The 72,089-nt window shown below is 38.8% G+C and overlaps 3 protein-coding genes across 4 annotated transcripts in view; 2 read left to right on the plus strand and 1 right to left on the minus strand.

Moving 5' to 3' along the window:
* The window catches only part of LOC121877414 (blood vessel epicardial substance-like), a 49,123-nt gene extending 39,824 nt beyond the window's left edge, over positions 1–9,299 (plus strand). The window contains exons 7-9 of the mRNA XM_042383171.1: positions 245–386; positions 4,447–4,534; positions 9,165–9,299. Coding sequence (XP_042239105.1) covers positions 245–386; positions 4,447–4,534; positions 9,165–9,168 — 234 coding nt within the window. The 3' untranslated portion in view covers positions 9,169–9,299. The remainder of the gene's footprint in view (positions 1–244; positions 387–4,446; positions 4,535–9,164) is intronic.
* An 8,976-nt stretch (positions 9,300–18,275) lies between these two features.
* On the plus strand, positions 18,276–36,187 carry LOC121877323 (calcium/calmodulin-dependent protein kinase type 1G-like). Of its 2 annotated transcripts, XM_042383017.1 has the most exons (10): positions 18,276–18,521; positions 21,115–21,251; positions 23,003–23,126; positions 25,473–25,574; positions 25,712–25,835; positions 28,123–28,230; positions 30,193–30,351; positions 31,029–31,117; positions 33,133–33,345; positions 33,757–36,187. In XM_042383017.1, the coding sequence occupies exons 1-10, from the start codon at positions 18,414–18,416 to the stop codon at positions 34,708–34,710; spliced, it is 2,118 nt and encodes a 705-aa protein (XP_042238951.1). In that variant the 5' UTR covers positions 18,276–18,413; the 3' UTR covers positions 34,711–36,187. The 2 variants fall into 2 exon arrangements, with proteins under 2 accessions (XP_042238951.1, XP_042238952.1); XM_042383018.1 differs by lacking the exon at positions 28,123–28,230.
* A 30,100-nt stretch (positions 36,188–66,287) lies between these two features.
* Positions 66,288–69,056, minus strand: LOC121877430 (uncharacterized protein DKFZp434B061-like). Its single transcript, XM_042383188.1, has 3 exons — positions 69,013–69,056; positions 66,962–67,786; positions 66,288–66,864 (listed from the first exon to the last, which is right to left on the minus strand). Exons 1-3 carry the CDS (start codon positions 69,054–69,056, stop codon positions 66,288–66,290), a joined length of 1,446 nt encoding a protein of 481 aa, XP_042239122.1.
* Positions 69,057–72,089: the final 3,033 nt, after the last annotated feature.

The following is a 72,089-nucleotide window of genomic DNA, read 5'->3' on the forward strand; positions in this document are numbered from 1 at the left end:
GTCTTGAATGAAGACAAATTAACTTATATTGTAAATAATGATGACTTTACACTCCCTGGGATAATGTCTAGTCGTCAATTTAAAACATAATGTTATCCCAACGTTAATTAAATCTTAATTCACCCTGAACTTTGCTCAGTGAAAAAAAAAAAGGTTCACCGTATTTTGATCACCCTCCCCCCACCCACCCAACATCCAAGAGGTGGCAACAGACGTGACCTGACCTTACCTTGTCGGTCCTCAGGTTAACGAGAGTCTGTCTGGGATGGGTAATGGCCACTGCGTTGCCAACCTATCTGATGACAGCGAGAGTAAGCCGCTGCTGGTGGTGAAGAAAGGGGAGGAGTCTGGGAGCATTACAGCTATAATCAACCGACAGTTGCAGGGTAGGGTACACTCATGTTCTCCCCCCACGGTACACTCATGTTCTCCCCCCACGGTACACTCATGTTCTCCCCCCACGGTACACTCATGTTCTCCCCCCACGGTACACTCATGTTCTCCCCCCACGGTACACTCATGTTCTCCCCCACGGTACAGTACACTCATCTCCCCACGTACACTCATGTTCTCCCCCACGGTACGGTACTCATGTTCTCCCCACACACGGTACACTCATATTTCTCCCACTTCTCCCCACGGTACACTCATGTTTCTCCCCCACAGTGCACTCATGTTCTCCCCCCCACATGTTCTCCCCCAGTACACTCATGTTCTCCCCACGGTACACTCATGTTCTCCCCCACGGTACACTCATGTTCTCCCCCACGTACACTCATGTTCTCCCCACGGTACACTCATGTTCTCCCCACGGTACACTCATGTTCTCCCCCCACGGTACCTCATGTTCTCCCCCACGGTACACTCCATGTTCTCCCCCACGGTACACTCATGTTCTCCCCCACAGTACCTCATGTTCTCCCCCACAGTACCTCATGTTCTCCCCCACGGTACACTCATGTTCTCCCCACGGTACACTCATGTTCTCCCACCCACGTACACTCATGTTCTCCCACCACTCATGGTACGGTACACTCATGTTCTCCCCCCCACGGTACATGTTCTCCCACCCACGTACTCATGTTCTCCCACCCACAGTACACTTTGTTCTCCCCACACCTCATGTTCTCCCCCACGGTACACCATGTTCTCCCCCACGGTACATGCCTCCCACTACATGTTCTCCCACCCACGGTACACTGTTCTCCCCACGGTACACTCATCTCAATGGTACAGGTACACTCATCTCACGTACACTCATCTCCACTACACTCATCTCACGGTACACTCACCTTCTCACAGTACACTCATCTCCTACGGTAACAGTCATCTTCTCCCGCGGTACACTGTGGTTGAATGTGGTGCGCCAAGTCCAGACTTGCTGCCCACGCTCATCTTCTCCCTACGATACAGTCATCTCCCCCGGTACCCCATCTCCCCACGGTACACCCATCTCCCTCAGTACACCCATATTCTCCCACAGTACACTTATCTTCTCCCCACGGTACAGTCATCTCCCCACGGTACAGTCATCTCCCCACGATATAGTCATCTCCCCACGGTATAGTCATTTCCTTCGGTACAGTCATCTCCCCATGGTACACTTATCTTCTCCCCACGGTACATCATCTCCCCCGGTACAGTCATCTCCCCATGATATAGTCATCTCCCTCACGGTACAGTCATCTCCCCGCGATATAGTCATCTCCCCCACAGGCACAGTCATCTCCCCACGGTACAGTCATCTCCCCGCGATATAGTCATCTCCCCATGGTATAGTCATTTTCTCCTTCAGTACACTCATCTCCCCACGGTACACTCATCTTCTCCCCCACGGTCATCATCTCCCCACGGTACAGTCATCTCCCACGCAGTCATCTCCCCTGGTACAGTCATCTCCCCACAGTCACCTCCTCATCTTCTCCCACAGTACAGTCATCTCCCACAGTACAGTCATCTCTCCATCTCCCCACGGTACAGTCATCTCCCCACGGTACAGTCATCTCCCCACGGTACAGTTATCTCCCCACAGTACAGTCATCTCCCCACGGTACAGTCATCTCCCCACGGTACAGTCATCTCCCCACGGTACAGTCATCTCCCCCACGGTACACTCATGTTCACCTGATAATTAACCAGTCTTAGTGTTCATCTCATTCTTTGAGATATCTCCTGTTATTATTCTAAGACAGTTGAAACGTGTTCATATTATTGATAAATCCCACAGAAGGTAGTTGCGTTGTGCTGGAAAACAGATCCCCACCCAAATCATGTTTACTCACCACACCCTCTCTGTATCGGTGCTATTTAGCTATTTATCCGCTATTCTATTAAGAAAGAGTCAAGCCTTGTCTAGTTGATGCCTAGTTGATTCTGAGTCTACCCAATGCGTGGTCCAGTGTGTCATCGAGTACCGGTACAAACTGAACTGGGTATTGACCGGTGTTCATTCTCGTGTGTTATTTTAGGTGTGTTTGATCAGGTTCATACCACACTGAGAATACATCATTTATATCATGGCAGGAGAGATAAAGTAAAGTAGTGGTGATGATAACACTCGGAGATTTTTTAAAGTTGGTCATTGTGTTTAGTTCAATGTAGTCAACACGTCTTGTACACATCTTTGACCCCATATAGTACTCATATGACCCCCTAAACAATGCTCATATGACCCCCTAAACAGTGCTCATATGACCCCCTAAACAGTACTCATATGACCCCCTACACGGTGCTCATATGACCCCCTAAACAGTACTCATATGACCCCCTAAACAGTGCTCATATGACCTCCTACAGTGCTCACATGACCCCCTACACACGGCTACAGAAACACATAAGACTGATATTACTCCCATCCAAGCACCCCTCACTGTGCCTCATACACCATCTCACCAAATATAACTACCATGCATTTCTTGTTCACCTCACAATATACAGTACACGCCATTATTCTTAATATATGCTCATTAATGTTACTTTTTGTTTTGGTTTTGGGGTTTATTTATATATATATTGGTGTTGTTCCTTGGTTTACGAGCTTTTATTTCTTCATGTTTCTTTGTGTGTAATAAATGATGATTGGTTTACATAAATATATATACAACAATTCCATTAAGTTAGCAAGCAGTCTTACAGCACTGAGCTCAAACGACTTAGAGATTGGCCTCACATCTTGGAGTTCATGCCATGCCAGCCTATACTCCCCCTCCCTTCCCCTCACAATAGCTTATGCACATCTTTAATTTGCTCTTCTTTCCTCCACAATTTATTAATCTGCTTCATCACCTCACACATTCGTCTCTAGTACTTTTTTTTATTTCATGGTGGATCTTAATCTAATGATACTTAATCCTATGGGAACAAACTCTCTGATGATGATTATTTCCTTGAGTATTTCTTTCTCACTATCTGTATTAATGTTGTCTTATTCTTCTAGTCTGGAGCACGGTGGCCGGGTGAGATACTCTTGGTGTCTCGTTTACTTCGACTCCCTACTATGTCACCTCTTTTTTTCTTTTCTTCACACACATACAGACACCAACTGGCTCACCTCTCATACTTCACTCCCCTCTTCTCCCTTACCCCTTACTCTCATACCTCACTCCTATGGTCGTCCTTCGGTTTCTCACTTTCCTGACACTCGAATTGTTTCATAGATGTATATATACAGTACTATTAACATATCAAAGGCATATAATCCTAAGTTACCCCACACAGGCAGTTTTCAGTGATCATATATATATTTTTTTACTGGCCAGCACTTTATATTCTGTTTAACAAGTGGAGAAAGAATGAGAAGGACTCTCAACAACACCAAATTCGTTGTGCCCATGAAACTCTACCCCATTACTATATGTCGTCTAAATAAATATCATAATACCCATATTTAAGTAACCCTATAAAGGCCATAATCTAATAATCCCAACCTTTTGATGTCACCTAAATAAAGGTCACAGTATCATCACCTTCTATTATGGTAAAGAATCCTGTCTCGATGACGTCTGTTTCGCTTCACTGAAAATTGCTTACTAGTTAACGGTCAGTTGTGTAGTGGACTGGTAATGTGCTGCGGCAGGTATCCTTCACAGTTCTGATTTAAGTTCTTGTAACATTCTCCAGGATCAGGATGTATCATCATTAACAGTTGTTGTATAACTTAAAACTATAATATGTTTATGAACTCATCCTTTGACTACATGAAGTGGCAGGTTCCTGGTTCATTACAGCATCACAACCACTCCCACAGTACTTTAAAACTTTTCATCCAGATAAATAATATTGTGTAGCCCCCACCTGTCACGAGCGTCGAGATTTACGGGGGTAGTAAGGGGCTGACATGGACTCCAAGTTAGGTTTAGCATGTGTGAGGTTGTGTCAGTGTAGTGCATGAGGTGTTGTGAGGCGGGCGGGAGTGTGGTGACCGAGCGCTCTGATGACCTGTGGTAGGTGGTGACGACGATGAGGAGAGCCTTCTCGAGCACCAGTTGGAAGCTGCCGTGGTGGTGGGCGCTGAGGGTCTTGCTCCTCTCTCCAGGTGGGTCTTCATACTTACTTTTATCTTCTTTCCTCTCGCCCGCGACTTGGGGAGACGAGCCAACCAGCCAGCCATCACCTGTGGAGTTTGATCCTCACAAGACGACTGCTGGTGGTGGGATGCTACTAGGTGCTTTCTTCACAGTACACTTACATCGACGTTAAAAAAAGACTTTCGTTAGTTTTATTTGTGTGCGTGTGGGTGTGTTTTTCTTGAGCTTTTGTTTGCAACTGGTTATTCTCTTGTTATCTCTCTACTTCTTCAATTCTTCCACCTCCTCTTTTAATCATACTTCACACTCGATAAAATCATGAGAATTCGATCACATGAATATTAGCCCCCTAGTTTATTTCACCATCATCATTATCATCACAATCATCATTAACATCATCATCACCACCACCACCACCATCATCATCACCACCACCACCATCATCATCATCATCATCATCATCATCATCATCATCATCATCATCATCATCATCAATGCCTGTTTCTTAATTCTATTCTTTTGTTTACTTATCTTCTTTCTCTCACTTCTACTGATTCTCATCTTTCTCGTCTTCCCCTTCCTCCAATCTCTCATCTTCTACTACTCACTAAATGGAGAGAAGAGATTGAGATTAACTGCAACAAATACAATGGTGTGTTCAGGGGTACAGTGTAACTCAGTGAGGATGGAAGCTGGCAGAAGTGTAACTCAGTGAGGATGGAAGCTGGCAGAAGTGTAACTCAGTGAGGATGGAAGCTGGCAGAAGTGTAACTCAATGAGGATGGAAGCTGGCAGAAGTGTAACTCAGTGAGGATGGAAGCTGGCAGAAGTGTAACTCAATGAGGATGGAAGCTGTCAATGCCTGTACAGCTTGGGCAGAGTGATAACATTAGACAGGAAAACGTTTTAACCTCAGAACAGTCAGGAGGAATGATAATGAATGATAGATAGTCTGTTGGTCTTGTGTATGTACAGCAGCTAAAACAACTATCTGTGCAGGTGGAGGTCGATATGCTCCGAAATTTTACGTGTGACTAGTGACAGCCCTCATATACCAGAATTTACCGTCCATGGTCTCATATTGTTTCCCACAAAGTATGCACAGATGGTTGTTTTAGCTACTGTACTGTACGGTATTAAATCTCCTTTTTGGGTATCATTAATTCAAACATACACATATTATGATATTACTGTAACACCCGATAAAAGAATTTAATATTGGAAATGTGAATATGTAATAGGATTTGAAAAATATAGAATAAGAACTCTAGAATGAAAAGAGGTGTTCCATAGTGCAATAGTTGTAAGTATATCTCAAGAACTGCACAGTCATGAGGATACTATTGTAACACGTGTAGTTGAGAGGATAGTAGCTAAGACAAACATAGATACTGTACATTATGAGGTGTTGGATGTGAGGATGAGTAGTTTTCTAATGATGAAATAACAGAATAAAGGAGAATTATGTTGAGTCTGATGCTTGAAAAGATGTGTACTGGACCTGAAATGAAGTATGTGTAGTGGTAGATGTTCAGGAGTAGGTTCTGCAGAAGGTGATTGACTCTGTTATCAGGTGGATTACTCAGGAACCCCAGGGGCATGTGTAAGAGCATCCCTTGGACCTGATTTTTTTCTTGGAGGACCTGGAGGCTTACTTAGAGGACCTCTTGGGTTTGAAAGCTTACTCTGAAGTCTTCTAGTACCAGGAGACTCACCTGGTAAATCCCTAATTAAGAGGCTTACCTGGAGGATCTCTGACTTGGAGGATCCTTAACTTAGAAGATCTCCCAGCTGGAGGTTCAATTGGACCATCCGTGACCTGGAAGTTCAGTTGGAGGACCCCTGACCTGGAGGTTCAGCTGAAGGATCTCTCACTTTGTAACCAGCGTTTGCCTGCCTTAGCTCACGGTATCAACCAGATCTTAGTTCTTGAAAGTTCTTCTATAAGTTCTCTCCAGTACCACAAATGTCTACAAGCTTCGGTTAGACAGAAAGTGAATTGAGAGTAAATAACTAAATTTTGCATTATCTTTTTTCCTAGAGTTGTATTTGATAATAATGCACAATAATTGACTGTCAAAGGTAGGGAGCTGTTCAAATAAAGAAATGGTTTGCAGTTCAAAACAAAACAACAGAAAGGACTTTTCATTATATAAATATTGTCTTCAACAGCAATACAATCAAATATTCTTATCCTTCTAAATTGGTTCCAGAAAGTGTAATTGTTTCAGAATTATGTGAGTTAGTCATTTGTGTGTGTGTGTGTGTGAAGTGATTGTTCAGACACCATAGTTTAGCCTTGATAAGAAACAGTATTGAAGTAATAAGGAAATTTTTTACCCACAAGTGTATCATGATAATAGTGGAGAGAAAAGTGGGTTTGTCTGTGGTGCTGTAAAAGGAATCTATTAAGAAATACCGGAAGATTAGCTCCCCCACTTACCTCACCTGAAGATTAACCACCCTGATGCTAACTAAACATAACTTACCCTACCCTAACCTAACCCCTCCACATAACATTAGGGTGCTTAATAATCATCAAGTGAAAAAAGTTAGGAAGCTAATCTTGAGGTGATTCAATATTAAATTTATAGTTGGCTCATCAGCAGTTACACACTGAACAATGACATGGCTCAGTTGTACAGGTAAGTTTTTCTCAGTATTTTAAATTTTAACAAGATTATTTTGTATGTATATGTGTCAGTATTCATTTTTACATTCATCAGTATACTATACATTACAGTAATTGTCAGACGTGTGTATGACATTTGTATATTTTAATCACACACATATACAGTACAAAGTGTGGATAAGTTTTGCATTTAGTATTGATATGTAAATTATTACTTTTCAGTTAGAGTAGAACATAGACAAGTAGTTGATGTTGTTTTTGGGTGTTATGTTGAACAGTTTTTTTTATTAGTTTATTTAATTATGTATATTTTTGGGTTAGTCATATTTTTTTGGTAAACATTGCAGTATTAATTTGACACACATTACTCATCTTCATTTAAAAATTCATACACATTACCTAAAGTGTATACATCTTTTCATAGCCACATAGTACTGTATTAATCACCAGAGTACAACAGCATCCCATGATCAAGAGTCTGAGTAATATGATTCTTAACGTGTTGATGACTGCTGTATTTATAGAAGCATCTCTGACCATCAGGTGGAATTGGAAGCCACTTTGTATGACAGTACCTGTACGCACTTTGAAATGCATAATGGAATTATACCCCAAGTGCCATAGCTGTTTTCTGATATACTGCAGTTATTAACACCATGTACAGTAATATATATATATATATATATATATATATATATATATATATATATATATATATATATATATATATATATATATATATATATACTGTATACTGTATATATATATATATATTCTCTTGCAGGTGAAACAGCTTCTTTAGGTGTTAAACAAGGCAGCTAATGATTTAATTCATCCATGTGTGTATTCTGTACCACATAGTTTATTCTTTATTTTTTATCATTGAAAATTTTTAGCCCCCAAACCCTTCCATCATCGCACCTCTGTACATCATTACCACTTCTATATGGGTCATTCACTGAGTGGCTGTGACATAACATAGCAATGCAACATTTTTTCTTCGATATCCAACTGCCATCGGTAAATGTTTAATATCATATATATTTATTTCTACCTGTACTGCCATATACTGTATGTTGTGGAGGATGTTTTGCAATACCTTGGCTTTTAAGATGTAAGTCTAACTGTAAGTTTGCAAATGTTTCTTGTACAATATACTGTACATATCTATGGGACATGGGATTGTAACTGAGAACTCTTCATCTTTTATTAGTTTTTCTATCCAGCAATACAATGGCTGTTTTTATATGAAATGAATTATCCTACATTACATGCTGCAGTTCCCATACCTACAACAGACCTCCCAACATTTGTTATTTGGGTAGAGCCTAATAATAATATCTAATTTATATATCTAAAGTACAGTACTCCTTCAGTCCCACTCACAAAACTATCACCAAGAGTATTGTGAGTATACCTTACTATGTATTTGCCATTTTCTACACTATTCCCACTCACTAGGTCCATCTAATCATCCATACAGACATTATTCCCACTCGCTAGGTCCATCTAATCATCCATACAGACATTATTCCCACTCGCTAGGTCCATCTAATCATCCACACAAATCATCCACACAGACATTATTCCCACTCGCTAGGTCCATCTAATCATCCACACAAATCATCCACACAGACATTATTCCCACTCATTAGGTCCATCTAATCACCCACACAGACACTATTCCTACTCAACAGTTCCATCTACTCACTCATACAAGAATCATTCCCTCCCTCTCACCAGGTCCATAATGCTGCTACATGAACACCAGTCTCTTACAGCATAACAGTAACCAGCTATCTTTGTGACCACTTAACAAGGATAATCTTCTTGCTTCATGTCTGGAAATACAGTATAAGATAAATTATCTTGCAACAGTTAACAGTATTAGTTTAACAGTTCTGTAGAGGAGGTATCGTTTATGCCAATTATCAGGACTCTATTCCATGCCATTTCAATAATGCCAAATTATGGTACATGTTCTCCTTCATTCCTTGTACTTACAGTTAATGACGCTCCTCCGTGGAGACTCGGACGCATTGAGGAAACAGATCAGGAGACTCCAGTATGAGCCGCATGAACTGGGGTCTCCCCTCCTCAACGCCTTCAAGCTCTTCGCCCCACAGCTGGAGAACGTCGAGCACTATCAGCACCTCGTCGAGCTTTAGATCCTGATAATGGTCACTCAAGGGATACACAAACCTTGACTGCTTGCCTTCATTCCCAAATAATGGTGTCTGTTGTTGTCGTAACAAGATTTTCAGTGACATCTGAAGCTCACTGGCTGAAGTTCATCTGATGCTTCCTCACAAAGCATTGATTGTTACTTAAAACAATTGCTCTTATTTAGGGACTGGTTAACCAAAAATTTTGCTTTCCAGTACATTTCATTTTCAGTATATTTGTACATCTTGTGTGTGTGTGTGTGTGTGTGTGTTTTGTAATCAAAATCAGTTTTAACTAGTCCAAACTAAAGGCCAGGAAGGCTGTATGGTACTAGTATTACCAAGGCAAATCTAGTTACACCTAAGCCTGATGGGAAAGCCTGAAATACAAGACTAGTATGTTATTAAACCTAGTTTTTGCTAAACTTTTCAATCAAAACTAGTGTCATCGTGATCTTTGTTTGAAAAAAAATAGTCCTGCCTGAAATTTTGCAAGTCAACTCAGTAAGAACTAGGTGGTATAGCAGATTGATGTTGGCAGACTGGTCCTGTGAGGTGGTGTGCTCGCTAATTGATCAAATGTAAACCAGTGATATGAGATGGCATGCTATCTTATTGCTCAATGGCAAACTAATGGTATGAGGTAGCTTGGAGTCAAGTTTATCAGGCCATGCGCTATTGAGCTGTTATCAGGATCACATATCCAGTACAGCACAATACTTCACAACCCAGTAGCTCAGTACAGTATATGGGACAAACAGCTTAAGTTATAATAAGAGTGTGCCCTTCTTGTAGCAAGATAATGTAATCCGCAAAATGACGACACCACCCAGCTCTGCTTCTCCCAAGCAAATCATCACACTATATAATATCATTAAACAAGAAAAGTACGTCTTACTTCTACTGGAGGTTGATGAAAAGAAAAGACTCTACAGTACAGAAGACTAAAGCTGTTTAATGGTATTGAAATTGATGTTAACTAAAATTTTAAAAGATGAAATCCATCACTGCTGAAATTTTCGAAATAATTCAAGCATCCCATCGTGCTATTTGCTACAGTGGTCGTGACAAAAATGAACAATGAAACTGCCAAAAAATATTTTGCAATTGTTACAACCGAAATGATTACTGGTACCTGTACTATTTTTGTCAATGTTTGAATTATATCAAAACAAGAAAACGGAAAAGAAAAAGAATACCTTGTACAAATAAGTAAGTTTATAAATTGTTGTAATTGTATACAGTCCAAATGTAGAGTACTTTTAGGCTTACATGATTTAAAAGTAAATATTTCATGACCATCGTTGGCTTCATCTCTCTAGAACTGTGTGTACTGTACTAGTCCACATGAAAAACACTTGTACAGTTTATATTTGACATATTTTACTTATTTCCAAAACTGTTTGTAGACTTAATATATCTCTCATTGTATGGATTCATGTTTACAGGTATCAGTTAGCATTGTTTACATGTTTCATATACTGTACGTACAGTACGGTACAGTATTTAAAAAGATACATGCCAGTATAATAAAGAAATATTAGTATGTAATTCCAAATACCACAATAGTATGTGATGTAAAAATAATTAATATAGACTTTAAATTATTGAAACCACTAATCTTGACCTGAAATTACTTCTTTTTTTAGCAAGGTAAGAGCGTTGACCAATCAGCAAGCACGCTACCTCACACCACTTAATTGCCAACACAACTGTTATAACACAGTTTTGTCTGAGATGAATCTGAATTTCAATCAAAATTAGTTTTTTCAAACAATGTTGAACTGTTAGCTATAACTAGGTTTAATAACTCATTATTTCTGCATTTCAGTTTTTCCTCAGTTTTGTCAAGGTAATACAAGTTGTACCATACAACCTTAATAGATATTAAATTTGACTCTTTAAAACTGGTTTTGACTAATTTCGACTTTTGGCAGCAACATAAGCAAATAATACAGTATAATACCTAACCACTACCAACAAGGTTTGAACCTAAATCCTCAACATGAGAAGTAGGAGGGCAACACTCAGGCCACCGAGTGTTGTAAAGGAACTAGCCCTTCTGACCACTTTTAGTTCACCCTGTTTAACATCAGGGGTGTCAGATTGGCCTCCTAACAACAATGACCTAGAAACAACGTTTTATCAAGCTCACTAGTCAATACCGTATACAGGTATAGAGGCAAATTCTTCTATAGCACTGTGTTGCCTAGTGGCCCCCAGCCTCAAGCCCTGCTGGTGGAGATTATATTATATCGATGTGTAAATGTTTATGCAAAATTCTCATATATATATATATATATATATATATATATATATATATATATATATATATATATATATATATATATATATATATATATATAATTGGTCTAATGTTCTGACAAATCAAAAATCCTGCTTAACCATGCCCAAAATACTTGAGGTATTGTTAGTTACTGTTTACTACAGTTTAAGACAAACATTTTCATATTTTCTGGATTGTACATATAATCAATTTAAGAATATGCAGAAAAATACTCTGGTTTTGTAAATCAACTTGACTGAATAATAATCAGTTAGTGTTGGAGGTGATGTTGAGTGACAAATGAAAGAAGTATTTTATTTTGTTTTCTTATTTCATGAAATTGTCTCATCTTATTTTTTGAGTGGTAATTGATGAGTAAGTTTTATATGAAATTTTATATGAATCTACAATTAAGGGCTTTTGTTTATACAGTACAGTATAGTTATTGGATATTATTTGATATAGTTTTTAATAGTATTCACTTACTGCACCTGGTAGTGAAGTTTTGTTCATTGTGAGTCACAGGCAACTGTGTTTTGGGACAGGTCCTTCTGGGGTGTTTGTAGATGGACCTGACTAAAATTAATTAAACCTTTTATTTACAATGTGGAAATGTATGACTGTATTAGGTTAAACTGCTACAAGAAATAAAACTTACAACAATATTTGCATATAAATTATAAACTATTATTAAAAATGGATATTATTTCAGTTCCTAAAGGATTGGCTCTTGCCAGTTCTAGTGAAATTATTTTTTGTGGTGTAATTTAAGGATTATAAGAAAAAGAAGGCTGTGGGTATGACTGAGTGTAAAGTAAAATCATTCATATATATATAATTAGATACAGTAGTACTGTATCTAAATTTTGCATTAATTTTTACAATAGTGTAGAACTTACATGTGATATATACAATTTGCCAAGGTAGACTATGTTTTGCAATAACTATTTGGATTACTTAAGCATTTTCCTGATTTTTTCTAAGATTATGATTTTTTAGTTAGAATTTTTCTCATAGATTACAGTATATAATGTAAAATTTCCTGGTATACATAGCCAAATGACATGTTTTACTTAGGAGTGGCAGTAGGGGCCTTTTTTCTGATTATAAAAATATCAACTTGTGGCGTTGCCACAGATTGGCCTCCGGCAGGGTGAGGTGTTGTACATTGATAATTGTCAGTTTGTATTGCTCAAACATTTTACCACCTTGTACTAAGGGCATGAAAAGTAAATTAGTATAACATTATCTTTGTCTCAATTAATTTTCTTTTTCCGTATTCTTAAAATGATTGGTAAGTTTAAACCCAAGATGATATGACTCATTTCACCTGTAAGTGCCATTGTGAGAAGAGGGTGATTCAAGCAACTAAATTATTAGGTCTTATAAGAAGGTCGTCTAGATAGCTAGATGGTCCGTCCCTCGTAACAATCTTCAAGAGTGAGGTGCTTCCCCGCCTGGAGTACTGTCACCCTGCCTGGTCCCCGAAATATGCTAGGGACTGTCAGTTGTTTGAAAATGTCCAAAGGAGGGCCACCAGACTGTTGCCTGCACTTTGCCACCTCAGCTATCCAGAGAGATTAGATCACCTGCAACTGCCTAGATTATACTACAGATGGGCAAGGGGGGACCTAATTGAGGTGTATAAACATCTCAAAGGGCACTACTCAGTCGAGTGTCCATACCTGGAGCTGGTGGATGCCCTTGTAGCGTACTGTATGTGGCCAGTTGTCAATTCTCTTTAGTTGTCTATAGTCTCTATGTATGGGCACACAAACGTACGTACATGTAGATATCTCCACTCAGGAATGAGGTTGGATAGAAACTCACAATGCGCTTTCTCTATATATATTGTTGTACAGAGCAGTGCTTAGGAGTGACTAGGTAAGGAGAAACTTGCTCAGAGGTCCTGTAGGGCGAGGAGGTTTCTGAGGAAGCCGAGTGGTGAGGAGCTGTGAGAGATGTTGCTGGTCCAGTAGCCGAGTGTAGAATGCTCTCCCTGATGATGATGATGATAATGAAGTAAAGTGGCAAATGACTTTGCCCTGGGAAAGGAGAGGAGAGAGAGAGAGAAGTAAAGCATGGAAACGGGAAGAAAAGTGGGAGGGGTAGATAGCAGGTGGTCTGTCCACCTGGCGGAGACGAGTATGCTCTCCCTGGACGGGCATGGCCGTATTTATACAATTTACGAGGATCAGGATTAGGGATGCGTGTAGAGCGAGAGCCAATCACAGAGGAGAATGCCAGAAGTACCCGGCACTCTGATCCAGGCGTTGCTACGTGTGCGTCCGCACTGTGGAGTAGGTCTACCAGCGTCGCTGGTTGTACGCTGATTGGCTGGTAGGCCTGCGGGAGCTCAGTCATCAGTTGGAAGTTGTAGGGGAGAGGAGCCACTACACCCTCCCCACAAGGGGTCACAGCTCAAAGTTGAAGAAGCCATAAATCCAGAAAACTGTGAGTGCAAACTTTTTTGGAGTGAAATATGTAGATGATTTTTTTTTAAATACAGTACACTAGATCATCAATAAATTATCGCATATCCTGATTTTAATAAAGGCTGTAGGGTAACCGAGGCTAACCCAAACAAGTGTGAAAAATGGCCGTAAATCGTTGACGATGATTTAAGTTAATCAATAAGCTATGACCGAGGCATGTGGCACTGGGACTTGAATTTAACATTCAACACTTCATTCAAGTAACATATATTCATGCTGTTTCATTAAAATGTCTGTATTAAGGTAAGTGTTTATGGTCCGGACAAGGAAAGTCTAACAGGATCAGACACAGACCAAAACAGTCTTGAAATCTGAAAATAAATTAACCCCAATCTTCATGATGTAAGGATTAATTATCTGTGTGTGTCATAACTAGTGTATATCAATATTATATTAAACCCTGTGCTACGAACAAGTTGAATTGGCCGATTCGACTGGAAGTTCAAATTCCACGCCCTTGACATCATTGGTTTGGTTTCCTCTCGGTGGTAAGAGTTCTCATCAGGTGCCGAGGGCTCTAGAGCTATGATTATCTAACATTCTCAACAATATATGTCATCTTAGGTAAATAACTGAATATTATTGGCTGGAATGTAAAAAATGTGGGAACTGAATATCAGTGTTATTGATTAATGGAATTGTGAGGTGGCTGTGTCCTTGTGTTATGGAAAAAAATGCATAAAACTGCATATATAATATTCTGAATATTGTGTTTATTGTCATTTTTTAGCCTTGTCCATTGAGAAATAAACACTATTTATGCTCCACCCCCACCCCCCACCTCCCCTTTTGGCGGCATAATATTTTTTTTAAACTAAAAAATAAACACATTAGAATTAGGAGCAGATCCAGGAATATTAAAAGGGGGGGGGGGGTCCAAGAAGTTGTGGTTGGGGGAACATGGGGAGCACCGTAAGCCAAGGCCAAGGCATTTTAAGGCCATTTGCACTTGGTATTAGAAGATATTCCGAGGTCAATAGTAAATAATTTTTCTTTACAAAAACGCATTAGTGCAATACTGCATTAAAGAAAAAGTATTGAAATTTTCTGATGAAAAGGGGGGATCCGGGCCCCCAGGATCCGCCCCTGAGAATGTTTCACAATGAACAAAATTGCAATATTAAGAAAAACTATGCCTGGAGTGCTCTTCCTACCCAACCCCTCTCATAATTTTCTACATCCAGCCCAGGCTGAAATAGAATAAAAAACGATCCAAACTGCATACATTATGTTAAATTTTTTTTCCTTGTCCACAGTGAAATATAATTGAAACTGGATTTTTGTGTAGGGATACAGTTTTGGACGTAAATTTGGTTTAAAAACTGACGCATAAGTTCCGAGTTTACGGCTAGCGCCTTCGTCGATGCTGCCCTAAGCGTTGATGATATCGAAATTATCAGCCTACACATAAAAAGTCCTAGACTTCTTGCAAATAAACACCTGGATAAAGAGTTTTTATATGTGAATATGTCTAGCAGTCTTCAGTGACGATACTGACAATAATTGAAGGAAAAAAGTTTGCTTCAATGTGAACCATACAGTCAAGCCGGTGGTATATGATGACATTTGGAGGTAGAATTTATTAGATATAAATGACCAGAATGATTAGAAAAGGCATTATAGTGAGTATAATGTACTATGAATTCATGTGTAGCCTAGTGCCAGTGGCGTGATTTGCTGTATACAGGTAAGGGGGAGTCATGGCCAAATGGTCCTTTTTTTTACTTGATCATTACAAGGAATAAGCAAGTGTAAATGGAGACCAAATAATTGCCCTTTTATCGAGTCTAGTCCACCTTTTCTGGTAACTTTATATGCGCCACTTCGAATCCTACTGCAGATGATAAGATTCTCTTTATATAGACAAACAAATGTAGCATTTGAGGAGGTACAATCTCCATTAAAAAATGTTGCGATACTCATGTTCATCCAAATACGCTGGAAAGAGCAAAAGTTCGATATGAGAAAGCAGTTGCCCAGGAATATGCTCCTGTGGCAGTTTCAAGAGAGAAGCAGACCAAGTAGTTCCGAGAGAGCCTCAACATCCTCGGCAGAGAGAAGTGTGTATTCTACCAGAAGGATAGTATGAGTGATGCCTTGCACGAGGTAAGGACATAGAGGTATAACAAGGGTTTAAAGATAAAGGAGGCCATAAACGAAACCAGCGACAGTAGTGTATTCTCAAAGTTCGACTTGGGAGCCTGTTAATTAAATGATCCTAGAGATGCTTTTGCTTTTGAAATGAAATACCTGTATCATTTGCCGTGCTGGACAAAAATGCAAAGACAGCAAAGAAGAACAGAAACCGACTTGACCAGCAGCAGATACACGTTCCAGTATCGAGATGGTTATTGCTTGACATGAAACCTCTTTAAATGATTCTGCATGAGTGGTCGTGACTATGAAAGACATAAACAAACCTATATCAATCTTCGTGGTGTGAAAACTGATCCATCAGACTATACTACAAGCGGCATCTTAAGTCTCTTATAACTGATAACATTCCACATGCAGAATTCATAAAATCTGTGAAAAGAAATGAACCAGAACAAAGGAAGAACCCGTAGATATTGCTAGTAAGAAAGATGATGAAATTAGATTCAAGGATTTTTCTGAAAGTATCAGCTATATTGAGAAAGGAAATAGCTAAAAGTAATAGTGGATATTTAAAGAAACTATTGATGATTAACAAGTTCCCAAAAGGCTTTACAGCTTCATGAAATAGGTGATTAAGAGTTCCATTTAAAAAGTATACACAGAGCAGTAGAAAGTTAATATAACTCGGAGTGCTTCTAATCTAGCTCAGCATGTTAAATCTGATTGGCAGGCACACCCAAGCGCTCATATGAACTAATGAACAGTCAACACTCATTGACAAAAGTTGGTGTACTACTCACCTCTCATATCTTTCGGAAATAGAAAGAAAGAAAGTTATCTGTTCCTTAAGGAGTTGCACGAACAATTAAAAGCTGCACAATACTGTACCCCATTGCAGATGCTATAAAGAGATGCACAAAACAAAAGCAAATCGTGATTTTGCCGACTTTTTCGTCTACATCCCCGTATTCTTTATTTAGTTTACCCCCAACCGTTTAGCGGAGCTACTTTGGGCGGCTCGCAGAACCATAGATAGCTAGAGTTCGGCCAACCGGGCGCCATGTTGTTACTCGGCGAGTGGGAAGTCTTCTCGGGCTGTCTTACACATACTAGTTTATAAACATGATTATCTAATTTTATACATATATGAAATTTTTTTCATCATCCTTTGCATTACAAGCGCAGACTCCTTCATCAGCTGAGAAACAACATGGCGCCCGTGTGTCACCGAGTTGACCGAACACTATCTACGGCTCTGCCATATAGAAAGGTAGAAGAGTAACGTCACTGCCAACTTTCTTACCAACTTGTAAATGCCGTGATGTTCTGAGCAGTCATAACTTTGTGCGACCAACGCCGACCATACAATAATTAAATAAGTCCCCCCCCTCCCCACACACACACACACACACACATACATATATATATATATATATATATATATATATATATATATATATATATATATATATATATATATATATATATATATATATATTTCATGTAGATCCACAATGAAAACGTGGATAAGATAAATCTTGATAAAATCACACGGGGAAACAACGGAGCACCTTAGCTTTCGTCTTTATTCAAGAATCTTGAATAAAGACGAAAGCTAAGGTGCTCCGTTGCGTGTGATTTTATCAAGATATATATATATATATATATATATATATATATATATATATATATATATATATATATATATATATATATGTGTTCTATTCAATAGAATCTATTGCACACACACATTGTTTTGGTTAATATAAAAGTAAGATTATTCACTGGTGTAAAGCCTGCCTGACTTTCACCGTTCTCTTGTGACGTGTGTACGGTACAGTAATAGTTTACGTGCTCCCTAACCCCCTTTCACCGACTGACCTAATGGCTTAAAACAAATTCCAAGCACACCACAAGTAGATGTATTTTTATCATATATGTTTCTATAATAATAAAAATAATACATATTTGTTAACACACAAACTTGTAATGTAAACACCACCAATATCTCAGGCTTAAATAACATATCTTTTAGCGTTGTTATCCCTGCAGAGGATGTAAACAAATCGAACACAAATCGAAGATGGAGAATTTTCGGTCGCAGTTTCGCTTATGAAATTCAGCCAAAACTCGCTTCACTGACATGAGGATGACTTGTGTGAGTGGAGGAGGTGGTGAAGGTGACCAAGGAAGGAGGAGGCGTCTGTCCTGATGGGAGGAGTGCTGGCTAAGAGGCAGGGGGCAAGTGGTAGTGGCGGCGGGCCAGGTCCCAGGGGCCGCAGAGGACTACCACTGCGCCACCGACACAGCTTCTCAGAGGTACCATATCTTCTCGTCTCCTTATTTCTTTTCTTTTACAAATGGCATTGTTTCCCCATAGAAGTTGCATATAATGTATTAAATGGGTAACTTTGAGAAGATGTTGGGTATTCATGTCTGTTGTAGGGTTGACACAAAAAATCTAATTCTTTTGTACTGCAGGGTCTTGACCATTGTCTAGACCCTAGATAATAGTCAACAGTAATACTGTAATTTAGAATGCTTGTGTAGGTAAACCACCTACTTTTAAACACTTTTCTATTGAAGACAATTTACCTCAATAAATTTGCAAATATTGGTGAGGAATTGCAAAATTCAGTGCAACTAACATTGCGTCTCAGAGGTATCATGTCTACTCACTCCTCTTTAATCCTAGTTTTCAAAGGTCATTTGTTTCTTTGGTAATACTTAAGACGTCAGACTCATGAGAAGGAGCCAATTTAGGGACATTTTCTGGAGATGAAAATTTATTTTTAACCTCATAAATAGAAAGAAATATGAAGGGGTACCTGTTGCAAATTTCTTACTTATAGTTGTCCAGTGTTTTCATCCTCATCACACTGCCACAACATGGGCAACTATCAGAGAAGCTGCCAATACTTGTTTATGTTTGCTCCAAGAGACTATCAATTTTCCATGGACATAATTGGTTCCATTAAATAAACACAAAAGACCGACACGTTTGTGTTATTTATATGCTAATAATATAAATGGAAGTGGCTAAATAAAGGACCATCCTGATATGTCATATTTTGACATATTTGGATGGTCCTATATATAGCCTTGGCCAATATAAATAATACCTGTCATACCTCTTATGGACAAGGTGTGTTCTTGAGGCTGATCCGCTAAGCGAGTTTATTAGGCGTATATGTTTACAAGTACAGTATACTTTACATGTTTGAGTGTGTGAGTGTTTGAATGTGTATGTGCGTAGGTGTGTGAGGTAAGTTTTAAACGTAGACTGTTAATTTACCTCTGATGTTCTGTGTTGCTTGCTTGCTGAAGTTGGCATTAGGGGAGAGGGTGAAGGTTTACTGGGGTGAGAGGAGGCTGGGATCGTCAGCCACCTCACTCTCCTCACTGTGTTTTAAGGCGCTGGGTCTGGTCGTCAATCCACGTGCTCAACATCCGCTCCATACTCTCCATCTCAGCATCACAGAACCTTGTCACCTTCGTAGCCGTCAGTGGTGTTGCAGACCCGGCCATCTCCTTGAACTTGTCGGCGCCTTTAACTATAGAATGCACCGTAGTGGGAGGCAAGCCGTGCACGCACCCAATCACTGGCGTTCCTTCTCCGTGTTCATATCTTTTTACGATATCCAATTTCACGTCCAACGTAACTGCCACACGTGATCTCTTGGCAACAATGCTGGGAGTTTTAGTAGCTGGTCGCTTAAGCATTGCGAGATCACACAAAACACACGCCAGCATGTGTGAGACTGAGGCGAGCAGGAGCGTATGGCGGCGGAATACGTACACACGCTGTCCTACGCTACGGTTGAAGCGTGCGGTTCAAAATTTTTGCTCGTAAGAATTTGCGAATAAACAGGGCAACCATTACGAATAGTGGAAATGGGTAACAATAAATTGATTGTTGATAAATGGGGTTACGAATACCGAGGCTATGAATGACGGGGTTTGCCTGTATTGTAATGTATTGTACTTGGGTTTGTGGTGGTGAGTTGGGAGAGGACATACCTCTGGTTTTACCAACAGTTAACATCAGGTAATCCTGGCCATAAAATGTTACGGATGATGAAGATAAACCATTCAGACCTTACCTCCTCCTGTTGTAAGGGGCCAGAGTTGTGGTCATTGCCATGCATGATCACTATTTTTTCAAATACTGTACTGTATTGGTGATTTTATGACGTGCAGTTATAATTTTTTTTTTAAACAAAACCCTGATAATTTGCATGTAGACAATCAAATATGAAACACCAGCAGTAATAGATTGTGGACGAGTCCTTAATTTACTCCACTGCCCTTACTACCAATATGCTGTATGTGTAGCAATAAATATTTACACTATAAATCTATCAGTTTTCTTTTAATGGTAGGAAACCGATAAGCATAGTGTAAGAGACGGTAGAATGAATGTGGATAGTAGTAGGCTCTATCGCGGTGCGAGTTAAATAGTGTGGTGGTAGCGGGACTGGTCTTCACATATTTTCCCAGAGCCGTCATGAGTGATTCATACAGACACTGAACTTGGTATTAGTGGATTAGAGTACTGTACTGTACAGATACCTTATACCTTAGTCAAATATCAGGTCTCCTTAAGAGGCGAGCTTAGAAATAACTTTTTCAATTTAGTTAAACTTCATAATATAGTTTGGCAAAAATAGTTAGCATGGAGAGTATGAATGTTATCCACATAATAAAGAAGACTAGATCCAATAATGTTTTGTTGTTTTAACCCATTATTACCTAAAACCACGTATAAAATATCAGCACTCACAGACTATGGACACATTACTAGATATGACAGTACGTACCTGTATGTCGGTGCACCTCTTCTTCTGTCTCAATCGTGCTTTCCTCACAAGAGTCTAGTCTTAATAAATATATTAATTTTTTTCCATTTCAGCAATTCAGCATTGTGGACATCGCGACAAACTTGACCCATCGCTTCTCTGTTTTAAGTGGCCTTTCTGTCATCTCCTTTGTCTCTGCACCAGCCAATGAGTCCAACCGGCGACCATGGTCCAGAGTATCAAGGAAAAGGTATCTAATTCTTGACTCAGTGTCATAATTTATCTCACACTGAATTTTGGATGTTTTGTTTGTTCTAACTGAATTGATATTTGCCTGTATGGTCTTATACATCCTTCCCAGGTCCTATCAATAAATTTACTCATCTTTTTGCAGTGTGAAAGAATTTGTATAAGGCACAGCTTGCTGTGTATGTGATATTATTTTAGTACAGTACAATTCCTTTTATCCGAACTCATCTGGACTGTGATGGTTTGGATACCTGTAAGGTTGGGATACCTGGACGTGCCTACAAGAACATGCAATAATTAATGTTAGGTCAAAATTTGGATGAGGTGACCTGTAAGCTGGCATGTTGCTAATTTTGCATGTACTAAAACTATTAAAGTTGGGAGTAATCATTACAATACTCTAATGTGGCATAGAGTGTTTGGGAAGTGAATGTATGCATGGACACGTGGAGACAGTTGACTGTAACTGCATTGCCGACTCACCAGTTGCCTTGCCACCCACCTACCCACCTGGCCCGTGATGTGATGTCCCCACATATACACACGTACAGTACATCTTGGAGTCAGCTGGTTGATTTCCCGGCTGAATATATCTCGTCATTTAGAGGATGGTTTGAGTGTGGGAGGAACTATTTTCTTTGGGGGGGGGGGTACATGTGCTATTGTATTTTATGATATACAAGCTATCAATTGCATTGCTTATCATAGCATGAACTTAGAGTCCAGTACCTTCCAGCAACCAAAAACCCAGCACACTTGTAAGGAAAGCAGTTACAGCACGAATGGTGGCAGACACTTAACTTCAGTTGTGTTCGAATTGTTGGACTATATTTGAATTTTAACCGAATGGGACTGAAGGGGACAAAAGTTCATATACCTAGAATATTCAGATAATTGGAATTGAGATAAAAGAAATTGCACTGGAGTCCATTTTGCCCATAAGGGAAATATCCTTAGCTCATCAGTTATTAAACCTTGATGACCTATTAAATCTTTTTTTTTCATCATATGTATAATGATATACAATGTGGGATTGTGTAACAATTACATTGTCTTACCTTTATAAGCAATACTTTGGATTACCTTATACTACTGTACTGTACTGTACTCGTGTATCAACCTATCTTATGTATATTTCGATCTTAGCTTTTGAGAAGTACCGGGTATATTCCAAAACATTTTGTTGCAAGACACCAGATTCTCATAACCGCATCTTGGCCATGATAACCACCACAACAGCTGGTGCTATGAACAGTGTTACGAACTCTGAAACTTAATTCCCGCCAGAGTTACCAACTCCTATTTACAAATTTTGCTAGAATTACCACTAGTAGCTTAACTGTACTGTACACTGTACCATCAAACTTAAAATTGTAGGCATATAAAATATAATAATGAAAGCATATAAATAGTAATGATGAAATTATAAAAAGTAAAAGATATACATACAAGTTAGTGTACTGTACTGTCGAAGTCTCCGAGACGCTCACCATAGCAATGCAGCCTCCAGCTAGGACACTGCCTCTCTGCCTACTCTGGCAATAGTTTTTTATTATTTTAACCTTACAGATATAGCGGGGTGTATAATGTCAGTCACTAACTCCAGAGCTGTTTATTAAATGGAATCAATCCTTCATATAATGGAGAGACAATTCAGGTTAATTTCTTTGCAGGAGAAAAAGTAATTTTTGTTTCATAATTATGTTCTGCTGTTGATGAAGTGTTCTTAATATATGGATTTGTTCTTTCTAGATGGCACCAGTCAACTCTTGAGAATGAATATGCACACAGCAAAACAGTGTGGCCAGTAGCTCAGACTGAAGCTCTCTTCTTACCAGAGTTTCCTGTAGGCATCGAGGAAAAACTGAAATTAATTGTAAGTACTACAGTATGTATAACTACAGTCTCCTCGACTTACGACGGGGTTCCGTCCCGACGACTGGGTCGTAAGTCGAATTGGTCGTAAGTCGAAAATGCGAAAATAATACATAGAAATTCTAAAATGGGTGTCTCTTTTTCTTCTCAGCACCACAAGAACTCTCTCTTTTACTCTTGCCAGCTATTTTAAAGGGAATTACAAACGAAAATTTTGTCAGTACACAGTGCGATCACTAACGTCAGGACTCGAAAATACGTAATTTGAAAAATATTTTATACGACCACGGCGGTCGGATGTCCGGGTTGTCGTAAATCGGGTATGTCGTAAGTCGAGGAGTACCTGTAATAATTTAGTTTACCCTTCTCAGTATAGTACCTGTAAATGTGTAATCTTTGTTTATAGTGGTAAGTACATAATGCAATACAGTACAGTAATATCTCCGTTTGCCGGAATCCCTCAAGCCCGGAACTCCCCGATAGCCATAATTAAAATTTTCTCAGAAAATTGTTCCCAAAGCCGTAATTTTCCGGAAAATTCCGGCTTTGGGAACGATTTTCTGAGGGGCACATTTTCTGGAAAATTAAAAAAAAATTCCCGGCACCTGGAAATTTCCAGGGATGGGGGTGTTTTTTCCTGGTTTTGAGAGATGAAAATCAGGCACATTTTCTGGAAATTCCGAGAAAAATTTTCCGTTGCCCGGAAAATTCCGGGGATGAGGGATTTTTTCCGGCTTTGAGAGAGTCGTCTCGTTACCCAGAAATCTCTCATACCTGGAAGTGCTCTGCACCAATTGTTCCGGCTAACGGTGATATCTTATGAAAATCTCTCACCTTTTTATTGTATTAAATTCATTTTTTATTGTTATTTTTATGAAGTACTGATATCCTCATTGTTATGTAAGATCTTGTTCCTAAAGGGGTTGTGTAATTGTGAAAATAACAATTGTGAATACATTATGGAATGGAAAGATATGGGTTAGGTCTCACGAATCTCTGTGACAATCCATTTATCCAATACTCTATATAACCCTGTATAAGATATGGAGCCCTATATATTATCATATGTACAGGTAGTTCTGCTATAACGCGATAAATGTGTTCTTGTAAAATATCGTGTTAAAGAAAATCGCGTAATAGAAATAACAGGGCTTATGGAGAAAATAGGGTTAGGTGCAGATTGCTCGAAATCGAAAAAATTTAGTAGTTAGCCTAACACAAAGGATAGCACAGTCTAAATAAATGTTACATTCATATCTAATAATGAAATCATACAGTAAATTTAACACTTTACCTTGAAAAAATATGAATGTAACTTGATGGGGGAGAAGGGTGATTTTGAGGTTGATAACATCGAGCTTCTCTTCAAGTGTTATATCCTTTCTTTTACGATAACACCGGGAATTCTATCATCAGAACGCTTTTTGGAGATATTCTTCTTTACCATATTCACAGTTAATACCACAAAATTGGAGAAATAGTAAGCAAAAATCGCGTTATAGCAAACAAGCGTTCGCGTTATACAAATATTGTTCCGAATTCATAAATCGCGTAAGAGCAAATTCGCGTTATCAAAACAAGCATTATAGCAGAACTCACTGTACAGCTCCTCCCCGACTTACGACCTACTCGACTTACGACCACCCGCATTTACAACCTGCCTCAGTCGTACCAAAATTTTGTCAAATTACGTATTTTCAATTCCCAACGTCAGTACACAGACAAAATTTTCGATTGTAATTCCATTTAAAATGGCTGGCAAGCTTAAAAGTGAGAGTTTTGTGGTGCTGAGAAGAAAAAGAGATACCCATTTTAGATTTTCTATGTATTATTTAAGCATTTTCGACTTGCGACCTGGATTTGGGTCCCTAACCCCGTCGTAAGTCGGGCAGGAGCTGTACACTTAAATGCAAAATTGAACATTAAAGAGTTTTAGGTACAGGTAGTTGATAATTTAACAATTTATTAATGTCTCACTGAAAATACTACAAAAGATATGACTGTACATTGAACACAAGTTCAGCAAATTCCTTCCTTGACAGTACCAAGCTACTGGGTGACTGCAGGGCATCTCCCTTATCTTTCACATGTGCTAGAATCAATAAAAAAAAAATCTAGAGTGAGTGAAACTACTGAAAATTATCAAAATCGTCCCTTGCATTTTTTAAACCATTGTACAGAGAAGTTGTCCATGAATTGTCAAAATTAGCAAAAAAAAAATATAACTTTGATATGGAAGAGTCTCATGTACATTTCTATTTTCATATTTTCAATTAAAACAATACAGTAAATAATTAAAATGTTCAAGTTTGATGAATTTTGACTGGTGAATTTATTTATTTCCCAGTTCCTTGGTGAAATTAGCAGAGGGGCATTTGGGCAAGTATTCCATGTGAAATGTGCAACATCCAACAAAGAATATGCGATGAAAGTACTATCAAAATCACAGGTATAGTATAATAATTTTCCTCAAAATGTTCTATATCTTTTAGAGTCATAACATTGTCAGAGAAAAGATCTGTGGTTATGTCTAAGTGATAACATTAGGTAACTTTCTGCATAGTATTAATTATTAAAAACTTTCAGGTGTGCAGTCTAGATGCAGTGGGTCAGGTGAAGCAAGAAGTAATGATCCAGCATGTTTGTAGTCATCACCCATTCATCACTCCTCTCATACATTTCTGGCAGACCCGCAAGCTTCTTCTTGTCAGTAAGTACTCTGTGTTCACTGCTGTCAGTATCAGAAATAGAATCCCGGAGACCTAGTTGTAAAACAAACAATGTACTGTCAGTGTTATCAAAGGGGATTTGCTAAAAATAGGCCCGCACATTATTTTATTAGCCATGTATGAAAGCACTATTGTTGCTCCTAGGGGCCAACTTAAATTATTCCTTACACTGTACTCGAAGGACTAGTGCTACATTATTCCTCTTGACCCTATCTGTTGCTATAATCTTATTACAGTAGAAATTCCAGAGAGGACTTTTTTGTCCTGTATTTTTAACCCTTGTAGTGCCATTACTCTTGTCTAATCTTCCTGAAACCCCTGGACCCGGGCTGTTATTTCGTGACTCGGCTTTAACCTCATTTTTTATTCATGCCCAAATTTTGTACTGTGTGACCCTCTGTGGTTCCCGAAATTGTTATTAGCATCTTGTTCATTTGATAAATCTTCATATAATAATGTAAGAACCTTTACTTCTATTAGACATACACTTTTTGTCTTTACACATAATCTATAACCTCACAACAGGATGAGAACAGCTGGGCTGAATGAACTCCTACATTCAGTATGGAGGGCAGTAGCATCTGTTATATACACACTCATCACCTGCTACAATGTAATTTTCATAAAATCTCCCATTAATTTCTTCACAATTATATTGATGTTATCAAATTATTTTGTATCACTGATGACTGTAGGAATTATTTAGATAAATTGAAGAAGTCTTAAGACTAAAGCAATAAGAATACAGTAAATCAAAGAGGAAAAACATGGAGAAGGTCCCTTATTGCAACAGCTAGGGTTAAGTTCTGACTCTTACATATAGTATACTGTATTGGTATGTAACACTGCTTTGATTAGGCATTTCCTAGTTGTTTTCAGAACACTTTCTTAGGGTTTGTAGCAAAATAGTATGAACCTCATTTTGCTCTAGCTGGTGTTTACTGTAGAAAACACTATAAATACAGTATGGGCCTGGCAAGATTTTAAAGGGAGTTGACTCACTTTTCACTGTAGGGCCTTAACTTTTTCTTTTGCTTTGAAAGTATTATTAGCAATATCTCAAGAAAGTATCTGTCCATACAGTATGCAACATTATTAAACCACAGATGATAGATATTGGGACATGCATTGACTTTGGTATATAATTAATACTGTAATGCAATGTGTACAGTATTTATTTTGGCATAATTAATAGATGTTTGGTTACCTAATGTACCCGGTAGTAGGATCAGTGAGCCACAGAGCCACACATACCAACCATTTAGGAAGTCATTGGACCCATCCTGGCAGATACTTTTTTGAGATACTGTATTTGTACCTTTTCATATATTTTGTACTACAGTAATTCCTTCTGCTTGTATTTTATAATGATCACTGTAGGCAGTTTATGTTTATTCAGTTTATGGTAATAATTTAGATGATGATATTAATATGTATTAGTATATATGTTGCTTTGATGACAATTGGCTTCATATATAGTAAAGTATTGCCTAAAACAGAGAAAAAAGTCCTAAATTTTGTGTTTGTTATTAAGAACCTAAAAAGCTCTCTTGACTGAATAGTTTGTACACAAGAAACCAGTGTTCTTCTACCACTCTTTAGGTGTACATTTTAAATTTGTGGGATTGTTTGTTACATTTGTGTGAACTTTAGTCTAATGCTCTCTCAGTATGGCTTTATCAGTACTTCAGTGTTGGAAAGAATGACACCAGACTATCACTTTTTTGTACTCTGTTAAGATCAAATTCAGTAGGTTAAAAAAGTCCATTGAAGAGTTAGAAACAAGGTATTTAGGTATTTATTTATCATTGGATTTACACCAAATGAGAAGTAAATGTGATGAATAATTTTTTATTTTATTTTTTTAGATACGTACCTTATTTATAATTGCAAGAAAATGAAACAAATCTTTACCTTCAGGGTTTATAAAACGTGCCATTAACTTCACAAGCTTTAGGACTTTTGACTGTCGGCTCAAGTCCCAAATACTGGGTGAGAGAAAGTCGTACTTGTGTGAATCATCAAATAAACAATCATCTAACTTGTTTCTCAGTTTAATCTGAAACTAGGACAGGAGGAGCACAATGCATTTATTTGTCCAATCCTTGTTATGGAATTACCATCATAGAGATTTATTTTTAATACTTTACAGTAAATGAGACAGTGAAGAAAAATACTGTAACAGAGGCTGGACTGGTGTTTTGTGGATTCCAATGCTTGCCTTATTATTGTGTAGATGGTTTCATCACAATATTTTCTTTGTGTTAGTGACAGAATTTGTTGGATATGGTGAACTGCAGCAGCTGTGGAGATCTCTAGGCCGCCTACCAGAAAACCTTGTCAAGATCTATTTAGCACAGATTGCACTTGCACTTGGTAAGATTGTCACTAGTCAGTCTGATTTTGAATCCCTTTTCCATGGAGGGACAAATGCAACTAATTGTGTTGCTATTAATAACTAAACTTAATGATTTGATTTCTAAGTTTTTGTCAGTAACTCAAAAAAAAATCATATGGTACACTAAGAGAGTTTGACCTTGTTGTGAATGTTTGGCAACTGTATGAACTGTAAGGATGGCTGTTATGGTCCCATATTTTTCATACTGTTATAGTTTCATTATTTCACTTACGCAAGAATATTTTTAACTTTAACCTGTTCTTTTCAACTTGGCCATAATCTTATTTTTATATTTGTTAATTTGGATAATTTAACTGTAAATGATTTGTTAATAAGACAGCAGAAATTATGCTTATTGATGGTCATTTTTATGTGTGTATTGAGTACTGTACCTCATTATCCTGTGTTCTACTATGCGCTCACTCTCGTGTGTTCCCTCAAAGGTTTGCATGCCTTCTGTATGCCCAGTTGAGAGTATTTTTCCAGGGTCCATTAGCCTATATCTTTATATTGATAAGAGGTACGTGGATAAACAAAGTAAGTGGAGTTATGAGCCTTTACCTAATGGTAGAATGCCTTGTGTATAGGAAAACAGACTGTATATAGAAGTTTGTTGTAGAGCGGTAATACTGTATGTATGTGTGTCCAGTACAATGTTTACTATGTACATACAGTGAAAAAAATTTGTTCAATCATACAAAAATGGTATGATCAATAAAATGATGTCTTTAGATGTGGAATGAGAGGATAATTACCTTCATTAATACCATCAACATGAAATACTGTACACCAGTAACCAGTAAATTGATGCTCAGAGCAGTGGTCATCAAATTAATAACCACTATAACTTTTGTCCACCTCAAACATCTCTCTATGTCAGTAGAGCTTGGCTCAGCTTTTATGTTGGAGCTGAGAACTTATTGTCTGTGAAGTATGATTTTCAGAATGACTTGGTCAGTTTTTAGGGACCTCAAGTTTCATCTATACCTTAGAACCTGAGTTCCCATTTAATTTAAGTTTTCCATTCAACTTTATTGAACTGGTTTTTTTCTTCAATGCATGAGAGATATGCTTTGGGGAAGGACCATACAGTTTCTTGATAACAGATCAGCAGTTCTAGGTATTACAGATTTCATCTAGATCCCTTTCATTATGGGGCATTAGAGAATAGTATTCATTGTAGCATTGAAGTTATCTTATACTATAGCTCTCATGTATTTTCCTGGGAAGCATCTATCAGGAGCAATTACCTAACTGACAGCAAAACCTATTGTGTTTACTTGAGTGTTAAAGGTGTCTTTTAGCCTTTAAAATGTTGCAATAATAGAAAACAGTGCCAAAAAATGCAACTGGATTGTCTACAAACACATTACAACCCAAATTGAAAGTGTGAGCCACTCTGAAAAGAATGGATATGTAGCGTAGCAGGTGATAATGTATAATTAAAGCGTGCTGTCGTTTCTACCACGTAACTATTCATGCACATCACTATTGTATAATTATGATAAGATGTCAGGGAACGTGTCCTGTGTTGGTTTATTGTTTTATACCCACGTTGAACATGTCTTAGTCTCAAGGAGAACATGGCAATAAATGCTGGTTTTCATAATAAAGTTATATTCAAGTTATCCATATTGAAGCTTTCAATATTAAGATTGTGTTCTTTCAGAACCTCTTGTCAAGAGCTTTCAGGTGATGCTGAGTTAGCATCTTCAATATAATTTTCATTGATTTCTAGGGGTAGGGGGGTTGGATGGAACAAATCCTTGCCCTTCAACATCACAAAAAATGAGTTGCTTTTGGAGGGTTCCAATGTCTACAGTACCTGCCTTATGGGGAGGGGCAGGAATACAGTGTCCCCTCTTCTTCCTCAGTAACATTACAGTTGTAATAATAATAATAATAATGCATTTGTATAACAATTCTCTTTCTCAACACAGATTTCCTACACAATGCTGGGATAATCTACCGAGACCTCAAAATGGAGAATATTCTTTTAGATGCTGATGGTCATATCAAAATCATAGACTTTGGTCTGGCTAAATGGCTTAGTTATGGTGGAAGAACAACCACAATCTGTGGTACTCTGCAATTCATGGGTAAGTTCTGATGTGTTTGTCTGACAGGGAATAAGAGAGACAGCCTACATTATGAGAAGGAAAGGTGAGAATGGAAGAGGGAATAAGGAAAATAGATAGGGCAAAAGAAATATGTAGCTCTTTTGTGAGTGCATTTTGTGAGAGGGAAGCTCCCAAGGGGAGTGAGGAGTCACACACAAGATAAGACAGGGATTAAAAGTGTATGGTTATAGGGATTCATTGAGAAAACATCACAAAAAGAGGAAATCCCCAAAATTATTCTTGATATATTCATCAGGGACCAAAATGGGATTACTGTATTGGTAAAAAACTTAATTTCTAGTTGAATCTCTTCAGTGAGCAACTTTTGTTATTTCACATGCTAAGAATAAGGGGTTTAGCTTATCACTCTATATCCCATGACAACAACTGCCCAGTTACAGGCTTTACTAGAAAAACAGATTTCAGGATCAAACCCTCATTTTTCTTTAGTACTGCACTTTGCAAACGAAAACTGTCTTCATATAATCTATCTATAAAATTGATAAAAAACTGGTCTATTTCAAAGACAACTAGGTTTAAATTAGAGCTAAGGATTTATTTAGTTAAATTTGGCTGAACACAGGCCTCCTTTTTTTTAGAATCCTGTCTGCAGGACTGTAATTACAATAAACCATTTCTTTTCTTTTTTCCTGAAGCACCAGAAGTGTTACGAGGAGAAGAGTACAATCACAGCGTAGATTGGTGGTCACTTGGCATCATCACATATAGTCTCTTAGCTGGACAGGTGAGACATACTTGTACCTGTATATCATCATTATTTATAACTTCTTTGCTGTACAAAACAGACAGACTAGTGTAAAATCCCCACTTAGAACATCATAGTTGGACAGGTGATACATACTACAAGATGATCCATTTTAAGTGGAAACACTGAGAATAATAGAAACTGAAAAGCTTAGTTGTACAGTATGTGCAAATAGAAAAAGGTAACTAAGCTTCTGCAGTCAGCTTCTCCAGTACTAATACTGTACTGGAATGGTATCTGCTGAAATTGGAGAGGAAGCTTAAAAATTTAATTGTCGTGCTGAAGCTTGATTATAAATTATTAATTGTGCGGATACTGTTTGTTAGAGATCAGCATCAGTGGATCACCAAATTACAAAATTGTATTGATAATAATGACAACCATGTTGAATTGATACTGTAAGTAAATGTGTGTAGGCAAGTCAGTGTATTTTACTCCCTATGGTTCCACTTAATTGGACCACCCTCTAGTATAACACCATCACTTATAACTACTTAGCTGTAAAGTTTAGACATATTAGCATAACATCCCTCTTAACTAGGTACCGTATTTAAGACATAATTCTCTAACATCTCTATACTGTATATAGCATTATAACTAAGCACTTGAGACATGCTAAATAATATGAATTCTTTACAGTAATTGGATACCAGTTTTTGTTGTTGTCTGTATTTATACGAAGGTGGGAAGCCTACAAATGTTTGGAGGGAGATGAAAAAGTTGCAGCTGGACACCTTGGAATTACGTTAACTAAGATGCACAGGTTCAAATAGCATTAGTAGAGTAGAATGTCACTTTATTTATTCATGTGATGAGAAACATGTGAGAGATGTAGATACTGCTCTGTAATATTATAAAACAAAAGTACTGTACAATAGTTGTATATTGGGCAGTGTTAGACAGAGTTCTGTTTGTCAGGTTTGATGTTTATGCACCAGTAGGTTATAATTAGGATGAAGTTTTAGAAGAGCTTTTAATTCTTGAAAGAAGGTAAAAGATGCTTTAAAGTACATTGAACAATTTATTTTAATAGATGACTTTACTACAAAGGTAAGGACGGTGAAAGAAGCACCAAAAGCAGGATCATGTGGGTTGAGTAAGATGGTGAAAGAAGGGGAAAGGCAATTTGATTTTTTAAAAAGAAAACAAGATAATTATTAAAATTTATGGTTTAGCATCACCTGAGGTATCATTTATTTGGGTTATGCTTTTGGATACGCTAATTAAGGTAATATTGCCAGGAATGAAGTAGACTATAGTTAAGATCATTTCACAGGAATGGGTTTAGTTGGGCTAAAAAATTTTAAGGAAGCTTTGAACAGAAGGGAAAATAAAGTTTATTCTTGCTCCATATCTTTCACTCTTCACTGACTCTGCTCTCTTAATACATAATTTAGTAATTAAGGAGAATCTACAGATATACTGTATTCCTTTCATATTTGAGAAGTCTCATGAATGTTTATGGCAGTGCATTTGTTTTCATACTGGTCTGGCAGTTCTTTAGTCCCAGGTTTGAATCTCCACTAAGATTGTGTGAGTGTTGTCTTGTATGAGTTAATACTACTAGTACTGTTTAATCTTATTGGTTCCAGCTTATAAAATACACCCAACCACTTCAAAATTATCTAGTCCAATAGGAGGAGATATAACTATCCTATCTCAAGCCGTTTGTGACGTGATGCCAGTCCCACATGACTGATGCTTTCAGTCGCCTTGTAAATGTTCATAGTAGGTGACTACATTGTGGCTATGAGCTATCTTTTCCCTACAGTCCTCTATAAATGGAAGCAGAATGAAGTGACAAATAGGTGATATTGATTCTGGGAAGGGTTGATGTGTTCCACAGTTAAGAGTGGATAGAAGTACTTCGGAACATGTTCTGATACTTCTACTCTAATTTTATTTCAGGGAATGACTTAATTGGTTGTAGGTGAATGTGGATTGCTTATTACATTACTATCTTAATTATGCATTTCATTTTTATTTGACTTCAGTATCCTGTGAGTGGCTTTGATGATCATCTAACAATGAACTTGGCTGTATCAAAGTTTGAGTATGAGCCTCCAGACTGCGCATCTAATGCTATGAGGTCAGTAATTAGTAGTCTCCTTCGTCGTGACCCCATGGCTCGACTTCACTCCTTTTATCAACTGCAGCGTGAAGAGCTCTTCCAAAACTTTGATTTTGACGAAGTAAAGGAGAAAAAAGTTAGTGTATAATTAATGTTTAGCAGTACATTATATATTATGTAGATTAATTTCCCTAATGAATACAGAAACATAACAAGATATTTTTTAGTAATATATATATACATACATACATACATACATACATACATACATACATACATACATACATACATACATACATACGCACATATGCAAGCCACCTGAACTTTAATTATGTAATAGCTGATACAATACAATACATATACACAAAACATATCTATATTATTTATGTGTGTTTTTTCTTTTTAACACATGAAATTGTGGGAATGGTTAGTACTGTACCCAAGTTGTGCAATTCATATATTACATATATAACACTACTGTACAGTACTATGATTGTGCAAAAGGTATACCTATGAAGGTAACTTATATACATTTTTCATCTTTCAGATTTCCCCAAGGAAAATACTAGAGGAGTATATTGAAAGTAAAACTAGGAGAAGCTTCCACGAATTTGGGGGTCTGACAAGTACACCCAAAAGAGTGGTTGTGGGTATGAATGACGTAATGAATATTAGCCAGCACTCTACACAGAATTCACCACTTCCTTCCCTCTTGAAGCCACCTAACAAAGACCAAAGTTGCTGGCGACCAGGCCAGCGTTCAGCTAGTTCCCCTTTACTTCATCCTGGCAGACTAGGTCACCATGACTCTTTGGTTAAAAGTGTATCAGCTGGTGGTCACAATGGTGCTGCTGTTCCCCTACTCCAAAGTCCCCTTTTAAGGCTAGCTCGGGGTCAGGGCGGACCCCCTCCACGTCGGGTACGTTCTCAAGGAGCAGTAAGTGCCAGTGCCCTACCAACAGCAGTATCCCCTTTACTCGTCAATGTGCGGGGACAGAGAAGACCACGATGGACAGCGTGGGAGGATGAAGAGCATTTTGGAGCTTCAGCTCCAGTAGATAATGTTGCCTCCAGTGTTATTAGTGGAATGAATGGTGTGTACAAGAAGTGTGCTAGCGACGAGTTTCTTAGTGCTCAGAGGAAACTTAAGGAAGGCCAGGTAGCTTTGCCACGATCTCGTACCAGCAACAGTGCAGCTCACAAGTCTCAGCCCGATAGCGCACAGTTGACAGAAACATTTCTTGAACAGTGTGAAAATTTGAAAGAGGAATTTTTCTGTGATTTGGTTACAAGTACACCAAAGAAAAGTAGTTTCAATAGTACTGGGAATCTGCGTCATAGCTATCATCAAGCTGTGAATTCTGAAAGGCAGATTGGTAAAAACAATTTTATTAATGGTGCTTTGCTATCCAATAATAATAATTTTAGTCCACTTGATGAAAATGACTTTGATGAGACATTTGATAATTTTCCATGGATAAGCGAGTCATTAGATCCGTAGGTTTAACAGACTTCCTGAAAGTTCAAGAAATAGTTAAATATTTTCACCCATTATGTACAATGGAAAAGTAATATTATGTATCATTGATGGATAATTCATGTGCCATACTTTGAAGTTATTTTATGTGTTTTGTGTGTATATATATTTATATATATATACTGTATATACTATATACTGTATATATATACTAATATATGTATATAAACATTTCCATACAGCTTATATATAATTCTGAAATTAAAAGAAAAAGTTGGACATAAGATAAATGGTTTAACTAAAGGATACAAAAGACAGCCAAATCTCACTTATTCATTCATCAAGGATGCATACAGGTCATCTATACATTTTATTGAGTGTCACTTGTACTAGAAACTTAAAAGGGTGTCTTTATTTTCCCTTGCAAATTCAGAGCTGCAAGTACAATTGGCAAATGAAACAGTCATACCCTTAAACATTTCCTATTCTTTAGATGGGTAGCAGCATATTACAGTACAGTACTTTGATTACATCTATAATTTGCTTTGGGGCTGCACAAAGAGCATTGTTGCTCATTCCAGATGTACAATAAATATAATTGGCAATTAATTGGTAAATAAGCTGTTTCAGGTTGTAGATTCAAAGTTAAAGCACAGGTATTGTTGTGATAAGTAACTCGGCAATTGATCATTCATCAAATCATTGGGGATGACATTGTAGATGAAAGAAGGTGAAATTTATTTTCTGTGGTCAGTATTGTACATCATATATCAGAAGATGACATTGATAACCTAATGTCTGGCTTTGTTGGCTCATATATACCATCCAAAGTCTAAGGGCTTAAAACCCAAGCCTCTCAACATTAGTGGCAGGAACTAGCTGAATAATTATTTCAGTACCTCCGTGTTGCAACTAATATCCCTTAAACCATTCACTGAAGCAAAAAATCCTGTCGTATACAAGATGACAGATAAAGGAATGAAAATTTTGTTTTTTGTTTTTGGGTAAATTGGTATAAACAATGTACTGTACTGTATTCACCATGACCATAACTCCAAGGAATTCCCCCTTGATGTCATGGAATTTTTGTCAGACATGCGGTGTAACATGTTGCCATTGAATATCTATTTTTCAATTTGTCAATATTGCTCATTTTCAATTTTCTCTAACATATATTTTCATTATTGTGCATCTGGTCATATACTCTTTGACCAGTAAAAAATTGTGCTTTTACACTCGTGAATATTTTATAGATAATTTATGTCATAAAAAAGAATAATATTTTTAGTTACAACAGCCTCAGGTTATTTTGCAAGATAAGGACCAAGAATGTTTGTGAATTGAAAAAAAAAATAATGTGAAAAATGTAAAATTCATGGACTCCAATACAAAATAAGGCCTTAGGGACCAGAGGCCCAAAATATTCACCAAACAATGCTTAAAAGGTTTACTAACTTAATAAACACAACCAAGAAATTAAAAAAAAAAATTGGCGCACCAATCGAAAAATCAGGATAACTAAGCAAAAACTAAGAAAATTGCAAAAAAAGAAAAATAATAATACAGTAGCATAATATATCTCAGCTTGCTGTGAAATTGTGTTTTTAACCCTTTCAGTGTGACACAACTGGTGAATCATGTCACAACTAGGTTCATCCAAAAATTTTATTTAATTTTTAAATTCAATACATTTCTTTTCTTTTTCTTTTCCTTGAACTGGAAGGAAAAGTGGCTACTGAGCATTTAGACATCTTGGAAAGTGCGCACTGGCTGAGTGACGCCATGAATGCAGCTGGGGAAGTATACAGTACAGGTATTTGCAATAAATTAATTATTACTTTGCAAATTTATTTGCAATTGCCTTACAATTCAATTTGAGGTTAGCCAATATGTGATATGGAGTACAGCGGTCAAGTGGATACAGCGCTCGCCTCCTGTTTCAGGAGTTGGTGGCTCGATTCCCAGCTCTCCCAGCTGTAAATGAGTACCCAAATTTACTACTTGGGGAAGTGAATGTGGTTGAGAGCAGTACCGGCCATGCTGTCTCCTGGTGTGCTTAGTACAGTACTGTATACAGTGTACTGTATCTACACTGTCCCTAATGGGCCGTCATGGCTATGGGTCCCACTTTCACTCTCTATATGTGATATAGGAACTACACAATCCAGCACTGTCTAGGGACTACTCCCAACTACTGTATGTGATTCGTGTGGCCTGAACTCTTACGGGGATATTTTAGTATGGCCCAAAGTAGTACTTAAGGAGAGTTCCATTTTGGATATTTGGTGGGGGGTCCACCTGGTAGTCCACCTTAAGGTAGTTGGACCTATAACCTACCTAATACTCACTTTTTAGAGGTTCTTACATTCAAATGCTGGGTTATGGAGTTTAATAAGAGCAATCATGCTCATTTTCTCAATAATTGGCAAGTCTGTGCTGCACTCCTCCACCTACAGTGTCAGCATCATACACTGGATTTTCTCCAAAACCCATTATCCCAGGTAATGTATCCAACAGCTTACTTGGGGCATAATTCTCTGTGGGTTAACCTGCCTTATTGCCTACTGAAGAAGTTTATTCCTGTCTTGAATAGAGTAGCTAGGCTCTTTTGTTTACTTACATCAAGAATTCCCTCTAACACCATTTTTAATCAAAATGTATTGACTCCCAGTTAAAGTCAGACATGTGTTCCAGAGAAATGCAACTTAGAGTGAAACGTTTTATAATGAAGAATTTTCCCCCATAAGAATTAATACAATTAGGGATATATACATTACAACATTACAGTAATACCCTTTGAAAGCTCAAGATGTGTTCCTGGAGAGAAAACTTATAGCAAATCAGCTTACAAGAGGGTCAGTATAACATAACTGTATAGTATTTCATATGGAGATATATTCATAACATTATTTATTACCTTTAAGTGATACATGATGGATCAATTTTGCTGCTCATACACTTAGACAACTGATCAGTGAATAAACCAGGGCATATGGAGACACCTTATACACGACAATAATATTTATTAAGTGCTGATAAATATGCTACAATATTATTTACTAAGTGCTGAAGACAGATCCTGTGGTAAGCACCAACCCTCTTGAGCAGTGATAACAGTGGTGCTTGAGAGATGGTGAGTACTGGCAGCATTGTCAGGGAGAGCGGGAATTATGAGCTGTTACCGTTCTGTAAACAAGAGACAGGGAGTATACTGTAATATAATGCAATAACACATCTAGGGTTGAGTGTGTTTTTTTTTTTTGGGGAATATCTATTATTTTACAATAATGTTTTATTAACCCAGCATCAAATTAACCTAAATCATATGGGAATTATGATGAAATTGCATACTGTTGTTAAAAATGGATCACAGTCTGATGAGCGTGGAAGAGAACTGTCCCCCAGTCCAGCCAACATTCCCTCCATACTTCTCCAGCACCTTTTCCCGGTTACGCACCCAGACGTACAGTAGTTTTGTATTTTTGTTTTTTTCCACTCCATTTCTTTACATGCAAACCCTCCGTTGTATAAGAACTGAATATAGTAAGGCTTACTAAATTTGCTTATTATTGTGATAGGAATAGAAGGGTTAGGTTACTTAAGGTTTATTTATGATCTGTCATTGTTCATAGGAACCCATTAAAGGTCTCAAAGATGGCTCTTGCTGGGTTGGGCTGTACAGCGAGAGCAAAAACAATATGGATACAGTATTAACCATATATTGTTGTCCACAAAACTGAGCTGAATCCTCCATCAGAATATTTACCCAGGTAGAGGAGGCAATTCTTCAGGCAGCTTTGAGCTCTGTTCTCATAAATGCATCTCCAAGGGTGTATTGACGTTCCCTATAATTATAAACCCTGTATAGGTTACGCTGGGTCAGCCGTGAGATATTTACTTGTTTCTCTTGCAAATTGACCCTATGTAGCTTCTTCTTGTGTTAGTTTTGTGTGCTGTTCTACAGTATACCTTTGCTACTCTTGGTTTACTGTTTGGGGTTGAATTGGTTCATTCCAGATGAAAAGCTTGGCTGGTTTCTATTCAGCAGGTGGAATGGAGACTTATTAATGACCTTTGATTGACATTTTTGGACATTTTCCTATTTATAAGGAATTTAGGAATTTTTTAGTCTACCATCCAGGGAGGGATTTTTTCCTGGTAAAGGCTCTTCTTTTTGGGGTAAAAGTGGCTCAGTGAATTTTCACAAAGTTTTCAGGGATCATTGTAGAGATCTTCTGGAAGAATTTGGGCTTAACCATAAAATAGCATTTCAGGATCAATTTTTCATCCTTACCACCAGATCCTATTTGAAGTTTACAAAAATGTAATAATATGTGCACTAATTGTCATAGCAATTCTTTAATGTTTAAATTTTTGCTAGCACAGAAAATTTTCCCATATGCAAACGATCAAGAGGAGATTTTATTACTTTATACATTTTTTCTTGCAGTTAGTTTTATAGAAAATATAGTTTTAAAAGATTTTTAAACCCCATAATATTATAACAGTACAGTAGTAGCAGAAAACGGGGCTTGCAAAAGTAAAAAGTCAATACAGTGCATTTGTTGTTTTGTAGGTGGTGAATTAATGAGATTTGGCTGTGGTTTATATGGCATTTTTGCAGGTAGATTTGTAAGCTGTAGATTGTTGCAGTATGATAGCAAATTGCTAAAAAGGTGTCTTGACAATGATGGCTTATTTATAAAATGTATTCTCCATGTACAAACATATGTACTCTTGTTAACTGTATCTGTGGACTGCTAAAGAAAGCTTGGAAATATGTGAAGATTGACATAAAATTCTGTATACTTTACTTTAAGCAGGACTAAGCAGCCATTGATTGTATACTATTTTGTTTGATTAGCAAGAGTCATTGATAATGTAATGCAAGCAGTATATGAATAGTTCATGGTTCATTGGAAAAGGATGGTATCCCAAGTTGCTGTGTATGTTGTGTGTGTGTGTGTGTATGTGTGTGTGTGTGTGTGTGTGTGTGTGTGTGAGAGGAACAAAGAATGAATTCAATCGCTAGATGTTCAGTGTTCTTTTTCTTATATGTGTATTTAAAGGAAAACTGTTATTGTTATGTTAGGGTTACAGATATATAGGGAATCATATCATATACATACATTTTATATATATATATATATATATATATATATATATATATATATATATATATATATATATATATATATATATATATATATATATATATATATATATATATATATATATATATATATATATTATAATTTAAATCTCTCAATATACAGTAATAAGTTAATAGATAAATTTAACTTAAAAAGTGGGGTGGTAGGAGAAGATAATATGCATATACTGTAGCAAGGAGAAATACCACTTTATCCATGTTCACTCTGTATTCTCTTCTCTGAGGCTATGGGTTTCCAAATTACAATCAGAGGTGGTGCCCCACACATACAGTGAACCCTCGATCTACACGGGGATTACATTGTTGAAAACCCCATTGTACTGTACATCGAATTTAATATCATTTGAGAAAAAAGGCATTACATTCCTGGTCTCAAACTTGCTATGAATACACCCAAAATGTTATTTTTCATAAAGAAGTAAACCTTTTGAAAGGTCTTGAACTATAGATGTAAGTTGTTCAAGTCACACACTTTAGTACAGTACAGTACTGTACTTAGAAAACATTAGAAAATGAATGTTGAACTCAATTTTAGTTCTTGGTCTGTCATCTCATATTTGTACACAACTTGAAGCTCTCTGGCTGAAGCATTTATTTTTTCTAGATTATGCATTTTTTCATTCATGTGTAGATATTTTTCATCCTCACTGCACAAAACGTGATTTGAAGGTTTCAAGCCATATTCTATGTGATGAAGAAAAGCTCATACATGCAGCACATTTTGGGATGCCAGGTTATAGTTCTTACATGATGCAGTGCTGGAGTTCAGTCCGTAAAAACTTGGTACCTACCGTACTGTAGTACTTCTAGACACGGGTTCTTCTAAAATATGAGTTTCTAAACTTTTGTTGGGCTAAATTTTTCTCATAATCTTTGTAAAGTATTTTTATAATTTTTATCACCACTAAACAAAGAACTGAGGATGCTTTCTGTTTTATGAATTAAAAGTATAGAATGTGTTACATAGAAATGTGTAGACAGAACTCATGTAGATCAAGGGTTTACCCAATTATTGAAAAAGATAATTACAGTATATACTCTACTGTATATACAGTACTATTATATATTTATGCTCTACAGTATAATATAAACAATCATCCCAAGTGAATCCATCGTCACCTCATTCCATTTTATGCAAGGTTACTGCCCTTCTTAGCTATTGGAGGAGGACATGGGCACTTTAATTTCATGGAGTACTAGGGGTGGTATAGTCTAACTTGTTGAAGACCTATCCAAAATTCATTTACATAACTCTTTAATCGATCACTTGTCTTTTTCACTTTTTTAAAGAAAGTTTTGGTTTGAAATGTGGTTGAAATATGATGGAAGAATAATTCTGTATTTTAAATTGATGGTTTAAAGTGAGGTAGAAAATTGTTCAGGTGGTAGACAATACTGGGGGTTTGTTTGGTCAATCCTGAAGTGTATATAAAATGAAAACTTAGCTTATAGACAGTGCTAGAGGTGTGTAAGGTTGTTGAGATTATGGAGTACTGGATGAGTCGTAAATTAGGAATTATTATGGAGATTGATGTGGATGTCCTCAACATTTGAGATGTTAGAGAAGTGAACAAATAGTTAAAATTCCCAGAGGCATGTAAGGCTTAAATATTGTTTAAAAGCTGAATGAATGATAAAGTAATATTAGAGATGTGTTAGAGGATTTTTGGAGAAGTTATAATGAATGATATGTTTTGGAATGTTGAAGTGTTTTACAAGGAGTATCAAAGTGATAAACATCTTGAACAGTGCTGACATTTAGAAGACTGCTGAACATAAAGAGAAATCATAAATTAAGAAATACTGAGGTTCTGGAGTAGTGGAGAAACCTTGTAAAGATGATTGGTATACAACAGATTGGTGAATTACAGCCTCAGAACTCATTGAATATTGGAAATGTCAAAGAGGTATTGGAAAAGTTTTATTTACATACTTTGAGAAGGAACAGTGTTAGCAGTAAGGATGTGTTTGAGGGGTGAAGTTGAGGTGTTGATGGAATGTCACATACTGTACTGTATATACTGAAATGTTAAATTGTTGGAAAGCAGTTGTTGAGTATTGCTTGAAATAGGATGGATAAATTCTCTATTGAAATTATGTAGCTGCTGTGTTGGAGTAGAGAAAGTATGTAATAGTTAAACACTAGGAAAATTGTGGTACATACAGTAACAGCTTTGACGAAGTGATTGAGAAAAGGATATGAAGAAAGAGTGTTGCTTCACTCACTGTGCTTAATTGAAATTTTTTTGTGGAAGTCAAATGTTACATAAAAATATCATTTGTAAGAAAAATATGGTACAACCAGTGAATGTGGCTGGTGTCAGAGAACACTAAGTGAAACAAACTGCCTCACTCCACTATTAGTGTATCAGAATGAGGTCCTTCAAACAACTCAAAATTTTGTATATGAAATTTTGTGGATTGTTATTTCAACTTTCAAACTGGTTTAATACAAACAGCTATTAAAAAAAAATTGTTCAATGCATTGTTGATGCATAAGGGTATGGTTTTTATTTGTTAATCCAAATATTTTATTTGAGTTATGCAATAATATTATTGAAGGATTTATATAACCATTTATTACATATCAGTACACTATAGTTAGAAGTTATTTGCTCATGTTTAAACAATTTTAAACACCTTTTCTCCTCGTCCACAGCAGTATGATTTGTCAGCTGGTCTTTGAGACCATCCAGCAAATTGTATTGAAAGAGTGCTTTAAATTTGAGTCTTTGTCTTGACAAGTGATTTAATATAATGAAGTAAGCTGAGGAAGGTTATCAAAGACAGAAAGTGTTTGTGTCCCATACACTTTTCCAATTTCCTACATAATTTGCAGCTGTTGTAGGTAAAGAACAGTATTATGTAGTATTAATTGTTTCTTTACAATTCTTTTGCACGTCTAACACAGTTGTATTTAAAATTATATATACTGTACCAAGAATACAAAATGTTTTAGTTTTTGAAGGGAAACAAATTGCGTACTAAGAGGGAATTTAGTGTTGTTGACCACTTCTTTTATTGTGGGGAGTTTGGTAGTCATGAGGACTTGTTACTACATTACCTGCTGGTGTGACATATCACCACTCTGGAGATATTTTATTTATGTGAACAGGTAACTTGTGCAGTGTTAATGCATTCATATAAATGGGTAACCATCACAAACTTGGGCAATAGTTTTCATTACTTTGCTAATGGCACAATTTATCATATGTTATCATAAAAAACAGATTACAAGTTCTTTCAGGCATTTTTTCTAGGCTACTATTCTCTTCTTCGAAATAACATTCCAGAGAACATAGATCAATAGTCATATAAAAGACTTAAGAAGGAGCATTGAAAAGTGATTTATTTTTTCTTTATGAGCTAAGGCTTATTTGGAACATACAGAGTATAATGTTATTTTCAGAAAACATTGTTCAAGTCTTACCATTTTTGAACATTAAAATAAAGGTTATTGATATACTTTACTGAATTAAAAGGTTAATTTATTAGAATATATGAAATTAGAATTTGTATTTTAATTAATTCTGTTGTATCTTGGTACAGTGCAGTATCCATTTTCATAAGGACTCTATCTTATAGAAGATACTTCTGACCAAATTTTACACCATTTATCCATAAGTGAATGTTAGAGGAATATGCCCATGACACATATAACTGTTAAGTGTTTTTAACAAGTTATCATCCACAATAGCTTTTCAAGGAGTTCTTGCTTATTTTTATCTCATGAGGTTCAGACATAGATCACTGGATAAACTAATTAGCTCAATATATGACCACTCCTTACACTTATAATTTATATGTCCAGGTGTGACTGAGAGGTGTCGTCAGGGTTACCATCACCTTCACTTTTATCCATGAATGTTTAATCTGATCATTTGCTTAAAAAGTAATGTAGTATGTTTTTTCAGGTACATGGGAGTTGACCAATATTTATTGTTGATAACAAATTTGTGACTTTACAAGTTGCCTTTGCTACTTCTTATGTTAGTAGAGTACAGTACTGAAAGCTGTTTATTTGTTTCATATATAAAGTACTAGTATATTGACTTTTCCTGAGACTATATCTTGCTAATAACTAAAATGTCTGCTTGGTTCTAGCATCAACAATGTGCCGATTTACCTTCCTTCCTGGAGCAAAGTAATGCTCACACCCTCATCCTGCCTTTGCAGACTTCCATAAGGTAGAAAATGCCATCCTATAATATTAGAATGATCTATCCTATGATTGATCCTAAAAGACAATTAGATCTTTATTGATGAATCTTATTTACATATTGTTTCTATCATTAAGGCTTTGTAGAACCTGTGATTTTGTTGCCAAGCTCAAATATATTTATGATCTATTGATATCTGTAATGGTTATTGTACCAATTATTATATTTTTATTTTCAGAAGTAATAATTTATATTTTTATTGTGTTATCATTAGTTTATTAAATATTAATATTATGTTAATATATTTCACTTATTTTTTTTAGAAATAGATTAAGTTATGTCTTCATTTTTTATATAACTTAACGCCTGGATTGGGTGACTTATATACAAGTATTACCAACAAAAGTCTACGAGCTAAGATCCCATGTACAGGTGTTGACCTTCATATGATGGGGTTAGGGACTTGGAAAGGCCATCGTAAGGTGATCGATGGTATATCGATATAAATAACTTATCGGGAAAAATAAGTTCTGTTCCTGAGACCCTGAAGACCATGAGTTAGCAATCAGCGGTTATTTTTCAACTCGTAATTTCAGGTAGACTTTTTTTTTAAACTCTGTTACATGCACACAAAATCTTTCAAATATAATGTGCCAAAAAAATTTATTAAAAAGTCAAAAACATAAATGGAATAAAAAAAATTTTGTGCCTGCCGTGGTTTATGTTATGGTTATTTTTCAACTCCTAATTTCGGGTAGTTGATTTTTTTTTTTAACATGCACACAATCTTTCTTACAGAATGTGCAACCAAAAAAAAAAAGAAATTATTATGTCAAAAAACATAAAGGGAATTCACATCTTTGGATATTACAAATCATATTTTTGGAACTGACTGGATCAGTTTCTGTGCCCGATGAGCTGGGAATGGCTTTCTCACTTTGTATTTGATGATCACAGTGTGTGGGCTGATTTCCTTGGTTACCTGACCCAAGGGGCATAGTTTGGTCCTCACTGACCTTCCTGTAGAGGCAGGGGACCCGAGCATTGGCATGTCATATGTTTGTTATTGACAGAAGAAACTAATTATGCTTTTGGACCTGTATGTTGCTGGAGAGTTGGTAAGGTTAGTTCCTTGTTTCCTGCTGTTGATCACTCCCCTTGTGGGATGCATATTAGCACCAGCGATTGGAGCTTATTTTTTTTGTCACGATCCTCCCAATATTTAATTGACTTCAAAATATGTGGGCAGCCTGTTTCAGGCATTAAGTAATGAGGGATTGTTCCAATAAAATAAAATTTTCTAGCCAAGTCCAGATTTTGTGACTCGGGTACTTTCCCTGATCTTATTGGACAAATCTGACGTAGGCTGTAACTCATGGCTTATCAAATGAAATGGATGGTGTTGAGAGTCAGAGAGTGGATGGTTAGTGTGGTGGTAAGACTCTTTACACTTTAGCCTTAAATGGCAGCTGACACCTTTGGTTGTAATGGGAAAGTTTTTAACTATTTATTTATTTAGTTCCACCCACCATTGTTGAGGTGACTTCGGTTTTCATCCAGTGGATTTGGGCTGGTAATACCTGTAATTGAGTTGTCTGATCCAGTTTGGGTTATAAAATGGGATTTCAGGATCAATCTCTCATTTTTATCACTATTATATATTTCATGTGTTTTCCGATATAATAATAAGTTTTCATAGAATATTTAAATCATTTTGTGGTAGCTGCAATTATTTATATTAATCGTTTATGTGGTCGACCAATAGTACACGTCGGATTGCCTCAATGTAGTAGGCGAGTGCCCCGCCTTTCCTACATTCACATGTGCACAACCTTTTGATAAAATGTGGCCAGTTTGTTAATCAGAATAGGTTAAAATTATGCTACTATATATTTGTATGAAATTTGGAAATGTGGTAAACAAAATCATATAATGTAACTGGATGCTGAATGTAGTTTTGAAGTTAATCATAAAATTATGGCTCGTTTAGAAATTGAGAATGAATAAAATGGATTTTTCATTTTTTTTTTCATTAAAGATAAACAAATTCTAAACATAATATGATCATGTTTAACATTGGTTACCTATATATTACAGTTCATATATGGACCAAAAGGCTCAATATATTTGCTTATTCATTTCCAGAATAAGAAGTGCATTTGGTTATCCAGTTACATCACAAAGGAGCTTGAACCAAATAAGAACTTTAAATGTGATAATTCTGTAAAAATACAAAGTACTTCAGGAAATTGGAACCAGATTGACCAGAATGTTTAGTATGCATTAGACATAAATAATTGTGTTATATAAGCTTATCTCATGTTTTCTGCATGTACAAATCATGACATAAGCTCTTATAACTGAATATAAATCTAGTGTCCAGTGAGACTGAAGTACTGCTGCCCTGCTGCCACCTTTTACCTTAGGATCGCATATGTGCAGCCTCTGTACCCTGCCAACCAAAGATTGGATTTAATTTTGTGTATCAGTTTTTGTATATATTTGCAAAATAAGAAAGAAATATTTAAAATAAAGCAGTGATATAAAAATGTATTTTTTAAACATAAATTGTACTTTTGTGTAAGAATAAAAGCTTTTTTGTGTTGAATTGTTGATATAAGATGATTGGAACTTCCAGTAAAAGTTTCATGCCTCCAGGTAAGTTGGTGATCTAATTGCAAATCTGTTGGTCAACTGATCTACAGAATTCAGCTTTGACTGCAAACTCAATTTAAATCTGCATAAGAAAAAATTCAAGGTAGTAGGCCTACTGATATGGGAGGGGGGAACACCAGGAATGACTCGAGTGCAGGAACAATATACAGTGATCATGTTTGAAGCTCCTTAGAGTCAGTTGGAAGAAGCTGAAAGAAGGAAAACACGTGATAAGATGGGGTTTCAGAATATTTTTCAAGAGGCTCTACACTTGTCATCTACCCGTTACGAAGTGAGGAGGCTCGGACAAAGGCAGGAGAATAAGCCCCGACCCCTCAGGATCACACTAGAGAATGAGGAAAAAATACGAAGGTGTTTAGCAGGCAAAAAACAGCAAGGAACAAAGCATTTCACTCAGAAATGCAGAGGGAACAGCACAAAGAACCTCTTAATGTTCCCGAGTTGACCCCCACACACACACAAAAGATATACGTACATGTAATACCCTGTACTGTATAAGTATCCCAATAATAAACATCTCACAACTGAAGTCTAGTCACGTATAGTACTGTATGTAAATTATTGCCTCGCCAGTTGAAGCACCCACTATGTAAGGTTAAGATGCTTTGAGTGGGACGAGTGGGGAGTATGAGGGGAATATAATAGGGATGAGTGGGGAGTGACGAGTTGGAAGCAAGATAGGGGTGAGTGGAAAGTATGAGTGATGAGGGTTGACTGGGGAGCATGAGAGTGAGAAGTGAATGGGTGGAGTGGTGAGTGATATATATGATAGGGATGAGTGGTGATTGAGGAGTATGAGAGGCTTGAGTAAGGAGTATGAGTGGGACAATTACAGTCTGAGTGGGGATCAAGAGTGGGGAGCAAGAGTGCAGTGAGTGGGGTTAGTGGGAGGCCTTTAGCATCACAGTTCTGACGACATAGAATTTTCCCTCTGTTTAATGGTGAATACCCGACATTGAAACTGCTTTGCTACTTCTGATTTCTTTTCAGGCAGATTTTTCATCTCCAAGTAATTCACAATGCCAACACCATACTTAAGATGTCCAGCACTGACGATGTATGGCAAAATACAGTACATTAAATAGCTAAAAGGTGTTGTGACCACAAAGCATCTAATTCTGCATGCATAAACTGCAAGGCTATTTTCATCGGTTCATTCTACATGAGTCAAATTTTCAGCTGTCTAATGTAATCATCCATGAGAAACTAGAGCTTCATAAGTGTACTATCATAGTAAGCCCGTAATCTTCGGCCATTATGCAATGAGACACCATCTAGTAAGGATATACTATAGGTCATTGATAAAGATGGAAAATATATCTTTGACGATCAAGCAAAACATATTTAATCCAATCAACTCATAACATCACTACTATAATACTAATATTAAAAATGTCTCATCCACACGAATCTTTTCATGGGTATATGACAAATACGTTAGAATCCACATAGTATGACGGTCTAATTGATTTGTTAAACGATACGTAAAAATGGATTGTGAAATAATTGTTTTGGGCATTGGGCGCATGCAACTAGGATCGTCCAGGGACAGAACAGAATAGTGTATATTGCAAACCACCATTATATCAGGATGAAATCGAGGTGATCAAGTGATTTGTGAAAACAAACAGAAGGTTCGTCCACCCCAAGTCTCTCCACACCAACTGGCAATGTAGCTAACAATCTAACATGCTAACCTTGCTTTTAACATGTAGACAATGGTGTTCTACGAACAAATATATTTGTAGCACTACTGTATTCTATTATCCCGTTGTTATAGTCTCTAAATAATGCTCACGTTAAAATAAAATTTTGGGACAATTTGGCATGCCTAGTCGGCTTTCTTCGAGTGTGTATTAAATTTTGAATAGTATATGGGAGTGCGGTAACCCAAATGTTATGACATGGCTAACAGCAACTGAAGCACACGGTTTAGGCATGAAAAACAACATTTTTACAATGTAGATTTTTTTATGGTTAATGCAGAAGTTATAATGAAAGTTTGGGAAAATGCATAATTATTGAGGTATGACCCTACCCTGTCAATCTTGACCTCAATAAAGGTGGGCAGGGCTTCGAAGCAGAGGAAAGAGTGGAATTGAAAATATAAATTAAAGAACCTAACAAAATCTGGTCATTGTACTCACCAACTGGGTAATTATTCCTCTAACATTGGCATATAAATGATATGATTCATTAGGCTCGTAACCAGAAGCTGCCAGCTGGCGTGTGTCTAGGCAACACTCGGCGGAAGACGACGTGTGTGCGGGGCAGCGGCCGAGATTAAAAAGGCAGTATTACGTAACCTATCTTAACCGAACATTTATTCATTCACAGTGTACTTGGGTGACTGAACATGAAAAAGTGGAAACATTTTGGCCGTAAGTGATCATTACAGGGCATTTAATTTATATAAAAAAAAATATGTTGGAAGATTCTGTGTACAAACATTGAAGTTGTAATTTATTCTGTGGAAACAACAGAAAGTATTTAAACAAAATAAAGAAAACAAGCTCCTTATCTTGAGAACTTAAGTTGGTAATGTCTGAAAACAGCATTACTACCAGAAGGAGTTGTTCGATTGTAAGTTTTCCAAATGTGTTCTAATCATTATATTAAATATTTTAAAAGAGGCAACATTAACTAGAACCTGACCTAACCAACCAAAACCTACGTAACCTTGCCTAACTTCCTAGCCAGGGGGCCCCGCCTCCCGGACCCCCGCCAAATTAAACAAAAAGTACTTATTATGATCTGTAGCACCAATGATAGTAACTTAGTTGAAGCGTCATGGTGCAATTTACGCTTTTTGTGGGCGTGAGAGTACGGTCAGACCTAGCGGATTGGTTGTAAACAGACGACACACATTGAGCAGATTTTGGGAGTAATGCTGAAAATAATTAATTTCTTCACGTACAAAGCTCGTAGAAACATCATTCTAGTGTCATATGATCAGTTTTACCGTGCTTTAGTCTGCAACTTCTACCATCCTTCATGCCCTGCCCACTACAGATTTATGTTCGTAGAAGAGAAAAGCTAAATTAAAATACAAAGTTGTTACCTCTCTTAAAATACTCAATATAATGATAAAGAACATATGTGGAAAAAATTAACGAAATCGAGCAACTCCCTCTGGTGGTAGTGCTGTTCTTAGAAATTACCCTTAAGTTTTAATGCTAAAAATACCCAAATTTTATATTACTTATAATATTTGAAGTGTGTTAAGTGATATTAAGTGATTAATGATTATTTGAGTGAGTTAATTGTGAAACATAGTGTTGGCTGGTGTGGTTCAACTGCAACTCCAATTTGGTGAGTACTCAAAAATTTTACTCGTAAATATGGTAAAGATTCGCGTTTTAGGTCGAACGAGGGACTTCATATTAGTGTTATTTTGGTGGTGTAATTTTCGGTGTTTAGATGAGGAGGGATTCATAAACTGAAAGGCGATTCTTAACCGTATGTTAAAAGTGAATTGTGTGTCCGCAAAATCTCCCCAATACACAATTGGTATGTTAAAAGTCATTTTGCGATCACAAACTTTGGTGTGTTCATAAAAATATTGGAATCTGAACGCAAAATTTCGAGGAGGGGTGAGGCTGCCCAGAATCTCTTGCAAAAATAAATAATGTTTTATTTAGTAACATATAGATATCTTTAACTTAACGTTGATATTTTTTTTATTATAGCTGTGATGAAATCAAGACAGCAAAGTAGGAGAGTTTATAGTCTCGCTGATGTGTATTAAGGTTGGCCAAAATCTGAGTTGCTCTGGCCAAGCGAGATGAGTTTCTATAATATCTCATTTTTCCATTATTTCGTACTCAAACTTTGAAAAAAAAATTGTAGAGATGATGTACACATGTTAATTAGATTGGTTAACCCAAGAAAAGCTTTACTGACGCAGCTTCAATGTTTGTACCAAGATAAGAGTGCCAGTACAGAGTTAAGTGTGGCGTGGCTCCTGTAAGAGTGTTTTTAGCTGGGAGGATGGGGGGACCTCAGGCGGTATTGATTGCTCGTGCTGGCGTTGTTTTTCTGGTCTTTATCATACAAACCATTCTTGTAGTGTAGGTTCTTAAGCGATTACATGATATTCTCGGCCATTCATTGAGGTTATGTAGTTGAGACCTTCATTCCTCGTTACCTTACACAGTTTACTCTTGTCTGAAACACTTTACCTTTTAACACGAATATTATTTCACCTGGAGAATACTTTTGCTTTTTTATTCATATTAATTAAGGGTGCAAAATATTTCATTCCGTATATAGTGAATTGTAAAGCGACTCCTTAACCTCGTAGCTACACTCACAGGCTCTCTGCTTACTCCTGTATGTCGCTGTTTGATCTAATTAACTCCGACGAGCAAGATGAAAGAACCCATTTACAGTTCCGTTAACAAGAAAAGTGTTGGGTGCAGGTCAAGTGGACCCTAGAACTAATTATGGTCCCAGTCTTAATGGACCCCAACCCTAATTATGGTCCCAGTCTTAATGGACACAATCTAACCTACCTTGACCATTATGATTGGGAGTCCATTTGTATTTGGGCCTATCAAGGTTTGGGCCCACTGGAAACCAGACCCCATTAAGACCAGACCCCATTAAGACCAGACCCCATTAAGACTAGGCCACATTAGGACTTAGAACCATTATGATTTAGCTACATTAGGACGAGGGGTCTTTAGCATTGGAGGCCATTAATGTTGGAGTCCATTAGTGTTGGGATCCACTAGGACTGTGGCTCATATGACCAGTCATCAAACCTAGAGCCGGGGGAACAATCGCCCTAGTTTTCTTATTGTCTTTAATACCCGTTTATTACCATTCTCAACCGTCTTTACTCTCTCTCACTCTGTAGTCCTTTGTCTCTCACTCACTTTTCTCACTCACGCTATCTCTCTTTATCTCTCTCTTCTTTCGTTGTCTATCTGTCTCTCTCCTCTCTTCTTTCTCTCACACACAATAATCCTCCACCACCTATCAGGTTTGTAATGGGAAAATTTTTAGGCATGGTTGTAAATCTTCAGCAGAGTACAACAGGGAATCGCGCGCGAGCACACACACGCACACTACTACTGCTATGCTGTCACTCGGAATCGAGTATGACAATCATCCAGCTGTGATGAAATGATAGAAGTTATTGAGGATGTCACCTTCCTTGGTGAGTTCTGAGGTGACCAGAGAGGCCGATACGGGGCTGGTAGGGTCGTCCACAGATGTTGCACGTGTAGAGGGCTACATCTAGTGCGGGAGGTCGGCAGCGTCTTTCCGGTGTTGGCGCTCGTCTGCCTCGGTATGCAGTCGGGCAAACTCGAAAGTATTGACACCTACTCGTATGGTGCTCCTCCAACCGTTATGGTGTGGAGTAATCGTCTCCCAGGTGAGGTGGTCGATTTGGCACTTTTTCAGGTTTGTCTTAAGACTATCCTTATACCTTTTCAGTTGCCCGCCAGTGTTACATTTGCTATTCGTTAGGTGACTGTAAAGTAGCTGCTTTGGCAGTCTACTGTCGTCCATGTGGGTAACATGGCCAGTCCAACGTATAGTTGTTCATGGATAATGGTAGCCTCGATCCTCCTACAGTTGGTGTCAGTATACTGGCATTTGTACTCTTGGCTTCCCAGCGAAATCGGGGGATGGAACGTAAACTACATTGGTGAAAGTTTTCAAGTGCCTTGAGGTACCTCCTGTGTGTGACCCATATCTCACTGCCATATACGTGTAACTTTGTAGATAATTTCAGCTCCCTACAGCTGAAGGCACGGTTTCGGAGTCTGCCATAGGCTTGAGATATCATTAAGCTGGATGGATGGTGGAGGTGTGGTTGAACCAGGAGCAGGCTGAAAGAGAATCTGAGTCTTACGCACATTCACTTCCAAGCCGAAGTGTGCATACGCATCTGTGTAGATGTTCAAGACCTCCTGTAGGTTGTGTTCAGTGTGAGCAACAAGGGTGAGGTCGTCTGCATAGTAAAGTTCAGTAATGGAAGCTGCCATCACCTTTGTTCCTGCCTGGAGTCGTTTTATATTAAAAAGACCCTTCATCCGGTACTGGATGTCCACCCAGCCGGCTAAATTGGCATTGGAACGAGTATGGAAGACAGCCAAAACGGCTGAGGATCCGCCAGAGTGCTTCCCTGCTGACCGAGTCAAAGGCCTTTGATAGGTTGATGAAGGCCATGTACAGGTCACGATGCTGTTCCCTGCACTTATCCTGTATCTGTCGGGCAGCAAAGATCATGTCAGTGGTGCCACGTGATGGTCTAAAGCCAAATGAGATTCTGGGAGGAAGTTTTCCGCCTCAGGAAAAAGTCTGTTTAGGAGGACTTGGGTGATAATCTTGCCAGCTACGGACAGCAGCGAGATCCCGCGGTAGTTGCCACAGTCTGACCGGTCCCCCTTACTCTTATAAATATTGATGATGGAGGCATCTTTAAGAACTTGGGGGATTTTCTCCTTTTCCCATATATTCTCCAGGAGAGAGTGGAGACGGCTGGTAAGCAGAGGTCCTCCTGCTTTATACACATCTCAGCTGTGATTCCATCAAGCCCTGAGACTTTGTTATTTTTCATCTGTTTGATGGCAGTAGCTACCTCATCCAGGGATGGAGGATAGCTGAGGTGGGTCAGCTGTGGATGCTGAGGGACCTGCTGGGTAGTAAGGACATCCACATCGGTGTTTTGGTTGAGCAGCAAATGGTAGTGATTTTTCCAGTGCTGAAGGATGCGTTCTTTGTCTCTACTTGGGGAGTTACCGTCGGATGAACGGAAGGGGGCTGAGCCATGAGTGATTGGCCCACAAAATGTTTTAGTGGAATTGAAAAATTCGCGCATTTCGTGTTGATCTGCAAGTTTTTGTGTTTCACAAACTTTATTTTTTAAATCAGTTGTTCTTTAGATTGCAAATTTTGCGTTGGGCCGCTGTGTTCTTCTTGCGGAAGGTATCAGCTTTGATCGGAGACTGAGGAGGTAAGTTCTTCCGTCTGTACCTCCGTTGGGGTCTTGTTGGTTAATACGCAAGGCAGCGGGGCAGTGGTTGGTAGGTGCCAGGACGTGTCCACGTGCCACTGGGCCTATGCACCGTCCCTCTGGGGTCCACTGCTGCTCCGAGATCCTCTGCTTGTCTAGCCTGGGCCCACGAGGCACCCAGTTACCGTGTGTTGCCACGAGGAGGCACAGCAGGAGTCTTGATGGTGAAGAGGCTGTGTACTGGCAGGGGAGGACTTATGCAAGTTGCTTCGCCACGAGGGCTAGCCAGCGGCGGTAGCTGAAAGCGAGAGGAAGCAAGCAGTGCTTGCACCTTAACACTAACATAATGTTGCCACACACACACACACACACACACACACACACACACGAAGGTAGTGTATAGGTCCTTCCCTCCTTCCCTCTCTCTCCCTATCCATTCCTCTGTATCTTTCCCTGTTCCTCCTGTTTCTCATATCATAAGACAAAAGTTCCGTACAGAGTCTTGTGAAAGATACTGTACGTTTGTTTCTTCTTCCGACTCATGTTACGTGAACGTATCTAGATATGTAGTCTCAGTGTAATTTTGATTCTGTTTTTGTGTTTTAGCTCAAATTAATCAGCTAGTTACATTTTTACGTCTTCAGTTACGAGAAATATTCATCTTGCGAACATGTGAGAATGTGGAGTGAGGCTGCCGAGGTGATAGTGTTGGTGGTGTGTTTCTCAGCGCGCGACAAACACACAGGAGATAACTTTGTGTTTATTTGACAGCAGTGCGGGGCGGCGGGCTGCCTCAACCCCACAATTGTCTTGGCGTGTGTCTTGACTCTTGCAACCTGAAGTTACATTTAAATATTCTTATCTGTGCTGTTATTGTTTTATCACACACACACACACACGCACAAACACACACACACACACACACACACACACACATTGTTTTATACACACACACTTACGTTTTATCACACACACACACACACGCACAAACACACACACACACACACACAAACACACACATACTGTAAGTATGATCTATATTGACAATTAATATTATTATTTTTATCATCATCATTTTCATCATTCTATTGTACTTTTTATTTTCATCACTCTTTCCCAGGGACTGGCATGGCCAGAAGGCCCCGGGAACTGACCGTATGAGAAGGTGGTGTGTAAGGGTATAGAAATATATGGCAGCAACAGACTCATGTCAGTTACCCCCTGGTGGAGACTGGGGGAGCGGCCATGTGGGTGGTGATGACTGCCCCAGTCCTCAAGGTCCTCTCATAACTAATGGGCACCAGTCCTGAAGGGGCGACAAGATGAGAGAGAGAGAAAGAGGTATGGAAGAGATGGGAAGTGAGAGAAAGTATACAGAGGAGGGAGGTAAGGAGAAACAGGGAGGGGAAGTGTCTCAATGTGAAGCAGAGGTCGTGTGATCCTGTTAATGATTACAGCCGAGGGCGTACAAGACTATGCTCTCGGGATAATGGAGCCTTGAGCAAGAAGGTCGAGTTGTTTCTCCTTCACATCTACCACTCCAGCATCACGTTAATCCTTTCTTTATTTACTTGTGGCTAAGTCAAGTTGGATTAAGTTTGGTTAGGTTAAGAATATTTAGGTTGGGTTGGATTAGATGAGGTTAGGTTAGGATGGGTTAGGTTAGGTTTTGGTTCAGTGTGACCCATGTGACCTGCATTATAACCTCGATTGTCACAGTATAAGGTTACACAGTATAAGGTTACACAGTATAAGGTCACACAGTATAAGGTCAAGTCAGAGTATTAGTGGTTGTAAGAAGTAGGTCATTGATACTATGTGTGTGAGAGAGACAAATACATAGATAGATACGTACAGATAAAACTGATAGCAGTCAACACGCCACCGTTAATACACCTGACTTAGATCACTTAATCACCTTCTGCACTTGGGGACACGAACACAGGACACACCTAACGCAATAATACACACTGAACTCCGATACTCGTAATCTACCCGGCTTAACCAGTGCGACTTTTCATCAATTAAATGTCTAGTCTCTTGAGCGGACGAGAGTTAACGCCCTTGGGAGCTTAAGAGAACACCTGATGAACTGGATGGATCATGTTTGTCTTACTTTGGAACCTTCCAACTCGCCCGTGTGATGCGATGATCTGGTGAGGGGTTTAGTGTTAAGCTTTGGGGAGGTGACCAGAGCTACTCTCTCTCTCTCTCTCTCTATTCATGTGAGTCCTTATGAATCCTTTCAGTCCTTGTGAGTCCTTGTGAGTCCCTGTGAGTCCCTGTGAGACCTTATGACTCCTTATGTAAGGTTAATGGTAACAGTACAACGAAAACGATTAATGATTAAATGCGCTTAATCATCCCTTGAGTACGTCACCAGGTTGGCAACGGCTGTGTTACGTCACCAGGTTGGCAACGGCTGTGTTACGTCACCAGGTTGGCAACGGCTGTATTACGTCACCAGGTTGGCAACGGCTGTGTTACGTCACCAGGTTGGCAACGGTGTTACGTCACCAGGTTGGCAACGGCTGTGTTACGTCACCAGGTTGGCAACGGCTGTGTTACGTCACCAGGTTGGCAACGGCTGTGTTACGTCACCAGGTTGGCAACGGCTGTGTTACGTCACCAGGTTGGCAACGGCTGTGTTACGTCACCAGGTTGGCAACGGCTGTGTTACGTCACCAGGTTGGCAACGGCGGCTGTGTATTACGTCACCAGGTTGGCAACGGCTGTGTTACGTCACCAGGTTGGCAACGGCTGTATTACGTCACCAGGTTGGCAACGGCTGTGTTACGTCACCAGGTTGGCAACGGTGTATTACAGGTCAGCCAGGCTGGCAACGTACGCCCAGGTTGGCAACAGCAGGTTGGCGTCACCAGGTTGGCAACGGGTGTGTTACGTCACCAGGTTGGCAACGGGTGTGCTGGCGTCACCAGGTTGGCAACGGGGTGTATTACGTCACCAGGTTGGCAAGGCGTGTGTTTCACCAGGTACGGCAGGTTGGCAACGGGTGTTACGTCACCAGGTTGGCAACGGGTGTATTACGTCACCAGGTTGGCAACGGGTGTTACGTCACCAGGCTGGCACGGTGTGTTACGTCACCAGGTTGGCAACGGTGTGTTACGTCACCAGGTTGGCAACGGTGTGTTACGTCACCAGGTTGGTAACGGGTGTGTTACGTCACCAGGTTATAACGGGTGTGTTACGTCACCAGGTTGGTAACGTGTGTTACGTCACCGCTTTATATCCAAACAACTTTCCATTTTGTAATTTTATATATGCAGTTTTTCGTCTTGTGTTTATCATCAGCTTTGTTGTGTTGTTCATTTTCATCAAGCCAATAATTATTATTATTGTTGTTGTTATTATTATTATTATTATTATTATTATTATTATTATTATTATTATTATTATTATTATTATTATTATTATTATTATTATTATTATTATTATTGCTGTTGTTGTTGTTGTTGTTGTTGTTGTTGTTGTTATAAACTGACAGCCGTGATTCTGCTCCTGATAAATCCCTTCCTTCATAATTTTAGTTAATTAAAATATATTAAATGTGTTTTTTATGTTACTGAGATACTTATTAACAGTTTTAATTATTTTTTTTAGAAGGATTTAAAGGAATTTAGAATTTATATAATATCCGACCTGCAGTGTACAACAAGTTGCCGGCACTTAGAGTAGTATCTTCCTATGAGTCCCACACGAAGTAAAGGTATGAAGGTAACTTAGAACGGCTGCCAGCTAAACTTTACTCTTATCATGGCAGTAACTCCAGTGTTTAGTCGTACTGTAGCCCGGCCAGGAAACAGGTCGGCGTGCTGTACAGTAGACCACCGGGTTGTTTGCCTCTCTCTCAGGTGTTTGTTTACTTTGGTTTTGTTCAGTTATACTCAAGTGATTTTATTTAATTTACTGTACATTTGACTGTGTTTGTTTGTGTGGTATTATTATTATTATTATTATTATTATTATTATTATTATTATTATTATTATTATTATTATTATTGTTATTATTATTATTATTATTATTATTATTATTATTATTATTATTATTATTATTGTTATTATTATTATTATTATTGCTGTTGTTGTTGTTGTTGTTATTATTTTTGTTATTATTATTGCTGCTAGTCAAGGAACTCAACTCAACTAACCTAATCTAACCCCAACCTAACTTAACTTTAACCTGATCTGCGTCGCAACAGTAAAATGATTCAGGAGCAATAAGGAACTCAGGAACACCCCAAGGAACTTTTTAATCACACCTGCGTATACATCGGGAACTCGGTGGAAGTCAATTAAACTCCAACTTCAGTTATATTGACTGAGTGGGAATGAAGATGCTGTGGTTTAGGAGAGAATTTCTGCTCCCTCTGGTCATGCATCTCCACACTGCTTTATAGAGATCACAGCATCAACACAGCATCATTTGTCACAGCATCAACACAGCATCATTGGTCACAGCATCAACACAGCATCATTGATCACAGCGTCAACACAGCATCATTGGTTACAGCGTCAACACAGCATCATTGGTCACAGCGTCAACACAGCATCATTGGTCACAGCATCAACACAGCATCATTGGTCACAGCATCAACACAGCATCATTAGTCACAGCATCAACACAGCATCATTGGTCACAGCGTCAACACAGCATCATTGATCACAGCGTCAAAATAGACACAATTCACAACACCTCTATAACAGGTGTATATTGTGTCGTTAATTATAAAACTTTTTGTTGTTATTGTTGTTTTGTGTTGTAGTTGTGGTTTTTGTTGTTATTATTAAATTTTGATAACACGAAAGGCGGAAGATGTTGGTGTGTGTGTGTATGTGTGTGTGTGTGTGTATGTATGGGATTCTCCCTCTATCTCTTATGTTTATTCCCTCTACTCAGGTAATCCCCTCTTTCTGTCTCCTCTTTCATGTGTGTTTGATACAAGTAAGTCAGCGAGGTCTCTCTCTCTCTCCTCTCTCTCTCTCTCTCTCTCTCTCTCTCTCTCTCTCTCTCTCTCTCTCTCTCTCTCTCTCTCTCTCTCTCTCTCTGTCTTAGTACATCATGTTTACTTTTAGGAGAAAGTTACTGAGAGTGGTGTGCGTCTACTGAGTATGTTGGTGCCCTTGTTATCACATGTATCTGTCTGTCTGTCTAATCGATCACAGTCTGTCACACACGCACACACTACTATTACTATTATGACTACTACGACTACTACTACTACTACTCCTCCTCCATGGATCACCTCTCACCAGTCTTCCTCACAACTGCTACAGGGATAATATCTACCATTTTAACACCTTAGCTTATTTCAATAATCTCTATGTCAACACGTTTTTCTTTTACCGGATAATACACAGTTGTAACGAGAAGGTTGTTTTTCATCGCCTTACCTCCGGCTTTCTCACGGTAACCTCGATTCTCCCACGGCTCTCCCACGGCTCTTCCACGGCTCTGAGATCTGGCAACATTTCCTATTTATAGTGAAAGTATATATTTCTCTTCTATTTTATTTGCATATTTATTTTTTTAAACTATATTTTATTTTTTTTTTTTTTACAAACTTAAGAAGGTTGAGGGGGAAAAAATATCATAGACATTAATGTTGATCACGTACTGTAGAGTCAGCAGGGACACGTGTTAGTTGTGTACTGTACTGGCAGGAGGAAGGTATCAACCACACAGCCTAACACACCTGGCTGTTACACGGGCGAGAAAGATAGTTACTCCATTGTAAACAAACACATCTACAAAGAAATGTCGAGTCATGTAAACAAACACATTACTAAAACCATGAACAAGAATATACAGAATGCACAAAGAATATGGGAGTATTTATATGAAGAAGGACAATTACTTTCTTAAACCATGTAGTGATTTTTTAGTAATGAAAGTTATATATAAAAGTAGCTGTGTGGTGTGTGGGAGGTGGTGGTGGTTGTGGTGGTGAGGAGGAGGTGGTGATGATAGTGAGGAGGAGGTGATGGTGGTAGTGGTGAGGAGGAGGAGGAGGAGGAGGTGATAGTGAGGAGGAGGTGGTGATTGTTGTAGTGAATAAGATCTTGTGGTAACTGTGGTGATGAATATAGTGGTGGTGGTGGTGGTGGTGATGGATATGAGGTACAGGATATATATATATATATTTACCCCATCGTCAAATATATTCCACGCTATTTCCTCAGCTAATCGAATTAAAAACACCAAAAAAGTGCTTCCCTGCGACAAATTTTTACCAATACCATCACCTACTATTGTGGCAACGGATTATTTTAATACACATGGGTAATATGTACGACTCGCCCGCCATTTGTCTGCTGGTGTTGAAACGACGTTGATTTATCCGTATTATCCCGGTATTTTTACTCACTGCATCAAAGTATTTGTGAATGTATTATACCAGAGCATATGTTCATTATACTTGCTTTTGGTGCAAGTTGGAGCATATTCCGATTAGCTACCTACGTCGGAGCATAAATGTATACCTATGTATGTATATATATAAAGCCAGGTCGGAGCATATATGTTTATTCAGTACCCAAGAATTATTTACGGTACTTTAATTTCGTTAGAAGATATTATGCACAATCCTTACCTCGGAGCATATGTGTAATAGTTATGTCGGATCATATATAGATGCCATACGTTGGAGCATATACTGTACACGTTCCCTATGCCGAAGTATATACGCACTTTAACTTACCCGGAGCATTTACGAATACCTTATGACTGTAGTAACAGCGACAGTAGTAGGAGTGACAGTCTTGACAGTAACAGCGACAGTAGTAAGATTGACAGTCGTGACAGTACCAGCGACAGCGATGGAGAAAAATATATTGCCACTTAAAATAAACTATATACTGTGCTTTTATACCACCAGAAGAGAGAGAGAGAGAGAGAGAGAGAGAGAGAGAGAGAGAGAGAGGTTCAACAGCCTCATAAGTTTTAACGAGACGAACTGTGAAAATCGTTGATGTGGCTTTGAGTTAGTGACGCACTTCTTGTTCCTGGTGTTCTATTAATCTATTCCCAATCTGTTATTTTTATCACTATTATTATCTTCCTCTTTACTAAATATTCCTTTTCTATCCACCTTTCCGTCACTATCCATTATTCTATTTTCCATCTATCATTCTGGATCTATATATTTTTCTCTCTATTCTCTCGCTATTCTATTACTTTCTATTATTTCCATTATGTGTCATTATTGGTGCCTCATTATCCACTGTTAGTTATTATTTGCATATACTCTCTCCCAGGAAGTCAATCACCTTTCTTGTGTAGTAAAGAAGTGTTTTGAAGTGTTTTATATATCTCTCCTGCTGTATCAGAGACTACAAAGGAAATATTACAGAATTCAGACAAATGGCGGGGGGGGAATCGAATCAGATACAGTATTTTAAAGAGGATTCAGGTCTTTTGTGCTCTGGAATATATTTTATTTTATATTTTGGAGACGTTCTGACGAAATATTTATATTGTGTATATATCTTATAACACAGCATTACAACCCTATCTGGAACTCCTTTACAGTTTCCAGTATATATAAAATTAGAACACTTTTTCCTTCCTGTTCCTTCAATCCGCAAGGCAAAATTCCCGTCTGAAAATTACTCCGTTCCCATCTCCCAGAAACCAATGGTCCTTACCGCTATACCCATATTCAGAAAAGGCAGTGTGTTTCCCTCCAGCCCATACCAGGGGGGTGGGAGGGAGGGAGGGTGAGGGGGAATAAAGTGGTATAATTCACCAGTATATATCCCAGGTAGATGCCGTAACCGAGAGAACATTGTTTTTCTCTTTGTGTCTCTTACCAGTAGTCTCCAGAGAATATAATACAGACCAGTACTTACTTTACTACACTGCAGATGGAGCTTGGGGCAGCACCTTCTCTTGTGATGAAGGCAGGACCACCTTACTGAATGGGTTTTGTTTTTTTGTAGTGCGGATTAAAGGGGAAAGATAGAAGGAACTTTTAAGGGAACGTGGAGGTAACCTATGAAATAAGTGTAGAGTGAAGAGGTGTAGAGTGTAGAGGTGTAGAGTGTAGAGTGTAGAGGTGTAGAGTGTAGAGTGTAGAGGTGTAGAGGTGTAGAGTGTAGAGGTGTAGAGTGTAGAGGTGTAGAGTGTAGAGTGTAGAGGTGTAGAGTGTAGAGTGTAGAGTGTAGAGGTGTAGAGTGTAGAGGTAGAGGTGTAGAGGTGTAGAGGTGTAGAGGTAGAGTGTAGAGTGTAGAAGTGTAGAGTGTAGAGTGTAGAGGTGTAGAGTGTAGAGTGAAGAGGTGTAGAGTGTAGAGTGTAGAGGTGTAGGAGTGTAGAGGTGTAGAGTGTAGAGGTGTAGAGTGTGGGGAGGAGAAGGGGTAGAGGTAGAGGTGTAGAGTGTAGAGTGTAGAGGGGAGTGGGGTGTAGGAGGTAGGGGTGTAGAGGTAGAGTGTAGAGTGTAGAGTAGGGAGGGAGGTGTAGTGTAGAGGGGAGTGTAGAGGGGGTGTAGGGTGTAGAGTGTAGAGGTGTAGAGTGTAGAGGTGTAGAGTGTAGAGTGTAAGGTGTAGAGTGTAGAGTGTAGAGGTGTAGAGGTGTAGAGTGTAGAGGTGTAGAGGTGTAGAGTGTAGAGGTGTAGAGTGTAGAGTGTAGAGGTGAGGGAGAACGGAAGGAATATACTTTAGAATTTATATTGAATCATGTGAAGATTAGCCACCCACTACACACACCCACTACACACTACCTAACCTAACCTAACCTAGCCTAACCTAACCTAACCATCTTAAATTATGCTACCTCGGGAGGGGGGGGGAGGGAGATTAGGTTAGTGTTAGGTTAGGTTTGGTTATCGTTATGTTGGGTAAGATATGATTTGGTTAAAGTTTTGGTGGTTAATTATACAGGTGAAATAATCTGTAGTATATCTTCCCTTCCCTTCCCTTCCCTTCCCTTCCCTTCTCTTCCCTTCCCTTCCCTTCCCTTCCCTTCCCTTCCCTTCACTTCCCTTCCCTGCCCCTCTTCCCTTCCCTTCCCTTCCCTTCCCTTCCCTTCCTTCCCTTCTTCCCTTCCCTTCCCTTCCCTTTCCTTCCTTCCCTTCCCTTCCCTTCCCTTTTCTCCCCTTCCCTTCCTCCCTTCCCTTCCCCTTCCCTTCCCTTCCCTTCCCCTTCCCTTCCCTTCCCTTCACTTCCCTTCCTTCCCTTCCCTTCCCTTCCTCTCGCCCTTCCCTTCCCCTTCCCTTCCCTGTTCTTCCCCTTCACTTCCCCTGCCCTTTCCCTTCCCTTCCTTCCCTTCCCTTCCTTCCTTCCTTCCTTCCTTTCCTTCCCTTCCCTTCCTTCCCTTCCCTTCCTTCCCCTTCCCCCTCCTTCCTTCCCTTCCCTTCCCTTCCCTTCCCTGCCCCTTCCCTTCCCTTCCCTTCACTTCCCTTCACTTCACTTCACACTTCACACTGACTTCACTTCCCTTCCCTGCCCTTCCCTTCCCTTCCCTTCCCTTCCCTTCCTCTGGTGGTCGGTCATATGTGAAAGAAAATGGAAGAAGCGAAGGTGATAAAAGAGAGAAATAAGGGAAGAGAAGAAGAAGAAAAAGGAGATGGGAGGAACATGGGGTAGGGAAGTGATAGACAAGGGAAGGGAAGAAGAAGGAGGAGGAGGAGGAGGAGGAGGAGGAGGATAGGAGATAGAAAAGGAAGTGTAAAGGAGGAATTGTGAGAGAATAGATTAATGAGGAAGTGGTGGATGGCCGGGAGAAAATTAGGAGAGGGAGAGACAGAGAGAGATGAGAGGGGGGGGGTAAGAGATGAGAAGAGGGAGAAGAAGTTTAGGAAGGAATGAGAGAAAGGAAGACAGAGATAAAAGATAAGTAAAGTGTGTGTGTGTGTGTGTGTCTGTGTATGTGTATGTGTATGTGTGTGTGTGTGTGTGTGTGTGTGTGTGTATCGTTGTTTCGGGTCTCCTTCCTCCATGTTCCTGAGTGTTGATCCTTCTCTTCCTGTTATTCCCAATTCTCTTCATATCCTTCTTATCCACGTCTTTCTTATCCCCTGCTATTTCTTCACCGGCATTATCGTTGATTGGGTAAGTTTGGCGGTAAATATTAGCTTCGTGTGTTTTGCGATGTCGTAACTTTGGTTTTATGTTAATATTAAGTGCTTGTGAAAGAGAGCAATCATGGTTATGTGTTTTATAATGCGCCTTTATTGTATCATCTTGTCCGGGTGTATATACAATGACGAGCTTCACATTTTTAAACCAAATCAAAAGGGAAATAAAAACTCAGCCATTATTCGAGTTAGGTCTAGTTAAGTCCAGTTAAACGGTTTATTCTCAGGTAATGAAGGTAAACCAACTGTGTTTTGCATACATAACAAGCAGTCAAGCACCTCTAATTGCATCCTCATTAACTAGCGGCATTAATTTAGTACTCGGGTTGAGGTAATTAAGCATTGTGCAAAGGGCATTAAAATCCTCGCCAATTAAATTACTGGGCTCGATATTAAGGCACTTAGTATTTATTTTAATGCTGTAAATAAATATGTTGTCCGTAACTAAATAGCGAACTACTACTACTAACAGTTACACTACTACTACCACTAATACTACCTACTATACTACTACTACTACTACTACTACTACTACTACTACAATAAAAATCTGCGGTGATTATTCTTCATTAAACCAGAATTTTATATTTTCTCCATTGACAAATAAGAATAAAATTTTGTTATCAGTTGTACCGTATATAAGTTAAGCACTGAGGGCAGCTACTATGGAAACCTCTCTATAATAGGAGTCCCAGAATATTAACCCTCAGGTGCACACTAGTAATTACACACAGCCAGGTACAAAATGGTAACTGCACACTGGTAGGTACACAGAGCCAGGTACAGTACAGATGACGGTACTAGGCAGGTTAGGTTAGGTTAGGTTAGGGTAGGTTAGGGTAGGTTAGGTTAGGGTAGGTTAGGTTAGGGTAGGTTAGGTTAGGTTAGGGTAGGTTAGGGTAGGTTAGGTTAGGTTAGGTTAGGTTAGGTTAGGTTAGGGTAGGGTAGGGTAGGGTAGGTTAGGTTAGGGAATATATAATAAATGCCATCTTTTTAAATATTCCCTCAGTGTGTTTTGTTTATTGTTGTTGGAGTTATTATAAGGTAATATATTCATATCATAAAACTCTATGACAAAATTCACACCCAAAAAATATAAACCATTTGTTAAAAAAAAATATATATATATATACAAAATATCTCTTTAATAATTTTGTGGAAATTATTTTGTATTTGAAAGATTTTTATTGGTCGACGGATGAGCTAAAATATGAAGTATCAAAAGTTATCATATGCAGTGTGTGTGTGTGTGTGTGTGTGTGTGTGTGTGTGTGTGTGTACATTAACGTATTGTCTGATGGTGGGGTTAAGTGAAGTGGAAGTTCATTAATATATAACCAGGGAAGGGATAGAAAGTGTTTAATATTTAATTTTACGAGTGAGCAAACTTTCTCTACTCTTTCACCTGTCTGTCTGTCTGTCTGTCTCTGTCTGTCTGTCTCTGTCTGTCTGTCTGTCCGTCTCTGTCTGTCTGTCTCTGTCTGTCCGTCTCTGTCTGTCTGTCTGTCTGTCTGTCTGTCTCTGTTGTCTGTCCTCTGTCTCTGTATCTCTGTCTGTCTGTCTGTCTGTCTGTCTGTCTCTGTCTGTCTGTCTGTCTGTCTGTCTGTCTCTGTCTGTCTGTCTGTCTGTCTGTCTGTCTCTGTCTCTGTCTGCCTCTCTGTCTCTCTGTCTGTCTGTCTGTGTAAGGCCCTTAGTACTTGGCTTTTGTTAAGTCACTATTGAACCACTGTTATGGTTTGAAAGGGAAAGTTGTATGGCAGAGAAGGGAGAGAGAAAGAGAGAAGCGCAAGGAGAAAGGTGAGAGGTGAAACTAAGAAGAGGGAAGAACGAGGGAGGAAGGAAGGATATAGGAAGAGGGTAGAAGGAATAGTAGAGAAAATGAGAAGAGGGGGAAAACAGAGAAAGACGAGAGAAGATCGAATGAGGGAAGAAAGAAGAGAAGAATAAAATGAAGAGAGGGGAGAACATGGGAAAAGAGAAAGGGAAGAGAGGGGAGGAGTGTATGAGAGACGAGAGAGAGAGAGAGAGAGAGAGAGAGAGAGAGAGAGAGAGGCACGCCATGACAAGATGAAGTTTTCATTTGACATAGGAGTCTATCTATCTATCTATCTATCTATCTATCTATCTATCTATCTATCTATCTGTCTGTTCTCCCTTCCTGATGGAATATTTGAGAGCTGATTGGTTGGCTCGAGAGAATATTTAAAAGCTGATTGGTTGTTGTGAGAGATTATTTGAGAGCTGATTGGCTATCGTGAGAATAGAGTTAGTGTTAACTGGTTTTAATTGGAGTAGCCTAAGACTAAGTGATCGCTGATTGGCTAAATGAGGTGTTGATATCTTACTTGAGAGAGAAAGAGAGAGAGAGAGAGAGAGGATGTCGCCCTAATGAAGTACTGCTCCTCCTCCTCCTCCTCCTCCTCCTCCTCCTCCTCCTCCTCCTCCTCCTCCTCCTCCTCCTCCTCCTCCTCACCCTTGCCCTCCTTCTTGTCCTCCTTCTATCTCCTCCTCTCATCCTCCTCCTCCTTATTTTATCCCTCTCTTCTCTTTCCTCTCCAACGTTTATCGGGTTCTCGGTAAAAAAGGTCAACAGCCTCAACCCAACACTGGAACTCCATTGTTGGTGAGAGTTTCTGTTGGCACTCCTGTTGGTGAGAGTTTCTGTTGGCACTTCTGTTGGTGAGAGCTTCTGTTGACACTTCTGTTGGTGAGAGTTTCTGTTGGCACTCCTGTTGGTGAGAGTTTCTTGCTGACACTCCTGTTGGTGAGAGCTTGTTGGCACTTCTGTTGGTGAGAGCTTCTGTTGGCACTTGCTGGTGAGAGCTTGTTGGCACTCCTGTTGGTGAGAGCCTTGTTGGCACCTCCCCTGTTGGTGAGAGCTTGCTGGCACTCCTGTTGGTGAGAGTTTCACACTCCTGTTGGTGAGGGTTTCTGTTGGCACTCCTGTTGGTGAGAGTTTCTGCTGGCACTCCTTGCTGGTGAGAGTTTCTGGTTACACTCCTGTTGGTGAGAGCTTCTAAGCTGCACAATCTGTTGGTGAGTTTGCCAAGACTTGTTGGTGAGAGCTTGTTGGCACTCCCTGTTGGTGAGAGAGCTTTGCTGGCACTCCTGTTGGAAGAGAGTTTGCTGGCAATTCTGTTGGTGAGAGCTTGCTGGCACTTCTGTTGGTGAGAGTTTCTGGCATTCTGTTGGTGAGAGTTGCTACAATTCTGTTGGTGAGAGAGTTTTGCTACACTTGTTGGTGAGAGTTTGCTGGTTAATTCTGTTGGTAGAGTTTGCTGACACCTCTGTTGGTGAGAGTTTTGCTAAGCACTTCCTGTTGGTGAGAGAGTTTCCTGCTGGGCACTCCTGTTGGTGAGAGTTTCTGTTGGCACTCCTGTTGGTGAGAGTTTCTGTTGGCACTTCTGTTGGTGAGAGCTTCTGTTGACACTTCTGTTGGTGAGAGTTTCTGTTGGCACTCCTGTTGGTGAGAGTTTCTGTTGACACTTCTGTTGGTGAGAGTTTCTGTTGGCACTCCTGTTGGTGAGAGTTTCTGTTGGCACTTCTGTTGGTGAGAGCTTCTGTTGACACTTCTGTTGGTGAGAGTTTCTGTTGGCACTCCTGTTGGTGAGAGTTTCTGTTGGCACTCCTGTTGGTGAGAGTTTCTGTTGGCACTCCTGTTGGTGAGAGTTTGCTGGCACTTGTTGGTGAGAGTTTCTGTTGGCACTTGTGAGAGAGTTTCTGTTGGCACTTGTTGGTGAGAGTTTCTGTTACACCTTGTTGGTGAGAGTTTCTGTTGGCACTCCTGTTGGTGAGAGTTTCTGTTACACCCTGTTGGTGAGAGTTTCTGTTGACACTTCTGTTGGTGAGAGTTTCTGTTGGCACTCCTGTTGGTGAGAGTTTCTGTTGGCACTTCTGTTGGTGAGAGCTTGTTGGCACTCCTGTTGGTGAGAGTTTCTGTTGGCACTTGTTGGTGAGAGTTTCTGTTGGCACTTCTGTTGGTGAGAGTTTCTGTTGGCACTCCTGTTGGTGAGAGTTTCTGTTGGCACTTCTGTTGGTGAGAGTTTCTGTTGGCAATCCTGTTCAAGCTTTGTGACACTAAAGTTTTATGACACTAGGTAAAGCTTAGTGGCACTCTAGGTAAAATTAATTGCATTCTAGGTACACCTGAGTGGCACTTGTTTAACTTGAGTGCCACTCCTGGTAAAATTCTTTGTTACTCCTCGTAAAATCTTGTAGTGTTTCCGGTAAGGTTTTGCCTCCGAGGTGTTTCAACTTTTGTGTTGCAGGAAATGATTATGTCGACGGCGAGCTGCAGAGGTGAGGGGAGTGGATAAGTGGGTAGTGAGGAGTGAGGGGGGTGAGAGATGTGAGGATGATGGATGTGGGGTGAAGGGTGATGGGGTGAGAGGAGAGGATGGGGAGAGAGAGATGCCGTTTCGAACTCCATTGACTAAGAATGTAGATTTAAGTGGTGGAGGGGAGGTGGATCGAGACAGTATCAGGAGAAGAGTCAAGTCTTAGACCCACAGGAGTAGACTGAGGTACCAACATTCTTACCTCGACTTACACTCTACATAATAGTAAGTCTCTGGTTCTCTCTCTCTGAGCACAAGCGTTACAGACTTGACAAGGACGTGATTACTTACCCATAGAGATAGTTTGATTCGCTTCTTAACGTAAGGTAATTTTAAAGTTTGTAATTGGTGGTAAAATGATTTCGTTCCTAATGATCTTGTTGACGTAGGTGAGTTAAGCTCACAGACGAGCAATATATAATGTGTATATGCAACACGCCGTCTGAATTCACCCACTGGGCGCCAACATGGTGCCTCCCTTCCTGAATATAAGTGAAGCTTTTGAGGTAGTCTCTACTACCCTGCGTCATGGACTCTCGCTCACCTCCCGTCCAGGCTGGCGTGGGTTTTGCTTCTTCACGGCTACCGCTGCTGGGGAGGGGACTGTGATTCTCTTTAAAGAGTATTACCGCATCTAGAGGGCATGGCACTTTGCTCTCAGTTTCCTGATTTGGGGGCCATTTAGAGCGTGTTAAGTACAGTCTAACAATCCAGTGTTGGAAGTGACTCAAGTCTGAGCTGGGGTCATCAGTTGGATGTATTCAACACCTGTGTGGGTCATCACTTTATCCGGGACAGGTGTCTTCATGGGCAGGTGTTCATGAGCTAGTTCTTATAAGCATTCATCTTCATAGCTACGAGACAATAGTATGTACAACAGATATGCTATTTGAGGGCTAAAATTTCAGGCGCCTCTTACAGAACAGCGTTGGAGGTAAATATTTGGGAGCGTCCATTGGCCATCTAGGGATATGAGATCACTGAGCCGTCACGTGAGTTGAGAGGAGGAATGGATTAATGGATACTGAAGTTGGAACTGAGAGCATTAAAGGTGGACCAGAATAATTTGTAGTTCTTTGGGTTGTTTGGTCGTCTGGTTGATGTATTTTTTAATTCAGAAAACTTAATATTCACTTTAGTATATAGCCTAATGTCTGCCCTTATTTCCCTTGTTTATCCCCTCTCCCCACCTCTTTTCCCTTTCCCTTTTCACCTCTCACCAACCTGGAGAGACCAGATCTCTCCTCTCACCCAAGGAACAAAATACCTCTCCATACTTGCTGAACACCCAAGACGTAACTAGGCTAGGCCACGTGTATAGCATTACGGTGGTGTCCAGGAACAGAGAAAAGAATGAGCAGTAAGGCAAAAGAAATAAGAAGCAGCTGGGCCGTGGTATAGTGGCGGGGATGAGCCGTAGTTACCATAACAATAGGTTGGTGGAAGTCCCCTGGAGAGTGTGGGAGGTGGCGGGAGAAATGGAAGGGGTGATGCGGTCAGTCGGAAGTTTCGGAACCGTAGTAATAGTAGTAGTAGAGAAGAGAAAGATATATAGATGGATAGAAAGAGATAGATAGATAAGAGAAACATAGAGATATATAGATAGAGAGAGAGAGAGACAGAGAGTAGGAACTTGATTAGGAGATGAGGTAGAAATGTCACTACTTAATGTTGTTTATTAGGTGTGTGGGGTCATAGTGAAGGGGGAAGTGCTTAGTACTGCGTCACTCACAATGGAACGAGAGGGAGAGAGACAATCGGAATAAAAGATAGATAAATAGATATATAATTAGTTATGTAGGATAGGTTAAGTTAGGTTAGTTTGGATTAGCGTTAGGGTGTTTAATTATTAACTAACGTAAACTGGGTGGGCTAATCTTCATGTGATCCGTAAAATACTTTGTGGATATAAGAGTTGCACAAGATATAAACATATAACTAAGTAAATATAAAACTTTCTTTTTATAAATACAAGGAAAAAAAAACACTACCTCCTTTTGTTCACGAAAATGTAACTTAATTTACAATGTGTTACTCCCCACACTGCCACTAACAGGTCGCCAGGCTACAGAACCCACTCTCAGTGATATAAAAATACCCCTAACGTATATCACAACCTCCCATTTTACGGAATAGAAACAAATTTACGGTCGTGATAACTCTTTTTGTGGATACACTATTTTGCGGATATTGTAAGCTAATTTAGGGAATCCACTTTACGGGTGTTATTAGTCCTTTTACGAAATATAAACGGATATAATAACTCGTTTTATGGACACGTAAACCACTTTAAGGGGGGGAGAGCTTGGATCTGCCTCCTCGTCCCTCCCAGACTAAAATAGTTCATTTGCATCTTACATGAGTATCGAGGCTGCATTATGGTTACCTCACGCTGGGGGGTAAATTACATTATGATGACGGAGTAGTGTAGGGAAGATGTGTAATGGTGGTCACACACACACACACACACACACACACACACACACACACCTGCTTTTACTTCAGTGATTCTTTGTATTGTTTATAAATTGCTATGGTAAAGTGAAAGAGATGATTGATGAATAGTATATTTGTCTCACTCTTGTACTGGGCAGTTTTGGACTTTTACCTCACTACCAAAATATCCTGACTACTCTGCTGGATATTGGTCACAAGTACAGTATACAGTTGTGGTTAATATACTCAGTGTACCTGTCAGTTCCAGCATTTGTACAGGTTATTTCCTTTGATAATAGTTTCTTACGCTTATACCCTGATTATTTTTATTCATGGGTGGTGGTAAATGACAAAAAATAATGGTTTAGAATTCCTACCATAAACTATGTCAAAATGGGTCTAAGCATAAACAAATTCTATGACAATTATAAGTGAAAACATTCATTAATACTCACTTAAATATAACTCGTATAAACTGTATATTACATCAACGAATCAGTTTTCTATAAGGAGTAGCCATGACAGAATCTACTTATTTCTTAGTTTATTGTGAGAAAATGTATCTACTAGTGGCTTTGGGCGCGATAAGGCACAATGAATATGCAACTTCACGAGGCCATTCAACCTACAGTATATTGTGTGTGTCTCTTAACGTAGGTTCATTGTCAACAAACACCTCTTACCAGTTCCGAAGACACGGACCAAGATGTGTTAAATACAGTTTGTGGTAATAGTTCTGTTTTAATTGTCACCTCCCTCAGCACGGCTTATACTCAGCAGCATAGTCCTCAGCATCAGTAATATGTTCAGCAGTATATTGTTGGTAGATAGTGACCGCCGGAACCAGATCATTGGATGTTGACTGAGATATATTTGTATCTTTGTACATAATGACCGAGCAGTAGTGAGGTTATTGCTGAATCTTTTGGGAAGTGGCGAGACATCAGGATTTATAAAGGGACCTACATTTTATACAGCCCCACAAAACAGCTATAGTCGCCACAGTAATAGTCGCCATAGTAATAGTCGCCACAGTAATAGTCGCCATAGTAATAGTCGCCACAGTAATAGTCGCCATAGTAATAGTCGCTACAGTAATAGTCGCCATAGTAATAGTCGCCACAGTAATAGGGTCACAGTAATAGGGTCACAGTAATAGTCATACAGTAATGGTCCCCACAGTAATAGTCGCCATAGTAATAGTCTCCACAGTAATAGGGTCACATAATAGGGTCACAGTAATAGCCGCCACAGTAATAGTCGCCACAGTAATAGTCCCACAGTAAAAATCGCCTAATAGTCGCCACAGTAATAGTTGCCACAGTAATAGGGTCACATAATAGTCGCCACAGTAATAGGGTCACAGTGGGTCACAGTAATAGGGTCACAGTAATGGTCGCCACAGTAATAGTGCCATAGTAATAGTCTCACAATGGGGTCACAGTAATAGGGTCACAATATAGCCGCCCAGTAATAGCCGCCACAGTAATAGTCGCCACAGTAATAGTCGCCAATAATAGTCGCCACAGTAATAGTTGCCACAGTAATAGGGTCACAGTA

The sequence above is a fragment of the Homarus americanus genome, unplaced genomic scaffold (genome assembly GCF_018991925.1).
Source record: "Homarus americanus isolate GMGI-L3 unplaced genomic scaffold, GMGI_Hamer_2.0 scaffold367, whole genome shotgun sequence".
In the NCBI taxonomy this organism is placed as follows: Eukaryota; Metazoa; Arthropoda; class Malacostraca; order Decapoda; family Nephropidae; genus Homarus; species Homarus americanus.

Coding starts and splice junctions, on each gene's coding strand:
- LOC121877323 (XM_042383017.1), top strand. CDS start 18,414: ATGGGAGGAGTGCTGGCTAAGAGGCAGGGGGCAAGTGGTAGTGGCGGC. Junction 25,575..25,711: donor AAGTACTATCAAAATCACAG/GTATAGTATAAT, acceptor AAAAACTTTCAG/GTGTGCAGTCTAGATGCAGT. Junction 30,352..31,028: donor TGGTACTCTGCAATTCATGG/GTAAGTTCTGAT, acceptor TTTTTCCTGAAG/CACCAGAAGTGTTACGAGGA.
- LOC121877430 (XM_042383188.1), bottom strand. CDS start 69,056: ATGGCCAATGGACGCTCCCAAATATTTACCTCCAACGCTGTTCT. Junction 67,787..69,012: donor TTTACCTCCAACGCTGTTCT/GTAAGAGGCGCC, acceptor TCTCACCAACAG/AAGTGCCAACAGAAACTCTC. Junction 66,865..66,961: donor ACTCTCTCACCAACAGAATT/GTAGCAACTCTC, acceptor CTCTTCCAACAG/GAGTGCCAGCAAAGCTCTCT.